General features: G+C 47.0%; 2 protein-coding genes and 1 long non-coding RNA gene across 13 annotated transcripts in view, besides 4 other annotated features; 1 reads left to right on the plus strand and 2 right to left on the minus strand.

Annotated features, from left to right (window-relative positions):
• LOC105370635 (uncharacterized) overlaps positions 1–2326 on the plus strand; it is a 2637-nt gene extending 311 nt beyond the window's left edge. Inside the window, exons 2-3 of the long non-coding RNA XR_944169.3 lie at positions 1002–1049; positions 1466–2326. This is a non-coding gene — a long non-coding RNA (uncharacterized LOC105370635). The remainder of the gene's footprint in view (positions 1–1001; positions 1050–1465) is intronic.
• Positions 2327–2404: 78 nt separating this feature from the next.
• SERPINA9 (serpin family A member 9) lies at positions 2405–15881 on the minus strand. Of its 9 annotated transcripts, none has more exons than NM_001042518.2 (6): positions 15820–15881; positions 9309–9541; positions 8897–9008; positions 6793–7066; positions 4391–4538; positions 2405–2980 (listed from the first exon to the last, which is right to left on the minus strand). In NM_001042518.2, the coding sequence occupies exons 2-6, from the start codon at positions 9522–9524 to the stop codon at positions 2777–2779; spliced, it is 954 nt and encodes a 317-aa protein (NP_001035983.2). In that variant the 5' UTR covers positions 9525–9541; positions 15820–15881; the 3' UTR covers positions 2405–2776. The 9 variants fall into 9 exon arrangements, with proteins under 9 accessions (NP_001035983.2, NP_001271205.1, XP_011535017.1 ...); NM_001284276.2 differs by lacking the exon at positions 9309–9541 and adding an exon at positions 9772–9869 and having other exon boundaries at positions 8897–9150; XM_011536715.3 differs by adding an exon at positions 9772–9869 and having other exon boundaries at positions 8897–9541.
• Positions 13345–14097: an enhancer, noted in NCBI's record as "H3K27ac-H3K4me1 hESC enhancer chr14:94939998-94940750 (GRCh37/hg19 assembly coordinates)". NCBI's record gives its function as "activates a minimal SCP1, AML or CMV promoter by ChIP-STARR-seq in primed H9 embryonic stem cells {active_cell/tissue: H9 hESC(primed)}" and the evidence as "EXISTENCE:reporter gene assay evidence [ECO:0000049][PMID:30033119]".
• Positions 25232–25765: an enhancer, noted in NCBI's record as "H3K4me1 hESC enhancer chr14:94951885-94952418 (GRCh37/hg19 assembly coordinates)". NCBI's record gives its function as "activates a minimal SCP1, AML or CMV promoter by ChIP-STARR-seq in naive H9 embryonic stem cells {active_cell/tissue: H9 hESC(naive)}" and the evidence as "EXISTENCE:reporter gene assay evidence [ECO:0000049][PMID:30033119]".
• Positions 25766–26297: an enhancer, noted in NCBI's record as "H3K4me1 hESC enhancer chr14:94952419-94952950 (GRCh37/hg19 assembly coordinates)". NCBI's record gives its function as "activates a minimal SCP1, AML or CMV promoter by ChIP-STARR-seq in naive H9 embryonic stem cells {active_cell/tissue: H9 hESC(naive)}" and the evidence as "EXISTENCE:reporter gene assay evidence [ECO:0000049][PMID:30033119]".
• Positions 26296–26590: an enhancer, noted in NCBI's record as "tiled region #8049; HepG2 Activating non-DNase unmatched - State 5:Enh, and K562 Activating non-DNase unmatched - State 13:Ctcf". NCBI's record gives its function as "activates a minimal TATA promoter and a strong SV40 promoter by Sharpr-MPRA in HepG2 and K562 cells {active_cell/tissue: HepG2 | K562}" and the evidence as "EXISTENCE:reporter gene assay evidence [ECO:0000049][PMID:27701403]".
• On the minus strand, positions 26963–57528 carry SERPINA12 (serpin family A member 12). Of its 3 annotated transcripts, NM_173850.4 has the most exons (6): positions 57085–57528; positions 55504–55838; positions 37448–38098; positions 36057–36327; positions 29304–29451; positions 26963–27178 (listed from the first exon to the last, which is right to left on the minus strand). In NM_173850.4, the coding sequence occupies exons 3-6, from the start codon at positions 38079–38081 to the stop codon at positions 26987–26989; spliced, it is 1245 nt and encodes a 414-aa protein (NP_776249.1). In that variant the 5' UTR covers positions 38082–38098; positions 55504–55838; positions 57085–57528; the 3' UTR covers positions 26963–26986. The 3 variants fall into 3 exon arrangements, with proteins under 3 accessions (NP_776249.1, NP_001369196.1, NP_001291390.1); NM_001382267.1 differs by lacking the exons at positions 55504–55838; positions 57085–57528 and adding an exon at positions 49026–49153 and having other exon boundaries at positions 37448–38114; NM_001304461.2 differs by lacking the exons at positions 55504–55838; positions 57085–57528 and adding an exon at positions 43717–43906 and having other exon boundaries at positions 37448–38114.
• Between the last annotated feature and the right edge of the window lie 12287 nt (positions 57529–69815).

Consider the following 69815-nt stretch of genomic DNA (forward strand, 5'->3'; position numbering starts at 1 on the left):
TTCTCCAAATTTCTTACAAAGAGCATGCATCTTATTCATAATTAAAAACAATAAAACATTATTGTTGGAAAGTAGAATGATTTAATAGTACAAGTAAATCTCATCCTAAAATAAAAGGTCATTGAGGTTGGCACAGTGGTTCCAATCAAGGCACTTGTAAAACATAAAGTCTCCTAGGAGGTCGAACCTGATTCCCTAAATGGGGTGGAGGTGCAGGTGCCCATGGGTCTGCATTTGCCACTCTTGCCTTGAGTGAAACTTTCATGCGATGCTGTAATACTCATGCTTGATATTCTGTGACTGATGATTTTGCATCTTGAAATGATGGCCCAAACTAACGGCCACAGTTGATTATGTTCATGCCCTCTCTGTGTTTTCATGGGCATGCAAGAATCATTTTACAAATTCTCCAACCACAAGCCTCAACCTCTATACTTCACTTCCTGCCCAATAGGGATGTCCCACCTAACCACTCCCCACACTGCAGTACTAAAGTCTCTGGCCACATGTTCCTCTCGCTCCTGTGCCTCTGGACCAGCCCCGGTGCTTCCCCGTGTGGCCCTGTGTGGTGGGGCAGGCCCCTTCCTCTTGGGTGCTCAAAGTAATAAACTCTTCTTTCAAAGGCAGATGTCTCTGTCTGTCACCTTACCATACCCAGTGGAAATGATTTCAAAACAAAATGTGAGGTACATTTAAAAACAAATGCGAAGGATTGGCATTTCAAAAAACAGAGCTGGGACCTCAGCAAGTTGATAGAAAATGTCCCACGGCTGTTTTTGTATCTGCTTGCCAATGCAAGTCTGAGTGGGCACCAGGTTGCCACCTAAGCTTGCTTTCACTGTAAAGTGCCACTGGAAGCAAGGCTGTCGGAGGGATGCTGACAGCCGTCACCCACTGCTGACTACTTGGGGTTCCTCATAGTTTCTGGAAAAAACTAGTTGTGAACAGCAAGTGTCATTAGTCACTTCTTCACACCTACTATCTCCTTTGTGCTACTGTAGGACATCTTCTTGCCTACTCTGCAGGAGGCTGGAGCCATGTCTGAGCAGGTATGTTCCTTCCTGGGAAGGATGCCTGGCTTCTCCACTGTGGCCTTTATAATGGAGAGCCTGAGGGAAGAGCATTGTGTATAAAACAAACCTTGCTTCAGGCAGCGTTGCGGGAGCCCTTCATAACTGGCCATTGGTCCTTGTTCTAAGCCAGCACAGGAAGGCCCTGTGGCTTAGGTTAGTTGTTTTTACTCTTTGAGTGTCAGCTCTTCTGTTTTTGTTTTTTGTTTGTTTGTTTGTTTTTGTTGTTTTGAGACAGGGCCTTGCTCTGTTGCCCAAGCTGGAGTGCAGTGGCAGCTTGTTCTGTTTGTGAAATAAAGTGGGAGCGTGAGGGCCAGGGGGTTAGGTTCCCCTGGGACTTCTGCCAGCTCTCCAGCATAACTCCTTTCTGTTTTGTTTCTTTCCTTATAAAATAGCATGAGAAAGCCTACATGAGGCCCCTGGCACATCCGAGGTGTGTGGGGCACCGGGGCCCCCAGAAGAGGAGCCTTTGGATCTGATGGGAGCAAGGGCTCTACTGAGGCTGCCAGAGATGCCCTCGGTAATGGGGGTGACATAGAGGTGCCAGCACAGCCTGTCAGGCAACGAGGGAAGGAGGGACGGTGGGTCTGACTCAAAGGACACGAGCTGCCTTTGCTGTAGTGCAACCGTGGCCCATTGCTCATTGTGCTGCTCTCAGGACTCAGAGTATGGAAGCGGGACCATTGCCGTTACAAACCCGCAGGGAAGGGGCTGAGCACCCGGAGGGCTGTGTGTGCACACATGACGTTATCGGAGTCAGGAAGGCAGCCAGCCGCGAGGAGATGGGAAACTGGTCCACGGCACCCGGGGAGACCTTCACAGCCCACGCATTAGCCCTCGTCAGCCGGTGTCCCGGCGCTCCCCACAAACCCAGACTCTCTCCTTGGCTAACAATGGCCTCCACCAGCCGACCTCTTTGAGCCTCTGTGTTCTCATTTCTTCCATCTGCCACACATGATGCCACAAGGTCCCTGCTCTGTCTCTCCAACATGCCACTCATTCCTGACTCACAGCCTTCATGCTCACACCCCTCCCTTGTCCTATCCTCACTCTCAGTCATCCTGTTCAATGCCTTCATGGCACTTATCATAAGCTCTTACGATCATGTTTATAGGTCTGGTTTCATTGTTGCTGTAGGGGGGTCTGTCTCCCCCATTTAGGCCTAACAGGCCAGGAATCTTGTCTGTCTGATTTACTCCTAACATATGTTAAGTGTTCAATAAATTTTTGCTGAATAAATGAAGGAAAAAAATCATGCAGCCTCTGAGATGTCATGGGATGACAGCCCAGCCATCGCGAGTTCGCTAGTAAATCATTTTCAGATTAGGACTCTGTTGACAGATGAATTCATATTTTAGTTTTATTGAATGTGTTATTGTAATTCTGCAATAGAGGTGCCTAACCTGGGTTGGCGTATTTCCATTCCTGGGAGCCCCAAGGAATGGAAATATGGTAACCCAGCAACATCCCATGAAGCTAGTTACCTGGGAGAATTTGTGGAAAAGGGCACTGACTGGGGTTAATGGGTGTTGGCTTGTGACTGGGGTCCCTGTTGATGGTTTGGTGATTGAGCCTTGGAAGTGGCATCCCTGCCAGCGAATCCAGCTCCACTGGGGTCAAATGCACCCTCAGAACAGAAAGAGGGATGTGGTTTGTTATTTCTTGTGCATTAGCAATGTGCCATCAGTTAACAGGCCATTTCCCACCTAGGATTTAGTGGGATTTTCCACTTTCCCTAGAAAGAGAATACCGTCTGTGGCTTTATTTGTAATCATCATCAGGAAGGTCCTATTGAAGGAGACAGTGAAGTAAGAGGGGCCATCCTTCGATCGGACTATGAACTTGGTGGTGGTAGCTGCTGTGGCCTCAGTGCCCTCTTCACTGACATCCAGCACAGCCTTGTGGGTTGCCTGCCAAGGGAAAAACAAACATCAGTGGCCCTAGTGGAGACACTTTTACTTAACTGAGTAAACTAAACTGAGTGCTTTTGCCCTGGAATGGTGATGTCTACCTTGAAAGGATTCAAGGTTCAAATGCCTGGCATTGGGTTTACTCAATACATTGCAGTGGGTGTTGACTATGGCCCATTGGTCCTTACACCGGGATTGAGATGGTTACAAACACAGAGCAGGAAGACCGGAGTGAGTCTCAGTTCTGCCACTTATGGTTGCAAAATTATTAAGATGCTGCGTGCTTCAGGTTCCCGATCTATAAAAGGTAATAATAACTGCATATGCCCCGTAAGGTTATTGTGTAAATTAAGAGAGATCATACAAAGCAAGTGCTTGTGGACTTGCCAGCAGTAGTAATTGCTGCAGTTCTTGCATGGCAGACATGGGTTTGATATGACTAAGGTTAGATCCCTTCTTTGTCTTCTAGGGAAGAGATTCTTAACCTGGAGTTCCTGGATTTCTAAGCTTCAGGGAGGCTTGAGCTCCTGTGACTACAGGCATTATTTTTCATAGGCTCACAGATACACTTTCCTCGAGAAAATGTCCATTATGTTCATCATATTCCAGTGGGGCCTCTCAACATTTTCTGAAAACCAATGACAAAGGTCCCCTTCAGTGGCCCCAGGATCACTTCTATTATAATCCACTATCAAAATAAAATTTTAGGTCAGGGATCAGTAACCCATATGTGTGCAGGGGCTAGGCAGGTAACCCCAATTAACTGACGGAGACTTCTTGTAAGAGCATGGGGTGCCCACATTACCTGGAGGATACTGTCTGGTTAAAAGGGGCACTCATAGCTCAGCTCCTGTGATGGCTGCCATGTGGACACATAGGCTCACTGTTGCCATGTGGGAATTAGAGTTAGTGATTTATTTCAAGAGGATCAGAAATCTAGACTTTTAGATCTAATATACTATGCTTTAAAACTCCTCTCTCTCTCTCTCTCTCTCTCTCTCTCTCTCTCTCTCTCTCTCTCTCCTTACACACTGAAGGCCAGACAACACATCTACAGGGTGCAGATGACCTATGGGCAGCCACACTGTGATGCCTGTGTGAGGGCCTAAACTTCAGGGAGGAAGAAAGTGAGGTCAGATCCTGAGGGAGCACTTGCTCTCCTGCAGCAGGCATGGGGGAGCACCTGACTGCTGAGGATGGCTTCGGAACATTTGTGTGAAGAGGGATAACAGATGCTGCATGCCAGAGGGATGGTGGCCATAGGCCGCAAGATTCGGTTCTTCTGGCCGCAGAAGACCCTGACTTCACCTTTCAGGCCTCTGTTTCCTTATCAACGAAATAAGAGCATGTGATTAATTCTGCAGGTGCTTCCAGCTTGGACTTTTTTGCAAATATTTTCATTCAACTCACTTTAGAAACCTGCAGGGAGTCTCTCTTTGCAATTCCAGAAAAATCAGCATTTTTGTCAAAGACATTTTGGATGCCCATCTTCGGGAGGATGGTTTCCAGATTGTAGGAGGCAGAAATGGAAAATCTGGGGATGAACACCTCTATCCACCTGTGGAGTAGGGAAAAGGAAACAATGAGGTCACAAGCCCATGGTGTCTGCATCTCTGCTCCTAGATGCCATTTTGGGAGACTCCGTTCTTCCTCCAACCACTGCTAATTTCTGCTAAAAAGGTCAACACATCCTAGCCAAGAAACCCAGGTTGCTCTTGAAATAAGCCTCCCAGCTGAGCAGGTCCAGCACTAAAAACATGCAAGGAGATAGACGAGCCCCCAGTGAAGTGGGTGCAGAGGTGAAAAAGCAGTCAGCAAGGGAGTCTATGGCAGAAACCAACAGGAGACGTCCAGTAGCAATGGAAGCTCATCAACCACCCACTCACTGTCCGGAATACCTCCTCAGCAGCACTTCCTGATGCAAGCCCTGCTAATAATGCCCTAGAGCAGCAAAGTCCAGCAGAACTTCCTGTGATGCTGGGAAGATCCTAGACCTGCACTCTCCAGTACGGTAGCCATTAGCCATGTGTGGCTACTGAGCAACTTAAACAGTGGCTTGTGCAAATGAGAAACTAAAATGTTAATTTTACTACATTTCAGTTAACTTAAGTGTAAATTACTGCAGGTGGCTTAGCGGCTACTATATTGAACAGCACCACCTGATAATTTAGCACAATATTTTTTTTCCTCTGCAATGGTTTCCCTGAACCAAGAGTAAACAGCCCACATGTGTTGAACTTCTTTTTTTTAAGATGGAGTCTCACTCTGTCGCTCAGGCTGGAGTGCAATGGCACAGTCTCTGCTCACTGCAACCTCCACCCCGTGGGTTCAAGTGTTTCTCCTGCCTCAGCCTCCCAAGTAGCTGGGATTACAGGTGTACGTGGCCATGCCCGGCTAATTTTTTTGTATTTTAGTAGAGACAGGGTTTCACCGTGTTGCCCAGGCTGGTCTTGAACTCCTGAGCTCAGGCAATCCACCCGCCTCGGCTTCCCAAAGTGCTAGGATTACAGGCGTGAGTCCAGCCTGAACATTTATTATATGCCAGACATTGTCCCAGGCACATTCAACAACACTTCCCCCTTTTAAAGACGGTAAAGCTTACTTTTAGTGCTTTGCCCAAGGTTATGTACTTAGTGACTCACAGCAACGAAAGCACAAAAATATTGGATGGACACATTTCAGTCCTCATCTGACAGGTGTCTTGTGACCCCTCATGCCAGGGACAGCTCTCTTTTCCCTGCCACTGTCCTCTTTCCCTGTTTTCTCTGTGCTCCATCTGCTGCTCTGTACTCTGTCCCTCCCTCCCTGAAATTCTGTGCCACCTCCTCTTCCTATCCCCAGCCCCAGATGCAGCCTGAGAAGAGAAGAAATCGCTGACACACCCTGCAGCATCTCTTCATCCTTAACTTTGAGTTTTTGCCAGTGCTGTGTCCTCTACCAAAGCTGCCCTTGCCAAGCCTCTGTGTGCTCATATGCTACCCACATGTGCAGCTAAACCCCACCGCCTCCTTGAAGCTGTCCCTCAGTCCCAGCTGAAAGTGATCTCTCTCTGCTCAGAAACTCCTCAGCACCTTTCCTGCCCTCCCGTGGGGCATTGCCCAATCTCTTTCTTGAATTCCAGTTACACTGCAGCCTTCCTTCTCTCTTCCCAGACTATGAGCACCAGGGAACGCTGCTAAAATCATTCTAAGATGCCAAAAATATATTGCTAAGAGACAGAACATAAAACGTGGACATTCCTTTTTTATCTCATGATTAATCTTTTTGCTATTCTCCATATTTTTTGTACTCACCATACTAATTACAGAACTAATAATAACATTATTAGCTAGCATTTACTGAACACTTACTATCTTCTAGGAATTCTTCTAAGCACTTTGTAAGTAGCAGGTTACTTTACCTTTTCACCAACCTTTGGATTTGGTAATATTGTTATCCTCTTTCTTATATGTGACCACCAATGCTTTTGTTTGCTAGCTTTTATGGGATCATTCCATAGATTTCAATATCAGATAGGCTTCTAGAGCCAGCTCTGCAAGCATATAACAGCTACATGACCTTGGGCAATTCACTTACCCCTTGGAGCCTCCATTTCCTCATCTGTGTAATGAGTGGTACTAAGACTCCTCATCAGGTGATAGTGAACTTCAAGTGTGAACATGTATAGACAGCCCCAGGCTCTCTGTCCTGCATGCAGTTGGTGCTCACTGTGCAGAAGTGATTATCCAACAGCTGTTAGCACAATCTCTCCCTCATCTTTGAATGTGTGCATCCCCTGCCTCAGGGCCCAGGAGATTGACACAGATGCCCACCTTTTCTGGAGTGAGTGGCTCCACTTTCTCAGTGTTCTGGCTGACAAGGCCTGTTCCAGTTGCCTCATCTTGCCCTTGCTAGGGAGGACAAAGAAGGCCACGGCATCTCCCTTGTAATCCATCTGCAGCACAAAGCAGTTCAGCTCTGTATCCACCCCAAAAGCGAACTGCTCTTTCTGGTGCATCATGGGGACATGCACAGTGACCTGCTCGCCCACCAGGAATGGGAAGTTCTTTCTTGTATATTCAGGGTGAAAGGGCTTCTCCCACTTGGCTAGCACAAAGAGAGAAAAGAAGTCTTTATGTCAAAGTACAATTAGTGAGGCAAAGACAGCAAACTGAAATGGGGAATTACTTCTAGTGGGTATGAGGTTTCTTTTTGAGGTGACAAAAAAATGCTCTGATATTACACAGCGGAGTAGTTGCCCAAACTTGTGAATATACTAAAAAGCAATAAAATGGTGAATTTTATGACATGTGAATTGTATTTCAATTAAAAATAGAATTAGTTAAATAGAACAACATAAACTGAAGGTAACTTAGTAAGGGCTCAAACCATACCAGTTTTCTTTCCTTCTCTTTCCTCTTTGCAGGATGGATGGATAAATGGGTGGATAGCCTGGCAGATGGAGGGTGGATGGATAGATGAATAGCTAATGGATAAATGGTTGGCTGGCTGGGTGGATAGATGGATTAATGGATGAATGGATGGATGGATGAACCGATAGAGGGATAGATAGATGAATAGATTAGTGGATAGGTGGTTGGCTAGCTAGATGGCTAGCTAGGTGGATGAATGGATGCATGGATGGATGGATGGATGGATGGATGGATGGATAGATGGATGAACTGATGGATGGATAAATGGGTGGATAGTTTGCTGGATGGGTAGATGAAGGGTGGAGGGATGAACAGGTTAATGGATAAATGGTTGGCTGTCTGGGTGGATAGATGGATGTATGCATGGATTCATGGATGAATGACAGATGGATAAATGGGTGGATAGTTTGGTGAATGGGCAGATATAGGGTGGATAGATACATGAATAGATTAATGGACAGGTGGTTGGCTAGCTAGGTGGATGAATGGATGCATGGATGGATGGATGAACTGATGGATGGACAAATGGATGGATAGCTTGGTGAATGGGTAGATGGATAGATGAATACGTTAATGGATAGATGGCTGGCTGGTTGGTTAGGCGCATGCCTGGATGGATGGACAGATAAACTAGTGCATGGATAAATGAGTGAACATGTGGATGAAGGGAGGGAGGAAGGAAGGGAAGGAGAGGGACAGAGGAAGGGAGGGATGATACGGTGGCATCCATGAAAACTCTGCCTGGAGATGCCAGGCACTTCTATCTCAAGCACAACCTATAAAGTTGGCTTTATCATCAGAGTATCCAGTCAGCACAGAGACTGGCACAGGTCAGGCACTCAACACATGGTAAATCTTTTAGAGACACATGCTGAGGATCATAGAGCAAGTATGGGGTAGAGGTGAAATTCAAATTCAAGTTGTTTGACTTTAAAGCTGATGTGCATTCCCTGCAATACAGTGAAACTGTAAAGCTCTAACATATATCTACATCTATATCTATATCTATATGCAGTTATATATGAAGGAGACTTCATATATATAAGGGATACGAATGACAGGCACATCAGCTTGTCTACATTTCTACACCTATGAAAGTGTTCACACTCTTGGATTTGCTTCTTAAACTGGGTTGTCAGAGAGTTCCATGTTTCTTTCTAAAACTTTCAAGGGGCAGTGGGACAGCTGCTGGTGGCAAGAGATCTTTTCTCTCAAGTAGTCTCCAGATTTTTCCTGTGGGTTTCCCACTGAGTCAAATGTAAACACACCTCAAGACACTTAATCTGTCTACCCAAAGAGAACTAAATGAGTCCCTACTGTAACTGGTAAACATGAGCTATCCTAGGTCCTGCAGCCAGCTAATTGCAAAGCTAATTAGAGCTCAGGCCCTCCCATTTCTCCACCCTGCAGTCTAGGGTTTGTCTGGCTTGTGTATTTCACTAAGCAAAAATCATCATCATCATCATAAAATAAATAAATAAAAATCAACTTCTCAAATCCTTACCTTTAAAGAAAATGTGGTTCACCAGAACCATGGCCGTCAGAAGGTCAAGGCCTTGGATTATGTCTACAACCTTCCCTTGGGTCTTCTTTTTCACATGGCTGTTGATCCTCGCCTGGGCAATGGAGGGGTTGGAGAAATCTGTAGAAAAGACTTCTGCTTCATACAGCCTCTTGACATTGCCCAAGAAATTTGCCTGCAGCTGCAGCTCCTTCTTGACGAAGAGGGCACTTCCCATCTTCAAGGTCAGGTCTTTGCTGGGAACAGTCAGTGAGTGAACCAGGTGCTGGAAGCCCTGGTGGATGGCAGACTCTGGTGTGTGTGTGAGGTTGAAGCCCAGGCCCTGGAGAATCTGGGTCTTGGTGACTGAGTGGGCCCCAAGGGAGAGCATGGCCAGGGAAGTGGAGACACTCACAGGGGAGAAGAAGATGTTCTGACTCGGGGTCTCCAAAACCAGCCTGCGGTATAGGCGGAAGGCAAAGTCGGTGTTGAGGGAATACACCTGTGAGGCAGGGGTGCTCTTTGTGGAGGAAGGGCGGGGGTATGCACTGGGGGCATTGGCCGGGGACACACAGTAGATTGGAGCACAGAGGCCAACAGCAAAGAGTACTCCATAAAGGTAAGATGCCATTTTGGAACAAAATATGTCTGCAAGAGAAGTAAGAACCATTGAGGGGGTAAACTGAGGGTCCAGGCCCTGAATCAGAGACCCTTTAACACCCCCACGCCATCAGCAGCAGAATGAGGACAGATAGGCCAGTTAGCAGAGCTCTCTCACATAATCTCTGAGCCTCACAATATTCCCATGATGTAGATCTTATTATTGCTGTTTTACTTGCAAATGAGTAAACAGGCCACAGAGAGTCTGTGCAACTTACCCCAAATAGCATGGTTGACTTGTCTGTGTTCTGTGTGGGCTTCAAAGTCAGGTCTCAAATTCCAAATCCCATGCTTTTTGATGTTTCTGCTTCATGGACTTATTTTTTAAGAATTGAGTATGTGAACCCAGATTGCATTAGCAGCCAGAAGTGGTTTCTCACCCTTTGGAGGTCCCTCCACACATTCTTTATCCATTTTGTGTAGATCTGATTATTTTCTCACCCTGGCTGCCTGTTCCCAGACACAGGCATTTTACTAATGTGTTCATATCTCTCAAAAAGTGGAAACCTGGAGCAAAAGGCTGTCCTTTTTGCTGTGCTCCTTCAGGTGCCCTGAGCACTGGCAGTCAGTTGCTGATGAGCTGCAGTTCTAGTCACATCTGTCTGCTTCCCCTTCAAGCCTCAGCTGACATGGCTTTGGCCCCAAGGAGACTTCAGACTAAATGACCTGATAGCAATTTCAAACCCCAACAGGGCTGGGCTTGAATCTAACCCTGACATTCGTGGTGGACAAGTAACCTCTCTGGACTTCTCTGTTTTGCCTTTGTAAAACAGAGATAGTTACCTTACAGAGTTGTTCAGAGGACTGAGTGTGATAAGGCACAAATTGTGCAGCACGGGACCCAGCACATGGTGAGCGCTGAATACATTACTTTTACTGTTGTTTTGTTGAAGTCAGAGAGAATTTGATTGGAGCAACTCTATCAAGTACTGCTCACAGGTCTCCCCAGCCCTGCCTACAGCACCCTCACCTGTTCAGTTTCATCAGAAAGATTTCATTTCCTTTAACACAACTTTACAGAGGAGCTCCAACCCTGTGCGTTGACCCTGAGATACAACAGTAAGTGGTCATTTTAGAGAAGGAAGGTGTATGAATCCAATGCAAGGCCAGGGGAGGTCTGTGCTCAGCCAGAGGGGAAAGCAAAGCAGGTGTGTGCTCCAATAGGTCACATCCGTCTGAAGGCTTTTCTCTTCTCACAAATTTTATAATTTCCCCCCCATGACCTGGATGTCCTTCCCCCCATCATCCTTTTCACAAGCACAGTGCCTTCATAATCCCCCTTGCCCTTCATCAGACTTTGCTCTTTAGTCATTTATACTACAGTGTGAATGGCTGCCACCAACTCTTCTCCTAGGAGCACCGGCATGAAGTGTTACTCCTGATTGTGAAGGAAAGACTTTACCCACTGGAACAAGAATTCAGTCAATAAGTGAACAATTATTTTGCCAGAAATGGAGAAGGAAAAGATAAGAGAACCTTTGCCAAAAGCGACAAAAATATTGCCACACATAGTCACTTGTCTATGTCAGACCAAGCATAATGTGACAGCCACATTCCCAACAATTTCTCTGTGGAAATGAAATATGTAAATGAATCACATTTTATTATACCAGATATAATTTAACTTAGATGGAACTTTATAAAGAACCCTTTTACTGAATGAGTAATTCTTTTGCAAACCTGTTCATTTCTCTCCATTTCCACTTATGTGATTGGCGATTTCTGTTGTGTAGTTTTGTATTTGCCTGTTTGACTAAAGTGGAATTTTCTTTCTAAGTTACATTCGCATCCATCCATCCACCTACTGGACTCTTTGCCAACCTGTTCTGAACTGACCTCCAGAGCTGCCCCCACCCTGAGTGCCCCATCTCTCCCTTTCTCCAAGAAGGCCATTTTACCCATGCTGCCATCTTCCAAGTCAGGAGACTGATGGCCACTCTGCACTCTTCGGCCACCCTCCTTCCCCACATCGTTCTTCCTCCCCGAGACATCGCAAGCCCCAGCTTCTCTCCATCTCTTTGCTTTTCCCTTGGTCCAAACCCTCCTTATCTCTCCCCTGGACAATCCTGAAGGCTTCTGGACTCATCTCCCTCCTCTGGTCATGCTTCCTCAAAACGTTTTTCTTAAGAAACTTCACCAATTTGACTCTGCACAGAGACGATCTACTGGGAGATAGAAGTGTTGGGGCTACAATGGGGGACAGATAGCCAGGGTCCTGGCTCTTAAAGAGTTCTCTGGGAACCCTATGACATGTGGCCTTGAGAGTTGACTGCTTCCCCTCTCTTCGGCCCCACTGCTGGCCAGTGAATTTATCTGCAGCCTCTGCAGTCAACACCAATAGCAACAGCCCAGGGTCCACCTCCCTCCCTTCTCTTCCCACTCACCTACCCCTTGCTCAGGCATAGCATACTCTGCTACAAATGCCCCTCCTGGATGCCACCTTCCTTTGCTAATGGAAAAGCCCTTGTTTCTCACTCTGGAAGACTCTACTTAGCTATTACCGGCTTGAGAGGCCCTCCCTGGCTCCCCTCTCCTGTTGTGACTTCATCACTCTCTCCCTTCTCTCTTCTGGCACTTCTGAAATTTACTCGACTTCTATTACCAAATGGATTATCACTGACCACACGCGTGCCTTTAGATAATCTCTAGGTTCTTTGAATGTGTAATTTATGCATTTGGTCCATTGGGTTGAACATGTACGCTTATTATGCAGGTACTATAGGAGGTGTTGGGGCTACAATGAGGGACAGAGAGACAGGGTCCTTGTTCTTAAGGAGCCCACTGGGAAGACAGACAATTAGCAAACACCACTAGACACAAGAAGTGTGTGTGTGTGATGAGTAAGTACAGGCATTGGGAACACCTATTCCATAACAAGAAAGGCTTCCAGTGGAAGTGGCAGCTGATTGAAACTTGAAAAATGTTAGCAAGGTAAAAGGGAAAAGCAGAGAAGAGAGAGATTCAGGCTGGGAGGACCACCTGTGCAAGGGCCCAGAGGGAACCAGAGCCAGGCAGCTTTGAGGAACAGAAAAGGTTCTGACACAGATTTCAGCACCACAGAAGCCGGCAGGAAGGGCTGGGGAGCAGGAGAGACCAGCTGCCGAGAGAGGGGGCCCCATGCAGGGATGTGCGGACTTGGTTCTGTGCCCTGGAACCCACTGGGGGATGGCTGCAGAGAACCTCAGCAGCAGAGAATTCTCAAGACTATCCCTGCACCTGTCTGTGTTCCTCATTGCTCTACACACCTGCTTCCTGTCCTCCTTCCCCCTTCCCCCACCAGCACGGAAAAGTGCCCAATGTATGGGCTCAGTAGACACTTGGTGTGCTGCCCTGAGATGGAGAAGCATTTACACCAGCCTCAGAACTGGGGTGGTGGCTGGGCGCGGTGGCTCACGCCTGTAATCCTAGCACTTTCGAGGCAGGTGGATCACCTGAGATCAGGAGTTCCAGACCAGCCTGGCCAACGTGGCAAAACCCCATCTCTACTAAAAATGCAAAAGTTAGCCAGGCTTGGTGGCGGGCACCTCTAGTCCCAGCTACTCCGGAGGCTGAGACAGGAGAATCACTTGAACCCGGGAGGCGGAAGTTGCAGTGAGTCGAGATCAGGCCATTGCACTCCAGCCTGGGCAACAAGAGTGAAACTCTGTCTCAAAAAAAAAAAAAAAAAAAAAGCAACAACAACAAAAAACCAGGGAGGTGAAATGAAGGAGGCCTCCTGGAATATAAGACTGAAACCCTGAGTTTCTCTTATTTGATGAGCTCTGTGACAGACTGGGGCTCTTCAGGACGCCGTGTAAGAGTGTGGCATCTGCAGGCTTCCCTGTGACAAGCTGGGGTCTACTGTGTTAACTTGGGGTCTGCAGGCCCTCTAGCCTCAATGGTGAAGTGGCAGCACTTGATCTTGACGGCCACTCAGAAGTCAGAGCCTAAGCAAGATCATGGTTCCCCTCCTAACCTCAGAGCAGTACTTTCTGTTTAGAGAACAGCATTGTCCTCGAATTGCTTCATCTTCTGAATTGCGTCAACCCTGATCTGTAAGGAGGGCAGTTCTGAGGAAGGGCGAGACAACGTCTGCAGAACGCCCAGTGCGGCATCCAGCCCATGGTGGGCAGGAGACCAAAGCTGCATCTCTCTTGTGGCTCTTATGATTTTGTGTCCCTCCCTTGGAATCAGGGTGAAGGAATAGGATTGTCCCTGGCTATTCATGACCATGGGAGAGGAGACCAGGTTGAAGGAAGAGGACATCAGCCACATGGAGGGGAAGCGGGTGCTGCCAGGCGCCAGGATGCCACAAGCACCAGGGGTCTGTGCCCCTTTCTGTGGAGGCTGGCAGTGGGGCAGGTGGCTCTCAGGGGGCCCCCACTGACGCTGGGTTGTGCCTCCTAAAGAATCCGCATTCCCATCAGCAGAGGTGGCCTATTAGACGCGGCCTCCACGCCCCAAGTCTTGTTTCTTTTGGGCTTGGGTTGAGTAGGGGAGACCCACCTGAAGTCGGGGAGTTGGCTAGTAAATGTCCTGAGTCATCGATGGTACTGGCCTCCATGTGACTTCAGGTAAGTCTCTGCTTTTCACAAGACTTCAGGAAGAGGTGGTCTCAAAAGGCCCTCTCTTCTGAGTCTGGGATCTATGTCTGAGGGCCCCCAGGTCATTGCTCTCTTGGGGGAAAACCGTGGCCAAAGCTCATTCAGTCAGCTCTTAAAATCCACCACACTCCCCACTTTGCTTCTCCCCACCCTGAACTCCTGTCCTCCTGTGGCCACCCCTTCTCTCTCCCAGCCCTGCCAAGGCCCTTGCCCCTCTTTTGGCTGTGGCCCGGGTTTATGTGAGCGTTCGGCCAGGGGGCACTGCTCGTTGGGGTGACAGGGACACTCTGCCGTCCCCAGGGCTTGCCTCTTCTGGACCTCTCCCTCCCAGCTACCACAGCCTGCATTCCACCTTCCATTGTCTCTCACTCACTCCCATCTCCAAGCGCTCCTCCACCCTGCAGACAGGGTGACCTTTCCAGATGCTGATCTGGTGTATCACTCACCTCACCTCGAATTCCTCAATGGCTCCCCATTGAGCTCAGAAAAAATGCTCAAGCCCCTGACATTCAAGAGCTTTATTTATTGGGCCCTGACTCACCTCCCCAGCTGCATCTTTGAGGACCCAGCTGTTTGCATTCCTCAATTCCACCCCATCCCCTATCTTCGTTTGCCTCTTTATCCAGCTTGGGTGTCAAGGGCTTCATTTTAATCTACTGTGCTTCACCCCCAGGCCTGTGTCTTCATGTCCCAGCCCTGTGGCAAGGCTCCATGTGTGGTAGAACCTACCTGTCTGCTCCTTCCCTGCCAAGTGCTGCTGGAAGAGGGGTTCTGCAAGGCAGCCTCGTCCACTGTGGGTTCCCAACCACCAGCCTTTATCCACCCGGCAACATGTAACTCATCAGCTCACTCTCCCATTTTCAGGGAAAAGCTTCACCTTTTCCATGTCCTTAACCTTTTTATTCCAGGGTGGAATGGATGCCCACCCTGCTACATGTGTGCTACATATGCATGTGTGCCTACATGTGCACACACACACACACATACACACACACACACACACACACACACTGAGCAGACAACCTTGCCTCCTATCTCACATAAAAGAGAGATCCTATGAAAAGGAATTGTCTCAACTTCCCTCAAAGGGCATCCTCTCTGCCTATCCCTACTTTCCCAGTCGCCCCTCTCTCTCCCCTACACCTCCACTCCACCAATAAAGCAGAGGATCGGCCCTCCTTTGAGGTCCAGTCCCCCTTCCTGGGCCTTAGAAAGTATCTCTTCTCTCCATCTCAGGACCCTTCCACCTCTCTTTTCTGCACTTAAACACTCCCTCTCAAGCTGATCCTTGCTGTTAGTTTGGAAACTGTTCAAGTCTTGCTCGTTAAGACAAAGAAACCAACAACGACACAACAACAAAAACACTCCTTTCACCCTCTCATTTGCTTCTAGCAGCTGCCCTATTTCAATACTCCTCCCCTTGTGGCCCAAATTTTCAAGAGCTGTGTATTCATGGTCTCTGTGGCCTTACCTCCAACTCACTCACTGGTCCACTCCAGCCTGGCTTCTGTATCCACAAAAATGTGACCCAGATGCTACTAAAAGCCAACTAATGTGTCTAGGTTCTCATCTTATTTGACTTCCCAGCTGCATTTGACACTGAAGACCATGCTCTGATCCAGTCCTTCCCTCTGGCTCAGTGACACCACATTCCCGATCTCTCTGCACCTCCTCCTTACCCACCTTTGCAGGTTCCTCTTCTCCTGCCCTGTCCTTGCATGGTTGGTGAGCCCTGACACTTGCTTACTTGGTTGTAGCTCTCTCCTCACTTTAATCTCTCCTCTCCCTCCAGCTGATCTCATGCCACGACACCCATGACTTCATTACTAAGACATGCAAATGATATATTATTTTTATTCTCCAGCTAGACATGCAAATGATATATTATTTTTATTCTCCAGCTCAATCCTTTCCTCTGATCTCTACATGTCTAACTTCCTACTTGATATCTCCTCCTGATGTTGCAAATAAACCTTACATGCAATATGAACCACAGTGAACTCAGACTCCTTCCCAAGAACCATCTCCCAGCAACAGCCACAACCGAAACCTCTTTTCAACATTTCTGTCACTGGGTCCACCATTCACCTGGTTAGTTGAGCCTAGGAGGGGCATCCTTGCACTTCCTTCTTCTTCATGTCAACTTATGCCCAGTTTTGTCAACTTTACCTCCTGAATGTTGCTCAAGTCCATCCACTTTTCTCTGCCTCCACTCTAGCAGGCCAGTTGGGCTGTCATTGTGTCTTGCCTGGGCTACCACAGAGCTTCCTAACAGCTCTCTCTGCATACCCTGTCCTGCTCCTCCAATTCACTCTGCACATGACAGCTAGAATAGTCTTTTAAAACTCAAACCTGACTGTGTCACTTAGTATTTAAAATGTCTCAATTGCCTCCCGTTTCCCAAAGTAAACACTGAAGTCTTAACTTGCATTGCCTGGCCTCTGCGGGCTCCTCTAAGTTCATCACAGATCATGAAGCCCCTTGCCCTTGACATCCATGTTAGCCCATTCTGCTGATTTTTTTTTTTATGCTCACATGTGATATTTGTTGTTTCCTACTCCTGGAATATCCTTCCAACTCTCTTCATCTGACTTTTCCCCTAATTAATTTTTATTCATTATTTAGGCCCTAGTTTGTGTGATTTCCTCAAGGAAACTCTCTTTGACCACTGAAATAAGAAAACTTTCTCCCAGCAGCTATTTTTATAGTACCATCAACTTCTCAGTGAAACACTTATCACTGTCATAGTTTCACATTTATTTGTGTGACTGAACAATTCATGAATCAGGGATCCTGTCTACCTTAATTTTGTCTACTTGTGCACCCACTCTTTGGCCAATACTCACGGTTCAGTAAGTGGTTGCTAAAAGAATAAATGAATTGAAATAAAATGAAATAATCCATTTATCTTTGAAGAGTAATCCTGACTGGTAATAAGCAAGGGGAACTCAGGGTGATGGAAAGTCCTGTAGCTACTTAAGGTAAAGTTACACAGGTATATATGTAAAGTTTGAGTTGACTTACACTTTTGGCCAAAACAAAGTAACTGATATTGGTTGCAAACTGTTGTAAACAGAAAACTAGACAAAATTTATGACACTATTGAGATACTCGAAAAATACATATAACAATTCAGACATTAGAGAACAGGCAGGGAAGGTAAAAAATGAGATAAGCTCTACAATTGTCCCAATTTTCTGCCTAAGGATACTTTCTGGACGTGTGGAAGAAAACCCAAGGAGGGCATGGGAGGCTTGCTGAGCTTAGGAGACAGACATTAGAGTTTGAGAAAACTGAGGAAGCTATAATTTGTGCAGTGAAGTACTAGAGGAGAGCTTTAGAAATGTTCATAGGGGTCTCTTTAAGTCCAAAGCTAAGTACTAAGCTCTGCATGCATAAAGTGAAATTCCACATGGCTGGTCCACACACACACACACACACACACACACACACACACACACACACACACACGAAAAAATAAACCTACTGTGAAGGTATAAGCAAAATAATTTCCAGAGTTCACAAAGCATAGGATATATTAAGGTTATGCACCCAAAGTGGAGAGACCTGGAACATTCAGTAGAGACCCAGAAGTGTCACATCTTGGCATTAGGGCTAAACTAACTTTGAATTAAAGCTGCACTAGACCCACCCTAACAAAGTTTAAAAACATGCCTTGACAAGCTCAAACAGATCTGTAAGTAACGTATTGCCTGTTAAAACAAATGTCAAACACTGTAAAGGAAGACAACAAAATTGTAATATTATGATGTCCAGCATCCAATTAAAAATTGCTAGACCTTCTAGGACTAGGAAAATGTGACCCATGACCAGAAGAAAAATTAAGCAATATAAACAGGCTCAGACATAATAGAGATTAAGGAATTTGTAGACAAGGACTTTAAAACAGTTACTTAAAATATGCTTAAATAATAAAAATGTTACTGTAATGTGGGAAAAATCAAACTTCTAGAGATGAAAAACTTAATATCTGAAATGAAAAATTCACTGGCTGGGTTTAACAGCAAATTTAGTACTATAGAAGAAAAGATCTGTGATCTTGAAAACATATCAATAGGAACTATTCAAACTGAAGACAGCAAGCTGGAAAATAATAATAATAAAAAACAAGTCCCAGTGACTTGTGGGACAACATCAATGGTCTAACATATGTGTAATTGGAGTCCTAGGCAAAAAAAAGTGAGGGACAGTGGAGAACAGAAAAATTTGAAGAAATAGTGGGCAGAAATATTTGTGTACTTTATGTGAACTATACCTAAATAAAAATCAAAATACAATAAGTTGAAATGAATGCCACCCTGCTGTTTCTTCCTCTACTCTCTATGATTACACACATATCTCAGTTGGCTTGGACTACCTATCTCATTCTCTTTGCCTGACACACTCCTTCCCATCCTGCCAGCTCCAGCTCAAAATCACCCACTGCACAAAGTCTTCTCTAGATCCCACAGAAAGTCTGCCCCTCCCTTTACAAACACCTGGAGCAAACCAGGGCAGTTTATCTTCTTATATGTCGGTCTCCCTGATTAGACAGTCTGGACTTTGTGAGGCATCCTCCAGAGTCGGGACTATGATCAGTAAGTAATAGAGAGGTAGCAGATTGCATGGGAAGGAGAAAGTGGGAGGGATGTTGGGAATCCTGAGGACCAGGCACTATTGGCTCATCCACACCCAGGGACTTTTGTAGAGACTCATAGTTGGTAAAACACAGAGAGGCAGCCTAAAGAAGTATGGAACTTACCAAGCGTAATTGGGCTCTCATTAAAATGCAAATTTCCAGGTCCCATGCAGAACTACCTAATCAGATTTTCCAGGGAAAGATGAGAAGACTTGAGAGTGGGGAGGGCTGTGTGCTTCCTCTTCCTACCCTTCACCCCACCTTCTGTCCTTGCCCCAGAGAGAAGCTCTTCAGGGTTTCCTCTAGCTCTGAGGTCCTCAGTTCCTGGGGCCTCAGGGCCACCTTGAAAGTAAAGACCCATTTCTCCCCAAATTCATAAAACCAAGCCTGCTGGAGTAGCAACCAGCCAGGAGTAGATCCCCATGGGCCCATCAAGATGGAGCCTTCTCCCAAGTCCATACTCCTCCATGGAGCCTCTCCTGCTATGTCCAGGCCTTTCTGGGATCCTCTTAGGACTCTGGCTACAGGATCTCTTGCCTGCCTCACACATTCTTATGCTTCTGCTCCACTTCTGGTTTATTGGAGATACTCATACTATTTAAAAAATCTGGCTACATCTTTATACTTTTCTATTTCAATACTTGTTTTAATATTTCACCCATTGTTTCTCCTAACAGTGGAGCAGATTGGGTACCTCAAGGCTACTCTTGGAGTGCCATCTTAGCTAGAGGGTACCCTTCGGATTGTCAAGAAGCCTCCCCAGCTGAGTTCCACAGTCCTCACCATGGATCTGTTTCAGGAAGTGCAGCTCCCTGCCACCCTTTCTGCTGCAACATTGTTCATTTCCTAGCCTGCCCAGTGTGATCCCCTGACTTCTAGGAATCTGAACCAAGCTGAGGGTAGAGATAGGGAAGGGAGATAGAACCAGACAGGACCCCAAGCCTTGAGGAATTTTGTCTGTCTGTTAATTAGTCTAGGGTTTTGTTTTTTTTTTGTTTTTTGGCAAGGGGTCATTATTTCAACATCATGGGACACATGAGATTCCTGCCCCAGCAGGGATCTTCATCCTGGAGAGCCCCTTTTTCTGCCTTGCCCAGGAATCTGTGATTCCTCTGTTCACATCATGGTGAAGAAAACAGCTACGGAAAAGCTGTCTGTGCTGGAAGGACATTCAATCTTCATGGAAGCCCACCCAGTGGACTACCCTTCCTGCTCTGGAGGCCTCTAAAAGCCAATACTCTATGGATGCATGCCCAGCAGATGCCAAGTGGGTTCGTGTAACCTATAGCATTGAATTCTCCCAAGACCCTGAAAGATCAGTATTACTATCCCCACATCATACAGATGCAAAACTAAGGACTGGTCCACCAAGGGATGTGCCTAATGTCACAAACCAAATAAATGGCACAGCTGTGAATTTGACCTCAGCCTGTCTAACTCCAGGGCTTCCTACCAATCTCCAGCCACCTGACGCATTTTTCAAAGTCTTTAAAATAAAAGACCACTATATGTGACGTGTATCCTGGATTGGATCCTGGAACAGAAAAAAAAAATATTCATTTAAAAAGATGGCGAAATTCAAATAAATTCTGTAGTTTAGTGAATAGTAAGCTAGCAACATTGGTTCCTCAGCTGTGACCGACGTCTCACAGTCATGGAAGATGTTAGCATTAGGTGAAGCTGTTGAAGGGTGCATGGAAACTCAGTGGACTCTCTTCACATCTTTTCTGTGAAGCTACAATTATTCCAAAATTTAAAAAGAAGAAAGTAAAGCCAATCAGTCAAGGACATAAATCAAGAAAACATTCCAACCTTGGCCGAGGTCTCCAGGGATCAGGGAGATGACTGCTCTGTTCACAAGGTAAACAATCTCAGTGGTTTCTGCCCACGATGTGGAATCACTCAGTGTCAAAGTCCTCCCTCTTCCAGCTCTCTTTTGATCATTCTGAGTTCCCCCAGGAGTGAGTCTCAGCTTGATGCCAGCCCATCTTTACCACCATCTCAGACTTGCTGACTTTCCTTTCTAACAAGGGTGAGTAAACCACAGGCTGGGAGCCTGCAATCTGTGACAGTCTTGGTTGAATTTAATCACTGAATTAGTTTTGTTGTGTGCATTTTTACTTTCTACTTGTGGCAAGTTGTGCTAGTTTCTATGTATGACTGCAATATTAATTTTTCTATTTAAGCAAATTTTCTTTTCCTAACATGAATTGATTTAAGGATAGGCCTTGAGCAAATAACGTACAAAAGAGAGGGGAATTTAGTCCTAATCATGAAAATGGTTTGGGAGTAAATAAAATTTGAGAAACTGAGCGCTAATGGAGAGCTGGTTTCCCAAAGAGAAAGGGCACCTTGGCTTTGCACCCCTGTGGGAACACCTGAGCACTGATGTGGTGACTCAGTGGGGTAGGATACGTGTTCCTGGCTGGTTCTGAAGGGGAGACTAGAAAATGGGGAGGAAGCAGACCATGTGACCTCAGCTCTGCTTGAACAAGGTTCCTGTCTCTCCTGTCCATCCTGGCTTCTCCATCCCTGGAACACAGCCTGGCACACAGAAGATTCCCAGTAAGTATTTATTGACTAAACAAATGCAAGGGAGAATGACTATACATAAAACTTTCGAGCCAGTTCTATCATTTCCAATATGAACATCAAAGTATTGCCCAAAATAGAAGGGTCTTCTGGGGGCATCCAGGGCAACCTCATCATTGCACAAATGGGCAGTGGAAGCCCAACAGGAAGAAGGTATTTGCTCCAGCCACACAGTCAGTGTCTGGGAAAAGCAGGGCCAAGAACTAGGACTTCCCTTCTGTGATCATTCTTGCCAACACACCAGTCTGTCACTTCTGTTATGCGCCCACATGAATGACCTCAGCCCAGGCAGGCAGTGCTGCAGGCAGAGTGGGGGCAGACAGCAAACCAGACTCCTGGCACCCAGCCTATGCTGGAAGAGGTAGAAAGTCCCCTGCTCGGAGGCTGCACAGAGGTTTTCTGTATCGTGTAGGTCAAACTGGACCACACCAAGGCAGCCTGTCTCTCCTGGGCCTCTGACACTGGGCACCCTCATTCTTGGTTAGGGTGAATCCTTCCTTTATGCATCAAGTCCACCTTTGCTGTAGGGAAAAGAAAGAGAGATCAGACTGTTGCTGTGTCTATGTAGAAAGGGAAGACATAAGAAACTCCATTTTGACCTGTACCCTGAACAATTGCTTTGCCCTGAGATGCTGTTAATCTGTAACTTTGCCCCAGCCTTGAGCTCACAAAAACATGTGTTGTATGGAATCAAGGTTTAAGGGATCTAGGGCTGTGCAGGATGTGCCTTGTTAACAAAATGTTTACAGGCAGTGTGCTTGGTAAAAGTCATCGCCATTCTCCAGTCTCGATAAACCAGGGGCACAATGCACTGCAGAAAGCTGCAGGGACCTCTGCTCTGGAAAGCCAGGTATTGTCCAAGGTTTCTCCCCATGTGATAGCCTGAGATATGGCCTCATGGGATGGGAAAGACCTGACTGTCCCCCAGCCCAACACCCATGAAGGGTCTGTGCTGAGGAGGATTAGTAAAAGAGGAAGGCCTCTTGCAGTTGAGATAGAGGAAGGCCTGTTTCTCCTGCCCGCTCCTGGCAGGAGAAACTCGGTATAAAACTCGGTATAAAACTCAATTGTACATTTGTTCAATTCTAAGATAAGAGAAAAACTGCCCTGCGGTAGGAGGCGAGACATGTTGGCAGCAATGCTGCTTTATTATTCTTTACTCCACTGAGATGTTTGGTGGACAGAAACATAAATCTGGCCTACGTGCACATCCAGGCATAGTACCTTCCCTTGAACTTATTTGTGACACAGATTCCTTTGCTCACATGTTCTCTTGCTGACCTTCTCCCCACTATCGCCCTGCTCTCCTACTGCATTCCTCTTGCTGACATAGTGAAAATAGTAATCAATAAATACTGAGGGAACTCAGAGACCAGTGTCGGTGCAGGTCCTCCGTATGCTGAGCGCCGGTCCCCTGGGCCCACTTTTCTTTCTCTATATTTTCTCTCTGTGTCTTATTTCTTTTCTCAGTCTCTCATGCCACCTGACGAGAATTACCCACAAGTGTGGAGGGGCTGGCCCTCTTCATTTGCATGGGCATTTCCCAGGCTAAAGCCTCCAGAGGACTGTGCAGCAGAGATCTCAGAGAGGCGAACCATAAAACCCACTGTCTCAGCCTCCCGGGAGGCTGGCTGTGACCCCTGCCAGCGCCACTGGCACCGCTAGTCACCCTTACCCACTCCACTTAATGTCTCTTCTCTTCTCTCCTCTCCTTTCTTTTTTAACGGAGTCTTGTTCTGTCACCCAGGCTGGAGCGCAGTGGTGCCATCTTGGCTCACTGCAACCTCTGCCTCCTAGGTTCAAGTGATTCTCCTGCCTCAGCCTCCCAATTAGCTGGGATTACAGGTGCATGCCACCATGCCTGGCTAATTTCTGTATTTTTAGTAAAGACGGGGTTTCCCCATATTGGCCAGGCTGGTATGTCCTTATTTCTTGATCACACCTATTGTTAATTTCCTGCCTCTCCCGAGTAACACGAGACCTCTGCAAGGGCAAGGATCTTTCTATATTTTATTCACAAAACCCTAAAACCCCTCTTTGTCCCCGCATGGAGAGGACACTCAGTGAATATTTGTTGAATGGATGGATGAACTGATGGGATAAATAAAAGCCACAAGTGTTCGGGGGATTTGTATTTGCTCCTACCTCTGTGGCAGTCTAGCTGTGGGACCTTGTGCAATTGATGTGATCTTCCTAAGCCTCCGTTTTCTCATCAGTAAAATGGGATGGTCACACCAACCGGAAGGGTTGTGGGCCAGTGAGATGGGGAAAGCACTTGTGTCGTGTCAGGCTTTGATAGGCATCTAGGAAGTGTCGGTTATGTCAAAATCAAAATCCAGTCATTCATACACTCATTTATTCACAAGGTTGGTCAGCCCACAAATATGTGACCTGGGAAGGCTTCTGAGAAGGAGAAGGGGTGAACCCTCTCTGAAAGACTGAGTAACATGCTGGAAGGAAGTCGTGGGAGTGGGAGAGGATGAGGAGCAAGGAGAGCATCCAGGCAGGGTGGGAAGATGTAGGGAGGTGGCACACAGACCTACAAGAAGGAGCAGGCATGGTCACATCCTAGTGGGCAGGCCTGCGGGACTAAGGCATGTGACTCCCCTCCCAGAGGAGAGGGGAGCTTTGGAGGGGGCTGACCGTGTCTGGACAAGGATGATTAGCAGGGCAGTTTTTCTTTCCAGCAAATACGTGTTGGGTGTGTGCTCTGTGGCAGGTACCGGCCTGGGTATGGGGGATACAAGGACACAAGTCTGCAGGCAGAGGGACATAAAACACATGGGCTTTCCTGAGTCACTCTCAAACTGCACACCTGCTGAAGCCCGCCAGAGTTCTTCAATTAAAGACCAGCATCCCTCTGTGGCCCATGAGTTCCCACCTACCTCTTGGCCCCGCTCCCACCCCTTCTTGCTTACTGATCTCATTTCAGCTCCTCACCCGTGCCACTCCTGACCTCAGGACCTTTGCACATGCTGTTCTCGCTGCTTGGTGGGGCCTCCCTGGGCTCCCACCCTCATTTCTTCCTCTTTTTTTTTTCTTTTTCAAAATAGAATTTATTTGTGCAGTGAATAATACAAATGTGGCTATGAAAGCAGAACATGATATTTAAAAATATTTAAGGTATGCAACAGTCATTTTAAAAACAGAATTAGTTAAAAGGAAGATGAATAAAGAACTCGAGCTTATGCCTGATTTCTATTGGTATACTTAGAAATACCAATCAGTATTTAACATATTATTAACTATGCTGGAAAAAACACCTCTATATGCAGTTTTAATTCCTAACTACAGTTTAAAAACAGATGAGTTCCCAGCATTTGGAGCTCCTCCTAAATATTACATCCTGGGGAAGCCTTTCTTGGGCCCCCGGACTGGACGCGACCTGTGACATGCGACCCCCGGACTGGACACGACCCTTCTGTGACACCCTTTGCAAGCTCTGCGATGTCTCCTTCACTGTGCCCACTGCAGCTCATGACAAACATGTGTTTATTGGATTCATGGTGGCTTCCCTCACTGATTATTAACCCCAGGAAGGCAGAAACCGGTCTACATATATCAACAATGAGCTCAGAGATTGCAGCCCAGAAGTCATCATTTAATGGAGGACTGACTGCAGCCCACAGGGGGCTGGAGGGAACATTCAGACCCACCTGCCATCGCCATGCATGGATGTAAGGGTTTTGGAAGGCTGCTTGGAAGAGGCTGCTTGGGAGATGTTGGAAAGGTAGAGAAGAGTTCATAAAGAGGTCCTAGTGGCCTGGGTATTAAAGGGTGAGGAAGAGTTTGTTAGGCTGGAGGAGGGAATTCCCATTAGAGGAGATGGTAGAAGCACTGGAGGGGGCTGGTGGAGGACCGCAGCAGGGGCTCTCTACTGCATGCCCACGTGCCAGGCACAATGGCCATGCAAGCTCACGTGATCCTCAGAGGTAGATAGGTAGATAGAGGGTATTAGTCTCTAGCTTAGCCGCTGGAGGTAGATATTATGATCCTCTCTCAATAAATGAAGCGGCTAAGGCTCAGAAAGGTTTAGTGATATGCCCAGGTCACCTGGCCACTCGGTGGCTTTCCTGGCAGTGTCACTTCCCCAGTGTCATATGTTGCGCACCTGAGACCGTAGCTAAGGGTTTCTGTGTCTTTCTATACCCACCCCTCAGGCTGGGGCAGGGGAAATGATGTCGGCAAAGGGCTCGGCCGGGATTCCCAGCCTTTTTCCCACGTCTGTGTCCCTGTGCGGGGTCTCAACCTTCTCCCTCACCCCCACCCTCTCGAAAAGGGGCTGCGCACCCTGGGCTCCTGGGCTCAGCCCTCACCACCGTCCACTTGCCCTGCCCCTCCCCCATCACCCGCAGGCAGCCTTCTCCACCAGCCTTTGGGGACTCTTGCCTTCCTGCCCCAAACCAGAAGATGGGGCACTTGCTGCATGTGGCTAACCCTGAGGCCACGAGAAAGCCACGTCACCTCTCTGAGCCTCAGTTTCCATGTCTGTTATAGGGACGCCCACTCTGGCTGCTCTGAGAGCACCTGTGACCAGAACACAAAGGACACCATGAGCTGCAAACTGCTAAACACGCCCGGGAAATGATAAGTAGTGCCAGTCGAGGCTCCTCAGTGCCAAGCCAGCCAGTATCCTCTCCTCTCCAAACACCGAAAGCCCTGGGAATTCCCTGGAGGAGAGGAAGGAACCAGATGCCTGAAATGAGCTTGCCCCAGGCCGGGAAGCTGTGCGCGGCCCTGCGAGCACCTGGTGCCCTCTAGTGGCCACAGGCGGCCCTGCAGGGCCACATTTTCTGGGGAGGGCGCAGAGACCCCACTCACTCTTCAATTGAACTTGCTAACAGGTTTAAACTGCAGGATCTGCCTTTGACAACAAGATAAGGAGGGGACAGGGGAGGGAGGGTGCCAGGATGTTCTTTTTGTGCCAGAAATGGACAAAGCTGGCGGCTACTAATAGACTTCGTCCTTCTAATGCTGCCCGAGGGGCTGGACTGGCCCCGTCCCTGTTTCCCCATCCGCCTGGATTCCTGGCTGAGCCCAGAGCTCCCACGTGGACACTCTGGGGCGGATCATTGGCCAAGGACTCACAGAGTTGGGACCGACTTTGTTAAAGCACTGAACTAGCTTCCTTGGAGCCCCAAAGGGAGGGGCGGGACCTTCACTTCAGAAATAAGAAGACAGACTCAGAGAGGGTTTGTGGCTTTCCCAAAGATACCTCATTCCAGGATTTGAACCCCAGTCTCTCACTCGAGACCCCAGGTACTTGCTGTGGCCCATACCTTCCCCAAATTATCCACCAACAGCCAGTCAACCTGGGGCAGGGCTGTGGGGGAGAAACATTTGTTTACTAAATCACAGAGTCCCTCTGCCCGCTGGAGGGGAGAGGAGAATGCCACCAAGTGGGCGGGGGTGGGGCATTGCATCCCAGCATTTGAATGGGCAGGGAGGAAATGGGGCACAGGACTTCTAGAACTTGCAGTTTTGCTCATTCGGGCTGTCTAGGGAGGTGGTGACAGGGAGAGACTAAACTGAAATGTGCCTGTGACTTCCATCTCAGGAAGATGGAACATGTTCAACCCCAAGCCATGTTCGGGGTCTGTGGCAAGCAGGAATTCTCCTTTATTTTCCAATAGGGTTAACAATCTTTCCCAGGAAGAGCACGGAAGGTATTTTCTCGCTGTAAATCAGCAGCAGATAGGGTTTGTCTATCTTGACGACGAGTGGTGTCTCCATGGGCAGAGTCTGTGCTCCGGTGCCAGCGGCCCCTTCCGTACCCCTCTCATCCATCTTCAGCTCAGCCTTGTGCACAGCCTACGGAAGCCAAGGGCAAAGTCAAGGTCTGCCAAGCTCCTTGGCGACCACAGTGGGCCGGAGGCCCAGAGAGGATCAGAGAGGAAGACCACTTGGCCCAAGCCATCCAGCACAGCAGTAACTTGGTTTACTCCAGGGTTCCTGGCTCTTTCGCCATTAATGCTGGAGAATATTCGACAAGCAGATGCCGTGTGAAGGAAAAGATGGTGCAGGGGGAGCATCAGTTACGGGAGTCGGTGGGGGGAGAGATGGAGTGGGGTTTGCTTCTCTTTCTCATGGGTTACAGGGAAGCATCAACCATAGCCGTGGCAGAAAGGTCTACTGGGCTGTAGCTGGGTGAAAGTGAGGTGGTGGTACCCCCACCCTGAAGCCTCCAGCACCTCCTTTCATCCACCTGGTGGATGGTTAAGAGGGAGAAGGATTCTGGATTAGCTCTTTGAGATGACTTGCATCCCAAATCCACTCCAAAGGCATCAACGTCTGTAAACAGGTGATCAGTACTGGGAAACTAACGGGCATGTGTGAAATCCTGGCACATTTCTTGCTAGCCTACAAAATTCTCACAATTTTACTTGCAGAAAACAGGACAGTATCCTGTGTTACAATCACAGCTATCAGCAAACGTAACTACAGAAAGAAATGAGCCATTAAACTCAACAAGACCTTCAGAGCTGGTGTTAAATGTTTGTGGGAAGTCTGTGGCAGGAAAGCTCAAAAGTGAGAAAATTCTAGTAACTATGTTTCTTATGTCAACGTGAAAAATACAGTGGAATCTGTGCCATCTGATTCAGAGCAGCGGGCTCAGCTTGGCAAGCTGGATCCTTCCCAGACTGGCTTGAACCTCCCACTTTATCTCCACTAAGCACCCAATCCCCACCACCCACTACTCCATGATATCCAAAAACCCCCAGCCTTGGCCACACTGCTGCACCCATCCCCGCACCCATCTCTGCTTGTTGAAATCTTTCCCCTCCTTCAATGCCTTTTTAACCCCAAAGTAGGGTTGCCAGGTGAAATACAGGACATCCACTGAAATTTGAATTCAAGATAAACAATGAATATGTTTTAGTGTAAGTGTGTCCCGTGAAATATTCTGAACATACTGGCACTAAAAATATTATTCATCATTTATCTAAAATTCAAATTTAATTGGGTATCCTGTATGAAATCTGCTAAATCCGGTGACTCTACCTATATGGTGCTCTCTTCTTGCCCCAGACAGTCAGGTGCTCACCTTTGCCAGGGGCCACAGGCCCCTTTGCTTGGTCATCTCTTCCTATGCAGCATATGCTTATGCCAACTCATATGAAACATGTGGCCTTGGGCGCGGTGGCTCACGCCTGTAATCCCAGCACTTTGGGAGGCCAAGGTGGGTGGATGACCTGAGGTCAGGAGTTTGAGACCAGCCTGGCCAACATGGTGAAACCCTGTCTCTACTAAAAATACAAAAAAATTAGCCGGGCATGGTGGCGGGCGCCTGTAATCCCAGCTACTCGGGAGGCTGAGGCAGGAGAATTGCTTGAACCTGGGAGGTGGAGGTTGCAGTGAGCTGAGATCGCACCACTGTACTCCAGCCTGGGTGACAGTGCAAGACTCCTTCAAAAAACAAAATAAAAGAAAGAAAGGAAGGAAGGAAGGAAGAGAGAGAGAGAGAGAGAAAGAAAGAAAGAAAGAAAAAAAGAGAGAGAGAGACAGAGAAAGAAAAAGAAAGAAAGAGAGAAAGAGAGAGAGAAAGAGGAAAGAAAGAGAGAGAGAAAGAGAGAAAGAAAGAGAAAGAAAGAAAGAAAAGAAAGAAAGAAAGACGGATGTGGCCTTTGAGAGAGGGTCTGGGTTAGACCTAGACCAGTTCTAGGCCTGATAACTGTTCCAGGCCTTGATCAACGTTTGCTACATTGAATTGATTTCCAAAATAGCAGCAGTTTTAAAGACTGGAAGCATGAGGCTGGGGGAGGTTATGTGGTTTGCCCAGGATCACGGGGTTGGTAAGGGGCACAGCTGCATTCATGCCCGCCCCGACTGGTGGGTGGAGTCTCGGCTCTGACAGCCACTGTGACCCTGGCTCTGGCCCCGGCTGGGGGAAGGCCCCTGTGCTGCAGGGAGTGGAGTCCAGGCTAGGCAGGCTTACCTCGCCCACTTTCAGGCTGCGATGAGGGGCGATCTTGGTGAGATCACCATGTTCCTCAAAGATTTTGGAGACACCTATGTAGGAGAGAGTCTTCTTCAGGTCGAAGGTGCCCGTCATGTGGAGTCTGGGTACAGACACGTCTACGACCCTGGGGAATTGACACGACAAGGGTGAGTGGTCAAGTCCTGTTGTGTTGCAGGGCAAGCCTCAGGATACATGACCAATGAAACATGTGTCCTCCCAGCCCCAAAGGTCTCCAATCTCTCTCCATCCACAGAATGAGGAGGGGCTCCTTAACCCTGGGACCCTGGTTTCAAAACACCATAAGCTCTCTGAACCGTGTCCCTGCCTCCCAGCACACCTGCCCCAGAGCCCTCTACAGGGAGTGTTCTCAAGTCTCAAGTTCCCCCGTCTCAGAGCCCCTTCAGCCACAGTCACTGATGATGTCCACACTGTAGTCGCTGCCATGCCTGAGCCCTGAGCCCATCCTGACCCCAGAAGACCTGACACTGGAGGGAACAAGGCACCCAGAATCTGGAGGTAGACAGAACTGAGTTCAAATCCACTCTGCCTCTCATGAGCTCTGTGACCTTCCCTCTCTAAGTCACTTGTGTGAGAAGGAAAATGATCACCGTCGCTCCTGCGGGACACTAGGGGTGCTAAGGCAAATGCAGACAAGGCACTCAGCAGACAGTTGGTGCGTAGCAGGTGCCCATCCTCCTGCCCTCCAACTAGCAGCTTCACATCCTCTGTGGCTGAACCGCGATCAGCCTCCTGCCCGGAGCCTGGGGCCCAGGCTCTCCTGAGGTACCTGCAGACCCTGGATTCCCGTTCACCTGGCCTTGCACCCTATTTTCCCACCTACCCAAGGATCTCATTCCTGCCTATGTGTCCTCTCTCTCCTGCATCATCCTTAAACAGTGCCCCTTTGATCCTCCTCTGGAGGAGGCCTCATGCTAGAGTGACCCTATCCTCAAAAACTAACACCAAGAGATCTCTCTTGGCCCTGAATAGCCTCTCCAGCTTCCAGCTCATTTCTTTTCTTCCTTTTATAGCAGCTATCTCCACTCCCTCCCACAATTGCCTCAGTCCACTCCAGTCGGCTCTTTGACCTCAACTTTTTATGGAAGCAACTCTTTCCAGAGTCACCGTTGACAACCAGCCCCACGTCCCAGAGCCAGCTCTCAGTGAGCCGCACGTGATGGTAATCCCTTTCTCCAAGGTGAAGCATTCCAGGTCCACCCCTTGAGGCTTCTCCTCCTTCCCCACCACTCCTGCCCCTGTCGGGCTCCACCCCTCCCATCTCTACCGGTGACACTGCTGCTTCCAGGCTCAGACCTTGGTCCCCTTCTCTTTTCCACCTTCACTCCATCCCCATACATGTCATTCAGTCTCACAGCTTTGAATATCATCAACAGGCCCAACGACTCCCAAATTTACCTTTCCACTCATTCATTCACTCAACAAACATTTATTAAATCTCTACTGTATACCAGGTGCTGTTCTAGGTGCTGGAGATGCATCTATGAACAGAGCAGGCAAAGATCCCTGCCCCTGACTGTGTGTTCTAGCAGGGAAGACAGGTGATAGAATCAACACAACAAAAAGTACCACTTAAGCCTACATACATGTACTAGCGGTATGCAGAAGGCAGTAAGTGCTATGGAAAAAAATAAATAGATTGACTTGCAGGAATCGAGGATTGGTCCAAAGTTTGAGCAAACCTTGAGGCAGGCAAGAGAGTTAGACAAATTGGGGTTTTTTTTCCTGAATAAAATGGGGAGTCACTGTCGGGTTTTGAACAGAGGAGTGACATAGTCTTGCTTAGGATTTAAAAGGATCATTCTGTTGCCTCTGTTAAGAATATACTCTTGGTGGTGGTGGTGTGTGTAGTGGGGATGGGCAAAAATTGATGCTGGGAGACCATTTGGAAGCTAGTGTGGTAGTCACATGTTGGGAGCCACAGAGACGGCGGAAAGATACCAAATTCCAGATGTGGTTTGCTGTAGGCTAAAGGAGTTTCCTGACAGACTGAATGAGGCATTTGAGGGTGGTCAGGGTGACTCCAAGGTTTTTGGCTTGAGCAACTAAAAAGATGGAGTCACCACTGATTGAGATGGGCAGGCTTGGGGAGGTTCTCTGGGGACAGATCAGGAAGTCATTCTGGATGTGTTGACACTAAGCTCCAATTACACATCCTGGGGACATTCTGGGTAAACAGAAAGATCCACGACTCTGGAATTTGGGGGAGAACAGGGGCTGGGGATGGAAGCATGGCAGTCGTGGTAATAGAGATGGTGTTTAAAGCTCTTAGCCTGTGAGCTCACTCAGGGGTAAGTATAGACAGAAAAGAAGGCTGGGAACTGAGCCCTGAGACACTCACCTCTGAGACCTGGAGGAGGAGAGGGGTCTCCAGCAAAGGAGATTGAGGAGGGGAGAGGTGGGAGGTGATGTGAGAGTGGAGAGCTGGAAGCCAAATGAAGAGTGCCTTAAGGAGGTGGGGACAGAAACCAGCCGAAGAGCGAGGCCTGAGACTGACTGCACTCTGCAACACAGACACCCTTGGGACCCTGGGAAGGGAGCTTTCTGTGAGAAGTGGGTGCAGAAGCTGGACTGGAGTGGATTTAGGAGAGGATGAGAGGAACTAGGGGCTGTGAACAGAGGCAACTGCTTCATGGTATTCACCTGCAAAGGGGGAGTGACGAAATGGAGGAATAACTGGGGGAAAGCAGAGGTCAAGAGAAGCTTTTATGTTGGGAAAAATAATAGCATTGAGATTTCCTGCAGGCCAGCACAAGCCATACAGGCCTGCCTGCACAGAAGGCAGACACCTGCTTTGTCTTCTTGCATAGAAGCCACTTCTATGAGCTGTAAGTTTTCCCTGGCCCCCTGCGAGGTTTCATGATAGGAAAGATAAGGGCATCTTTGTATCTGATGGAAATGATTCAGAAGAGAGAAAAACATATGCTGATGTAGGAAAGTGAGGAGAGGATTTCTAGGGTGATGTTCCTGAGTAGCAGGGGGCCGTAGGTCCAGTGCGTAAATGAGGAGATCGGCTTTAGTTTGTGCCAACGTGGGAAGGCACTAAGTGCAGCTGTGCTGACAGGTGAGTGCATATACCAATATGTACGGAAATGTGTGGGGGGCACCCAGGCTGGGAGTGGACCCTCGACACTTCTGAACAGGACAATGGCTATTTCAAAGCCACCAGCAGTTTTCTGCTCCTAAAGGTGGACCCTGGGAAACAGAGCTTTTCCTCTGGGGAAATCAGAGCAGCACCTGGCCTCAAATTATGCAAATCCAAAGCAGGTGTCTGCCTCCTGCACAGAGGCCAGGTGGAAGTCATCCGAAGCCTAAATTCTGACATGTTCTACACACATGTAAGTTGGTGTGTGTCTGTTGACTTGGTTACTTCTTTTAGGGAAAAGGTGATTTTTCTGCTCAGTGTCTTCTAGGCCCTCCAGTCTGGAGAGGACTGCAGAAAGAATGCATAGGGATAGCCCGTCCACCTCTGCTCTCCCATAGCGGGCCACTGAGCTCTCTGGACTAGGCTTCCCACCTGTAGATCAAAGCAACTTGACCACTTATCTCCCAGAAATAATGAGCTCAGAAGGTAGGAATGTTTGTTCCTATCATGTTCTAATGAAATGTAATTCCCTGGGGACGGTGAGCAAGCCCCCTGTCCTGCAAGAGGATTTGGAGTTTCTTCTCGGGAAGGTGGACAATACCCTGTCTGTCATTCCAAGGCCAGAAGTGACTGGGTAGGCAAGACATCCCTGGGGTGAGAGGAACCTTCCTTTCTATGGCCCTCCTGGTGGGGAGGCCTGGCCTCAAGTCAAGGAGATGCGGAAAGCAGTCCCAGAGGGATGGGGGAGGCAGACCAGGCACTAGAAAAATGGAAGGAGGTGCCCTGGAAGAGATGCTGAGAGCAGCCTACACTTGGACTTCACAAGACGCCACTGAGAGCAGCCTGCACTTTACACCTGGACTCCACAAGACACCACTGAGAGCAGCCTACACTCTACACTTGGACTTCACGAGACGCCACTGAGAGCAGCTTACACTTGGACTTCACAAGACGCCGCTTCTGTGCGCTGTAAGTTATCCTGGGTCCCTGTGAGGAGCTTTGGTTCTGTTATTCCCAAACCTCCAGGAAGTCTGGCACTAGCCTACAGAAAATCTCAAAGGTTCTATTTCACTCTTGTGTAAAGGTGCAAAAGGAGATGAAGCCTGAAGCCAGAGAGATGGTGGCAGTGCCCAGGGAACATCTGTGTGGTTGGTGGTGGCCTGATGGTGGTCACAGCACCAGGGGCTGCAGAGGGCCTCAGTGAGGGGAATGTGAAGCCCCCAGTGTAGCACCTGAGCTGTAGCCCCATGGAGAAATTGTCAGACATGGCTTGGAGATAGGGGTGGAGTGCACTCAGGACAGTGAGTTCCAGCAAATCAACTGCAGAGTCTCAAGCCACTGTAATTTGAGTCCTACGGGAAATGTCATATTCTGGAGTCCATGTCTCACAAAGCCAGACTTCTGGATGAAGTGGGGTGGAAGACCTGGCATCCCTCCCATTTCTTACCTTCTCTTCATGTTCTACACCCCCCAGTTCCCTAGGGAGATCTCTCAAGACATCTCTGTGAACTCTAAAAATCTGTAGAGTGCAGGCTGAAACACGTCAGTCCCTTTGGGGATGTCCCCATGTTGAGACAACATGGGGGAACCCGTGGGTGGTAACTGAACTGAACTGATGTGACTCCTTTCACACGGAACATGGCTTGGAGGCATTGCAGAATGCATCTCTGATATCTAGAGTGAGCTGCAGGCTTGAGAAAGGAAAATTCTGGTTCTGAATGCTTTCAATAAAGTCACATTTATGGAAGGGGGGAGCTAAGTGACAGGGCATTCCAAGAGCGCTGCCATCCCTCGAGATCTGCACAGCCTCACCCGCCCCTCCCACTGGGAACATCTTCTGCAGTGGAAGAGCAGCCACCCTAGGGCTTCAACCTGAGGGTAAGAGGGTCAGATTTGCAGGACACCTGTCATTCAATAAACCAGAAGTTCAAAAGTTCTGCTGAGAACCTTGGAGCTCTGCCTCTTTAGACAATGGGAAGGAAAGAGGAATTTGCATTTGGATATGTTTTCTGTGGGGCAATGCTGTGCTAAGGCACATTTAATTCTCTCAAGAGTACTGTGGTGTTGGCGATATTATGGCCACACACCATAGATGAGAAGACCAGGTCTCAGCTAAAGGTTGTAACCTGGACCCCTCCTTTTGTTTCAGTGGCCAGACTCTGCCAACCCTTCCACCTCCCTGGTTCCCAGTGGGAAGGGCAGGTGAGACTATGCAGATCTCAAGGGATGGCAACGCTCTTGGGATGCTCTGCTACTTGGCTCCTCCATCCCAGTACCATGACTTAATTGGAAGCATTCGGAATCAGAATTTCCCTTTCTTTTTTTTTTTTTTTTTTTTTTGAGATGGAGTCTCGCTCTGTCGCCCAGGCTGGAGTGCAGTGGCGGGATCTCGGCTCACTGCAAGCTCCGCCTCCCGGGTTCATGCCATTCTCCTGCCTCAGCCTCCCAAGTAGCTGGGACTACAGGCGCCCGCCACTACGCCCGGCTAATTTTTTGTATTTTTAGTAGAGACAGGGTTTCACCGTTTTAGCCGGGATGGTCTCGATCTCCTGACCTCGTGATCCGCCCGCCTCGGCCTCCCAAAGTGCTGGGATTACAGGCGTGAGCCACCGCGCCCGGCCAGAATTTCCCTTTCTTAAGTCTGCAGCTCACTCTAGATATAAGAGATGCATTCTGGAATGCCTCCAAGACAGTGTTCTGCATGAAAAGAGTTGCATCAGTTCAGTTACCACCCATGGGTTACTAAGCTCAGTCCTAGCATCATCTGTACCTCTCTTGGTACCGTCCTTGGTGCCTGACAGGACGTTAGGTGTGGCAGAGGTTCTTAGTAAATACCTTTATGGAGATGCATGGGGAATGATGACAGGGACAAGGTGGAAGAGGGAAAGAGAACAGAGAAGAGGACATCTGACACCTGTCCAAGTGGAAACTGCCCACTCTGCTACATCCCCTTCACTGCTCTGGCTACTAGAGGCCACTAGCCCAGCCACTTTCAAGGCACTATGTATGTCCACGCTGACACTAAGTCCCCAAGACTTAAACCCAACACCAACTCTTACCTTTTCCCCCAAAATCTATCAGTAAGCAAGTGCCTGGGAGGAATTCTGTAGGCTTAGCATTAATCTAATATCAGTTTATGTTTTAAAAAGAAAAATATTTACTCTCTTTTATTCTTCAACTATTATTTGTATAACTTACTTTGGATACTTCATGGGTTTTGTTGTGACACCACAGTTGACAACATCATTCTACTCACAACTCACAGCTCTCTTTTACAGCCCGTGTTTGTCCTTGCAGTTTCCTTTGCTCCTCACCCTTTCATACAGACTGCCACTCACCCTTGAAGACTTGGCTCAAATGCTATCTCCTCTATGAAGTCCTCCCTGACCACCGCCCTCCAGTAAGACTCCATCTACTGCGCCCTCACAGTCTTGATGAATCTCCCTCAAAGAGCCAGGCACTTCACTCTATTCCTATGATTTGTTCCCCAGTCTAATTCTCACCATGATATAAGTTTATTATAGAGCCCAGAAGAGGACTTGGCCATGAGGTAAGAGCTCAGACAGCAGAAATAAGAGGGAAGACAAGAGAAGGAAAAAGCTGCGAGGGCTAGGCACCCACTTTACCTGCGTGACAGTAATGTTTTCCATCTGGAGAAAGTGTCCACCTGCAATCCCTTCTCCAAGTGCTTCAGCTTGCCCTCATCAGGAAGGATGAAGATGGCTGTGATATTTTTCTGGTAGGGTATTTCCAGGATGGTGCAAGAGAGCTTATCGTCATAGCCAACTTGGTATATGCCACTACGGAACATCATGGGCACCTTGACTGAACTGTTTTTCTCCAGAAAGAAATCTTCCTCTTTAGTTACATTTGGATCAAACTCATGTTTCCACCTGGCTTAGATTGAAGAAAGACAAACAGACATGTTATCCCAAGGGAAAAAAGGTGACTAAATCCAACTAACCAGTAGTCTCTCTCCACACAGATTCAGGGTGAAAGGGGATATTCCGGGATATCAGGGAAGTCCTTGCCCTCATGCCATGTCCTGGAGATTTCTGATGATATGGGCTCAGGTGCAATTATTAGTTCCCAAAGAAGCCAGGACTAGACTGCCAAATTAAGAGGGGAAAAGAAGACTACCATAAGCTCAGGTTCCCCTAAGCCTGAGAAAGCCCACTGATTATGTCCTAACAGAGGGGACTGCATTACAATTAATGAGGGCTAATTGAGTCTGATGTGAGTAGACTCTTCTTTAGCCATCAATCTGCCTGTGGATTTTGAGAACCCTCAATTTTTTATATTTAGTACCATGTTCCTGACACTCCAGCAGTGATTTTGTCTGGACTGATGGGTGTTGGCCTCTGATTCTCACCTATTTTGGCCAACCTGTTTGTGTACATGTGTTCTGTGTGGTGTTGGGGGATAAAGTTGAAATTGGAAACATTCTTCCATCTTTTTTTTCTGTCTCTCTCCATCAGATCTGGGAAATATATAAAGTCTGATAAGGAGAATTTATATAATACATACATAAGGAGACCCACCAAGTGATCACCATCACCATAATCAACACAATCACCATCTCAGGTGTCTGCTTAAAGTGCTGGAAAGCACACAGTGCTAGGGCCAGGAGAAATGTGTTCCAGTCCTGACTGTCAATGATGGGCTTTGTAACTTGGAGTAAGTCAGTTAATCTCACTCTGATTTTTTTTTCTCATCTAAGTGATGGGAACAAAATGTCATTCCAACCTCTATAACCAATGTTGTGTTAGGATAATCACCAATAATGAAAATGATAGACTTCATAAAGCTCATTTCACATACATTTTCACTTTAAATCTCAATAACTGTATGAGTTATGTATCATGGTAACCATTTTACAGATAGGAAAAGTGAGGTTTTGAGAGATAAATCACATATGAATTCAAGGTCACAGAGTAAACAAGTGGCCAACCCAGGTTTTTAACCCAAGTCTAGTGGTCATCCTATTCTTTCCACACCAACATGCCAAAAGCCTTACCTCGAAAGAAAATATAATTTGCAAGAAGCATCACAGTGCCGGGGTCTATATTCTCGATCAGGTTGTTAATTTTCCCATGGGTTTTTTGACTGATAAAGTCATTGATCTGCTTCTGAGCCATTTCCAAATTCTGAAAGTTGGTAAGGATGGTTTCGGCACTGTAAAAGTTCTTGGCATCTTCCAAAAACTTACGCTGTGGCTGCAGCCTCTGGTCAATGAACAGCGTGTTCCCAATGCTCAGTTTGAGGTCCTGGGTCTTCTGGGTCAGCTCGTGGATGATGTAATGGAAGCCCTCATGAAGATCTTTTTCTGGCATCTTTCTGAAGTTGAACCCCTGCTTGATCTCGTCCAGGGTGCTGTCCTGGGCACCCAGGCACAGCATGGAGAAAGCTGTAGAGATGCTCAAGGGGGATAGGAAGATGTTCCTGCCAGGGTTGTAAAAGGCCAGCTTCTTGAGCAGCTTAAAGCCTAAGTCCATGTTCTGCCTTGCAAGCTCCTTGGCTGCCATCCTTTGCTTCCATCCTTGGACCTCGCTCAAAGCTTTATAATTCCTTGGTGAGAAGCTCGGCTTTAGAAGACCTTTCACCGTGAGGAGAACAGCCAGAAAAATGGCCAGGCCTAGTGTGGGGTTCATTTTCCTTGAAGAATATCCTGTTGAGTAGTAGACCTGAGGTCAGCAGAAAAAAAGAACATGATAACCCCATTGCCTACATGTTACCCAGAGGAAGACCAGATGAAAGAAGAAATACAGTGACTATTATGTGTTGTACATAGCAGTTTATGAGTGCTTTGACCCCTTTATAGCATTTAAACTTTATAATCACCCTGGGGACTAGAAATGACTTCTACACTTTGTAAATAGGAGGACTGAATGTAGAAGACAACTCTTGTTTTTGTACCCTCTTTATGGAAACAGTGTCTCAATTCCTTTGAGGAACAGCTCTCCTTCCCTCCATTGGACCACAGTGAGGATACCCCGTAGTGTAGGCATATGGCCCAGACCTACCATCATAATACTTCATTCCTTTGCCACACTGGCTGGTTAAAGATGAGAGTGTGGACCAAAATCAGACCTCTCAGTGTCTTTCTAAGGGAATGCAAAACCCCCTAAGCTTTGGGGCAGCTAGCTTTGTGAAGTAGCCCTGGAGCTGAATGTGGCCATGGTTTCCACATGTAGAAGGAGAGGAGAGTGATAGAGGGAGGTGGAAAGACAGAAATGGACTGACACATCTGATGACATCTTTGGAGACCCTGGACTAACCTTTAACTCAGTTTGCTACCCACTTCCATGTTTCCAAGTTATGAAAGCCAATAAATTTCCCTTTTAGAGTTGGCTGGTTTGAGGTAAATTTTTCCCCTTCAGCCAAAAGAATTATGACTAATTTACAGAGATCAAGCTCTTTGTTTAAGCTCATATGTTCTCTAGGTGGTGGATACTCATTCCAGGAGGACTTAGATCTCCAGGAAACCTTCTTCCCTACACCCTTCCCAGGGAGGGAAGAGGATGGCACCATGGGAGAGGAACAGCCAGGTCTGCCTGGCTCTGGACTGCTGCTCCTTTCATCCACCTCTCAGCTTTGACATCTTCCAACGGCCACTGTGAGCTTCTGGGAGACAAGACTTTTAGCTACGTTTTCCCTTAATCTCCAGCCCTAATTCTGCAGAGAGATGCTAAAAGCATGTTGGCCTAAAAAGCTTATTGATTTCTCTGGTTGGACATACTACTGTCAGTGATGGTCACACCCATTTATATGTAAAACGAAGGCAGATTTCTTTGCTTGGTCATCTGTTATATCATTTAGTCTGCTTTCTTCCTGTAATTTATATCTTACATGTCTGTAATCTGTGGGTAATAGTCAGCCTGTCCACAGTAAAGGTTTTTCATGGTTGTCTTAGATTGGGTTCCCTAGAAGCAGAACCTGAGATGGGGATTTAGGTGCATGTTATGTATTGAGGCAGTTGTCTTCCCTGTAGGGAAGTGAGGGAAGTGGGATGGAAAAGGGAAGGAGCCAAGGTGACATCTAGCCTTGGCCTGGTCCACAGTGGGAGGGCTCTCCAGGCTGGCCTTTTGGATAGAATCGGTCAGTTGGTGGCTGTGATCTGTCCTCTGGATGCAGGTCATGGTGCATAACTGGGTCAGTTAGGTCTTATCAGCCAAGGACAATTTTCTGGAGAGGGGAGGGCAGTTGTGAGCTGTCAGCAGGCAACCCTCACAGCAGCACCAGCAAAAGGGAACTGGGTCAGCCACCAACGGGGTCTGCACAGCTAAACTCCCATGCCTGGCTCTTTCTGGTTGGCTGAATAAGCAGATGAATGAACACCAGGCAGGGCCTGTACCTAGGAGTGTCCCCAGTTCCCAGGTTCTTCATGTCCAAATCCTTCTACGCCAAGCACTGTGGATAGAGCCTTGATCACAACAAAGGTCTTCAAGGAGTTTGTAGTATAGTATTGGAAAATTCTAGTGAATACTGCTCATTGCTCCTTCAGCATCCATTCTCCCAGCTTCCCAATAGATCCTCTTCTTCTTTCTTCTCCTCTTCCCCTCCTCGCCTTCTTCTCCTCTTATCCTCTTCTCCTCATCTTCTCTTTCTTTTTCTTCTTTTCAATAATATACTCTTCTCTCAGGCAGCCCATGTGCCTCAGGGACACAAGCCCCTCCCAGCTCCAAGGGAGGGCCTGATTGGTGCAGGGGCATCTCAACTCTCCTGCTACTGGTTGGTTCAGGAGCCAGACCTAATCCAATCAGTGCAGGCGGGAATTTCTGCCCTGATCCTTGTTTAGGGAGGGGCATGTGGCTTAAGGGGTGCAATGAGGGAGGATTTCAAGACTGTTTGTTGGAATGTTGGGGTGCTGGCCTGTCTCTTTCCTGGGATGTCCTGGGCAGGAAGGCACGGCAGGCAGGGACTAACAGCAACTTTGCCCCGTGAGGGAAGTGACTCTAAGACAAAGCCATAGCACAAAGAGGATGCATCCAAGGGCTCTTAAGAGAAACCGGGGCTGGGTCCATGGAAAAAGCTGAACCCAGAGCCCACCTTGCCTCTGGACCCCCAGTGACGTTGAGTTACATGGTCACTTCCTTGAAGCCAAAAACATCCTCACAAATACGGGCAGATACATATTTTTTAAAACGCCAGGACTACTAAGTAGGCAGGAGTTCTGTGCTCTGCTCTCATGCCTTCGTAGCTGTGTGACATTCCAGAAAGCACTTCCCTCTCTGAACCTGGGTGCTCTCTAAGCACCTTCTACCCCCAAAAACCACTTCTTGGTAAAACTTAATAACAGCTGGTGATGAACAAGGGCTCTATGGGCTGCTGAAAACAGATTGTAGAAGAGAAATTAGTAAAATTCCCAAGAATGCTTCAGATAAACAAAAGAAAATAGGAAGGAGTCCATTTCAGGGTTTAGGGGGCTGCACTGTTTACAAAGGCTGCCTGGATTAAAAATAGAAGCTTCTGCTATTCAGAGTGGGCGCAAGTTCCCAGTGCCTAGGAGTGGAGAAGTTAAGACATGTCCCTTGAGCTGAGAAAACATTCTCAGCAGCGGTGAAACCAGCAGCCTGGCAGGAGCCTTGGAGGAGGCCGGGCAGGGCAGGGCTGGAGCAGGGAAGGAACCCACAGAAAGCACCATCCTGGGAACACTCTGTGGCACGCACAGCTTTACAGTGATGTTCAGTCACTGATCCCTAAACATTGTCAAGTTTCAGAAACAAGAACGGATTATGGAATTCCAGGTCTGGATAGCGGTCCTCCCCAACTTGTGTGTTTGTTAGGTGTTTTGATGCAAGTCTCTTCACCCTTCAGGCTTTCAGTATCTTCATCTATTAAATGAGGGGGAGGTGGTGATAATTTGGTTTCTTCCCCCATGAGATACTGCTGATCAGGTGGCACTGCCACCACCTCCCCGCCCCCCCACCCCCGCCCCAAGGGACACAGCCCACACCCTGGCCTGGTGGGGTCTCAGCACCCTCCCACCTCAGCATGCCTGTGTCACAGCAGTCTCCACCGGGCCTCCTGCCCTGGCTCCCTGAGTGCGAACATCTGGCCTTTCTCCCCCAAACAGCCAACACCAGCCCCATTCCGGGCCTTTCCATCTGTCATCACGGGCTTTAAACTGACCCAAATTTGTCAGTTGGGTTAGATGCCTGAGTAGGCTAATTTTTTAATTCCATCAATTAAAATAGCTGAGCAACTGGTTATTTCCCAATCAATTGATAGGTTGCTCTCCTGAGTTGAGCAATTGTTTGTTGGCTTTTAGTTTGGAATGTGTGTGTGTGTGTGTGTGTGTGTGTGTATCTGTGTGTGTTTGGCTGTGACTCAAAATAAATAAAGAGATAAAACTAAAACAAAACCAAGAAAAAAAAAAGAACAAGATAGAAACCGAACCCCATGGGGTACACATGGGACACATGAAGCTATAGTCAGTATTTCAATTCTCTGATCATCCTGCTCCCATGTTCCCTATTAATTTGGAAAAATAATTTCCTCCTCTTATGACTAGATAAAATAGTGCCTCACTGACCCGGAAGTCATTCATCCTAAAGACAGATCCAAACCAGATGGGAAGCGTCCGCACAGGTAGCATAGGCGGCTTAAGTCTACACGAGAAGGGGTTTCCCTGTGGGAGGGCACTGCTTCCACCTCCCACACCGTCCCGATCAGCCAACTGAAGCAACAGTGAGCTGTGACAGCAGACTCAACAATAATAATATTTCTAATTTTACAAAGCGCTTCCCCCGTTATCACCACAGTTTGAAGAAATGATACCTAAACAGGGATAACACACACAGGCTACAGAAGGTCTACTCAGTGCACAGTGGTTTGGAACCACAGTTTTCTTTAGAGAGAACTCCCCCTGCCCCCAGGCAGGTCACTCCTCTCCTGATAGTTGACCACCCTACCTCTCTTCCCTGGGATGAAACTGACTGGCTAGAAAGAGTTGATGTAATATCCTTCCTCAAGCCAATGAGACCAAAAAGTTTAGAATGCTTTGGACAAGTTCCCATGTCTTGAGAACCAACAGAGCGAGCTTCAGGCAACCAGTGTGTTGCCTCCTCATCGGGGAGATGCTTCCTACACTTGGCTGCATGCACCAGACACCCCTTCCTGCCCCAGAAACCCCTTCCTGCCCCAGGAACCCCAGGCCCTCTGAGATGCCACCTTTCCTCAGAACCTTTTCTGAGCGCCTCTTGGAATGTGCAGCACTTGGGTAAACCCGGTGCCCTTCTTTGGGCTGAGAAATCTGAGGAATCCTTGCTAAAGGTGTGCCTTGGCCTCCCAACAGAAGACCCTCACAAGAGCCCTGCACTTGAAGAGCCACTTCAGGCCTGCTCTGTGGCTCACCTGTTTTAAAGGACTGATATTGCTTTAAGAAGAAATCACTCTATATACATCAGAAATTAAATTATTATTTTTAAAAGCACATTTAGAACTAAGTGGTGGTAAGACATATCTTCTCTCCCCTGTTAGAAGTAAGAGAAGCCCCATAAACAAACTCTGATGACCACAGCAATATACTTTCTCCTCCTTTCTGGAAAACAAAGAGTGGAGAACATGTCCCCATTCCACTTGTTAATTTGCCCTGTAGATTTCTGCCTTCATTCCTTAAGAAATATGTTTGAGTCCTCACTCTGTGTCAGGCACTGGGGCACTAGAGCAATGCCCAGGAAATGGTCCATATTGATGCTGCAGACTGACTCTCAGCCCAACAAGCCCCACAGCCTTCTCCAAACCCTCAAGAACCTTCCAGCTGTTTGCCTGACCTGGTCCTCCTCCCCTTCCGTGACTGCATTCTAGGAGGAGGGGTATGTGGGTTGGAAAGGCTGAGAGATCATTGACTTCAGGACTATCTGTGCCATAAAGAGGGAAATGAGGCCCAGAGTGGACAAAGGAAGAGATTGTGGTTGCAGTGTGCATCAGTGGTGAAGGCAATTCTGCAGAAATGCATTGAACAGGCTGCTTCGCCTCACTTTCTCCATGAACCAGTGAGTTGATGGATCCAGCCTCTATCCTCAGAGAGAGATAAAGATTCACAAACAGCTCACACACAAGGATGACTGTGGCCAGCATCATGCAGCAGGGGTGGACCCAAATTGGAGGCACCACTTATGTCCCAAGACTTCTCCCATCCCCACATTCATGAAGCTTCTCTCTCTAGAAAAGCACTGGGCAGTAGACATCCATAACACTCTGCCAAAGATGTTCAACAAATTCTTCAAGAGGGGTTTACCTGGATTTTGGAGATCCTCTAGAATTTTCCTTTCATACACCCACCTGTGGACAGTGCTACATCCTCCCTCGATCTGAAGCAAGCTTCGTGTGGAATAGACAAGAAGCACCGGATCTTTTGGAAGGGAAGGTCTCATACTCACAGTACATTCAGAAGTCCACTGAGCCAGCCAAATGCATCTGCCTTTCTTGCTTTATTATTTATACTTCCATGGCCTCTTGGAAGAGTAAGGCCAATACAATGAGCTGGCGTGTATGGGCAGGTGATGGAGGCTTTGGAAGCAATGGCCACACCACCTCCCTGGGAGCTCTCCCTGTGGAGGCAGCGGCATGATATCGTACCGGCCACACCCACTGGGCTGTGGCTTCCCTAATGAAGTCCACTAGACACCTTTTGCAACGACTCTATTTCCCAGTTGCTCTCTGGGTATGGAAGCCAGAATAGTCTACAAGTAGATGAGCCTAGAGTCCTAATACTGAATATTCAACCCAAGTATCATCATTGCTGCCCATGGGAACAGGTTGATAACTGGGCTTCTTGGGGTCATTCCCATGTATCCCTCACCATTTTCTTTTGCTATTTTTTCATGTGTTCCAAATTAGCTTAGCTCACATGGAGTCCTTTGGGGAAAAAGTTCGAGGACAGACAAATAGACAACTAAATGCGTAGATTCCGTTAGGAAGAACAGGAATTAAAAATTCACCTCAAAGTTCATGATCATGGAAATTACAAATTGTTTTCCTATTGCACATTTGTTGTGCTGGAGTGGTGAGACTATGGTTGGGTTCTCTTGTGCTGGGGTGATGAGACTATGGCTGAACTCTGTTGTCTCTGCCTCCCCCTTACTTTTCTATATTTTCCAAATTGTCTTTAAAAAACAGATATTACTTTAGGATTAATTTTTCAAAGGCTTAAAATAAAATAAAATAAAATTCTTATCTTCAGTTTTACCACTTGGAGAGAGAAGCATTGAAGATGTCTGGGAACATTCCAAACCCACTGATGCTGGGATGGAAGAGCAATAAGCTCAACATGCCTATCTTCAATTCTGCTTAATCTAATGAGCTCCAGTGAGCAGAAAAAACATTCACATATTTCTTCCCCATTGAGTGGTGTTTCACAGTAGGTCGTATCTGATCGAAACACCTCGGAGGCCTCGGAAGAGCCATGGGTGTTGTTTTCCCTTCCTTTGGGTTGCTGCTTTTAGCAAAGACATGACTCTCATTCCCAGAGCTATTCAGAGCAGGTGACCCAGACAAACCTTCTTGGAAAGAGGAGACACTAGTTCATTCCCAGGCCTGGTTCAGCCACAGACTCTATGCACTCAGGGCCTAGATGAACAAGGACATGGGGATATGGGTTCCAGAGCTGCCCAGATCAGAAACCACCCCTGAAGATGCCCCTGAGCCACCACCTTCCCTCGCCCAGGCAGCAAGGCCTGCCTGCTGGGATGCATGGGTCAAAGACACCATGTGAACGGCGAGATGAGAGACTTCACACTGGCCGGCTCTGGTCACCAAGGGGTTGCAGAGGAGACAGAAGGACAGGCTGAGACCAAGGAGTACAGGTGGTCCTATTGTGACTGTAGAGGCTATAGTGGTGGAAGATCAGAGCCAGTGAGGTGGACACTGACCCAGAATCCAGGTCTGTACATCTGGTTTGGGAGGGAAAACCTGCCCTCTAATGACAGGGTGAGGCCTGTGTGAGTCTGAGGGCCATGCCTCCCTGCCTGCCCCAGACACTCTCTGCTCCAGGGTAAATTTCCACGGGAGACATGCAGGAAGAGGCCAGGGTAGGGATGCCCACTGAGCGACACGGGCAGCACTGGGGATGCCTGAGTTCAGACAGTGCCAGAGGCCAGTAGGCCATGGGCAGAGGGTAGCCACAGGTGGGCTGCCGGCCAGCCAGGCGCTACACCTGGGTTGGGAGTTGCCTGTCCTGCCTGGGGAAAAGAGCCCCGGAGGAGGTGCACGTCTGTGGAGAGCAGTGAAGGATATAGGCATGGGAGGGAGCAGCCCCCTTCACGTGCCCATTAAGGGACCTCAGCCTAGACTTGAGGCTGCCCCGACTGCCTGTAGTTAAGATTCAGGTCCCATGGATTTGTGCCTGGTGTTCATCAGGGGCTAGAAGGATGAAGGAGATTGTCCAGCCTGGGAAGATTATTGTTATAAGTTAATGGGCCTAAGGCACTGGTCGGAGGCTGAGGGGTGGCCTGAATATTTTTTACATTATTGCCATGTGTAGGGGTGAGAGGGGAGCTAGGAATTTCTGGTCCTCATCCTCACTCTTTGGATCTCCCAGATGGAAGAAACATGTTAGTGACCATGCCACACCCTAACTCCAAGAGCTCTGGTCTGATGGGAACACAGAACACAGAGATACAAGTCACACTAGGTAAGGGCCAAGGTAGAGGTAACTCTGGGAGGTGAGAACACACAAGAGGCACCTGATCCTAGCTGGGGTGCTCTGGACTGTGTCATAGATGGGGCACTCTTAAGCTGGGTTTTGAAGGATAAGTAGGTGTTCTCTAGGAGAAAACTGAGAGCAAGAGAAGTATATCAAGGATTTTGCATCCTGGAGAAAGTGAGTGAACAATCTAATGCCTCCAGAAATTGTATATGTGACTTTGGGCTTCTGGTTCTTTAATTGCAAAATGGGAATAACCTATTTCTAAAGCAGTTGTTTCCATCCTGGGAGTGCATTACAATCATCCAGGAGCTTTAGAAATACCTATTTTCAGAACATTCCTCTAGAGATTTTGAGTTAGTTGATGCAGGATAAATCCTGGGTGAGGGTGCCTTTAAGAACTTCTCTCCAGGGGATTTAATGAGTACTCAAGGTTGAGAATCCCACTCCAAAGCAAGTGATTCCCACCTGATGATTCCCAGGTCTTTTAAAGCATTCAGCCACCAGGTATCAAGATGGCTGTAAAGCCACAGTATTAAGGTATTGGAACAGAGACAGACAAGCTGACCAATGGAACAGACTAGAGAATCCAACAGAGCCACACAGGAAGTCACCTGATATGTGACAAGGGCATCGCTACAGTTCAAAGGAAAGGATGATCCTTTCAATGAATGATGAAAACAACAACAACAACAACAAAACACCAGTGGATGTCCATACAGGAAAAATATAAATAGTGACTATTTTACTCAACATACAAAAATTAATTTGAGAAGTCACAGACCTAAATGTGAAAGGTATTAGATTGGACTATATGAAACTATTGGTCTTTAATATTTTTTAACCTCAAAACCCACAAGAATCAAAATGATAAAGCTTCTAGAAGAAAATATATTAATAGTAGACAATCTTTGTGACCATGAGATAGGCAGAAAGTATTAACCATTTTTACAAAATGATAAATGGAACTTCATTAACATTAAGAGCCTTGTTCCTCTAAAATTACCTAGGACAGTACAAAGGCAAGTCACAAGCTGGGAGTGGTACGTGTAATGTCTGTGTCTGATAAAAGGCTCATGCCTGTTTTTAAGCACTTCTACAAATCGACTGAAAAAAGACAACAACTTAAAAACTAAGCAAAGACATGAACAAATACTTCACAAAAGAAGATATCCAAATGGCCAATAAGCAGCTGAAAAGGTGCTCGACATCATTAATCATCAGAAACATGCAAAACAAAACTACAAGAAGAACTCACTACACACCCACTAGAATAGCTCAGATTAAAAGGACCAGCCACACGAGGACGTGGAGCAAGTGGAACTCTCTTATATTGCGGGTGGGTGTGCAAACCGACACCAACGTGTTGATTGGAAAATTGCTTGGCAGGATCTATAAAAGGTAAACATATGCTTACCCTTTGACCCATTCATTGTACCTCAGGGTATATGCCCAACAGGAAATGAGTGCTTGTGGGTTTACCAAGACATGTACTGCAATGTCCATAGCAGCTTTATGTGATAGACCTAAAGTGGAAACAACCCAGATGTCCATTTATAGTAGAGAAGGGAGAGAGAGAAAGAGATTCCTGGCCACCATCCCAGATCATACTTTGCATTTCCCTGGGTGTCCCCACTCTTCTTTGGTTTCCACAGGATCCCCAGTTGATGCTTGTGACAGACAGCTATGGGAGCCAGTGACCAAGAGTGTGAAACACTGCAAAGCCCAAATCCCACTAGAACAAATTATACTGTACCTCCAAGCAATAAGGCAAAGACTGAGTAAATGCAATGTATTTTCAGTCATTGAATTCAACTCCAATTGGGGAGCTTAATCAATAAATGATTTAAAATTAATAATAATTGATTTTGAAAGAAAATATTTTTAAGCAATCTCCGGTAAGATCCTAGGTTACCCTAAAAAGCTTCTAGTACAAAATGTTGAAAATCTTTCCACACAAAAATCTAAACAAGTAAGAAATAAAAGGAGAGAAATAGAAAATTTAGAAAATTTTTTTTTAATGGGAAGCATTCTGTAAATAGTAAAAAATTCAAGATGGCATTTCAGAACATTCGAGAAAAGGTGAACAATTCCATAAATGCTATTAGGAAACAAACAAATCATTTCAAAAATAAAATTACAAGTGTTGGAATAAAACCTTTTCATAATGTTAGAGTGAAAAAGAACTTCCTAAGTGTGATACACAAGCCAGAAACCATGTAGGAAAAGATGGCATATATGGATATACCATCTTTTTGCAACGTGTTAAAACTCTACAGAATATGTAAAATTTGGAATCACAAATTGGAACATGTGTACAAGATAGAGAGCTAATGTTCTTAACAATTAAGAGTTCTTATATATATCAATAAGTAACCACATGTGTTTCTCAATCAGCAAAAAGTAAAAAATTTGGGTAAATATGCATTGAAACATTGTGGGTGGGGGCCAGCTTTGATTTTCCTCATCTTATTTTCTTCTTTGTCTTTGTCTCTGCAGAACAGGGTACTTCCATGCACATATTAGTAGATACGGTTATTCATAGACATTATGTATTTTTCATACCAACTTTGCAAGTTTGGGTGCTGCTAGACCCATTTTTACACATGAGAAATCTGAGTTTCCTATAGCTGCACAGTTAGCAGATTCAGGACTCAAAAATCAGGTCTTCTGGTTCTGAATCCCTTTTTCCATGGATAGCTTTCTGGTAGACCATAAATGAAAGCATGGCCACAGCATCTTGGCAGCCAGCACAGACCCATGGAACTCTTGGCCAGACTGGTGATCCAGCCCTAGGGCTAGGCATGAGAAGGACGCAGAATGTCTGTCTATTTGAGTGATCACCTTGGCCCTTGGTTGTCTTCTCTAAGACAGAGAAACAGACAACACACACACACACACACACACACACACACACACACACACACACACTGCCCCTTGGACTAACCTCACCTCCCCAGTTTCTCCTTTCCCCTCAGGTCAGTCTTCCTTGGCCTTCCCCAGTTGTTGCTGATCCCAGCCTCCTAGTCCTTTTTCGGTCCTGGTCCTGCAGCCTTCAGGTTCCAGGTATGTTCCTCTAGGCTCCCAGCCCCACAAGCCTTATCTACAAACTGGGTGGACTTCTGCCCAACGACCTACTAAGCCTGCCTCTGCCACCTCCACCCCTTTCCCAGGATCAGCCTGGCCAACTGGCCCTGCCAAGTGTCTCACTCAGAGAGCAATGCGTCTGGGAGTTCCCTTCCTCACCCCTTGGGAAAGATCAGGCCTACTTTTTCTCTCCCATCCCAAATAGCAAGGGGCACTGTGCTAGGTACACCCAAGGTGCTCTGTAGATTCACTGATGAGGGCCTGGCTTGCTAGGACCTGAGTGTTTGGCACCCAGTAAACCTCATAAAAGTGAGTGCACCAGAAACCAGAGTGACACACGCCATCCCCTCCCAGCTCCACAGCCCTGATCCCTGTGATCATCTTTGAGCAGAATCGTCCACCCCAGATTCCTTCCCTGGGACAGGACAGGAATGGGTGTGGGCACCCTGGCACTGCTATAGAATACCAGCCGCCTGGCACAGATGTTCACATGGCCCTCTCTCACCTCCCAGGTGCAGCCTGGGAGCAGGCAGCCCATCCATCCAACCCCACCCCACTCCCGAGCTCTGGGACGTCTCAGGGCCTGGGCCTGTGGTCTGGGTACCAGACATAGGTGACTCATAATGCACCTGGTGGCTGGAGAAGCCATCCCTTCCTCTGGTTCTCAGTGTACTCACCTGTACAATGGGCAATAGGAGACTGCATTGGATCTGTGGTTGCCTGAGAGAGCCAAACTATTGGAAGTCATGCTGTCAATCAATTTCACTTAAAATAATATAGACCCAAGTCCGTGCTAAATGTCATTCAAGCCAGATCTAGATGCTGGTAGAAGAGCAGAACAACAGAGGATATAAAAAAAGAGCATTTGCTCAACATTACTAACCATCAGGGAAATGTAAATGAAAACCACAATGAGATACCACCTTACTCTTACAAGATGGCCATAATTAAAAAGTAAAAAATAAAAATAAAAAAAATAGATGTTGGCATGAATGTGGTGAAAGGGAACACTTTTACACTGCTGGTGGGAATGTAAATTACTACAACCCCTATGGAAAACAGTATGGAGATTCCTTAAGGAACTAAAAGGAGAGCTACCATTTCATCCAGCAATCCCACTACTGGGTATCTACCCAGAGGAAAAGAAATCATTATATGAAAAAGACACATGCACACACATGTTGCGTAATTTCAAAGATATGGAACCAACCTAAGTGCCCATCAAACAATAAATCCATAAAGAAAATGTGGTATATACACACCATGGAATACCACTCAGCCATAAAAAGGAATGAAATAATGTCCTTTACAGCAATTTGGATGGAGGTGGAGGCCATTATTCTAACTAAAGTAACTCGGGAATGGAAAACCAAATATTGCATGTTCTTGCCCATAAGTGGGAGCTAAGCTGTGAGCACAGGTATAAGAATGATATAATGGACTTTGGGGACTCAGGGAAGAAGGTTGGGAGGGGGTGGTGAGGTATAAAAAACTACATATTGGGTACAGTGTACACTGTTCAGGTGATGGGTGCACTAAAACTCAGAAATCACCGCTAAATAACTTAATCCAAGTAACCAAAAACCACCTGTACCCCAAAAACTCTTGAAATTTAAAAAGAGCATTTCAGAAAAATATTTATGGAAGGAAAATCGCAAACTGCAAAAAAGCCCATAATTTAATGTTTTTCTGCATTTTCAGGTAGCCCACCAATTTGATTTCAGCAGCATGTGTACTTCTGTGCACACCTCATGTACACACACACACACACACATATATATATACACACACACATTTAATTCTTACAAGTCTGTGAGGGACCATTGTCACACTATACAGATGAGAAAGCTGAGGTTTGGGATAGTGAGTCATCTGTCAAATGTCACACGGTTATTTAATGGATGTGCAGCTTCATAAGAATTTCTTAATATAAAAGCAGAAAAAAAATATGTGGATACAACTAGTGCAGAAACTTTGGGAGAAATCAAGGAAATTCTGGAACTGTCTGCATGCCTCACATAAGGCTGCGGCTGTTAAATGCTGGCTCCTGGGATGGCTCACTCTAGTATTTGTCGGGTTGGTTCGTGCAGCCCAGAACAGGAACCGACACCACCTTCAGTTTTCCATCTCTGAGCCATTCGACTTCTCCTTTGGAAGGTGTCCCACCCACCTCTCTCACCTGCCTTTCCCTCATCCTCCTTTCCTGCTTCCTTCCAAAGAGGCAGAACTTGAGTTGAAAAGCAGATTGAATGTCTATAATGTACCAGGCAGCAAGCCAGGTGTGGGGGAGAGAGAAATAACACAAGTCCTCATAAGCTCACAGACCAGGGAAGGGACAGACACTGGGGGGTCACGCCTGTACTCCTAGCACTTTGGGAGGCCAAGGCAGGTGGATTGCTTGAGGTCAGGAGTTTGAGACCAGCCTGGCCAATATGGTAAAACCCCATCTCTATTAAAAATACAAAAATTAGCTGGGAGTGGTGTCTCGCACCAGTGGTCCCAGCTACTCGGGAGGCTGAGGCATGAGAATTGCTTGAGCCCAGGAGGCAGAGGTTGCAGTGAGCTGAGATTGCACCACTGCACTTCAGCCTGGGTGACAGTGATACTCCATCTCAAAAACAAAACAAAACAAAACAAGAGTTCTGTGGAGGGGTGAGTTCAACACCACTTGCACCCACGAGAGGCAGATATTGAATCAAATCAAGGCCTCCAAACAAAAAAAGCCGCAGCTCCATCCCCCACCCACTCACGTGTCCCCTCTCAGGGGGCATTGTGACATTGAGGCGGAGCACAGGTCCTACAGCCACAGCAAGCTGGGCCACCTCACCCAGGTCACCTCACTTCTCTGTGCCTCAGTATTTCCATCTGCCCAATGGGACTACTGAAGTACCTGCTTTGTTCATTTCATCAGATTGTTAGCAGTGCTATCAAATGCAAAGGCCCATGTGGAGAGGATCAATTAAAACTAATTAGTAGTAATCATAGCAATAGTTATAATAGTTGTTAATAAAATAGTAATTAATTACTATTAATGGGCATTACTAATGATAAACATGATGACAGGGAGCTGATTCTGTTCATCCAAGTCACACTCTGCTCACCATTCTCATCCTCCAGCATCAAGAGTGAGGGTGTTGTGTGCCTAACACTGCTGGAGCCCAGGAGGACAATTCTTGCCTCTCAAATGAAACATGTGTTATCAAGAATGGATCAGACAGCAAAAATCAAATGTTAAGGATGGCTGAGATCCTTGAAATTCAGGAGGAATTTGGATGGGTAGTCAGTAGTTACCCAAATAGGGTTATCTGTTCACATCTAACTACTGACTATTTTGTGTGCTATTATATAGTTAAGGATGGGAAAAGCTCATTTCTGAGCTTTCAGAAATTTGGGAAAACAGAGTGGTTGTCTACTTAAGACCAAGGAAAGGGCCAAGTCACAGAGAAGACGTAGTGAAGAAATACGCAAGCCCACACATCTATTCTCCAAGAATGTTCCACACATTCCCCAGTGGGTTCTATTACCAGCTCAAGCCACTAGCATAAGAATGAGGAGTGATACCGAGGGTAGCTCTGGAAGCAGCCATCCCACGGCTCACCATGCAGGTGGAAGAAGGGAAGTTTCCCTTCAGTCATCCAGGTTTTCAGTTTTCCTTCCAGGATAAGCGAAAGCAGGCTGATAGAAACCAAGTGTGGGCTGGTAAGCAGGTCACCCTTATCTGCAAGGGCATACTCTGAGTTGCCACGGCTTGTTTGCTGATACCAGACAGTCCTCTTACAGAGAACTGCCTTTATAATCCAAGACAAAATGAAGGACAATTACTTTCAGAGAGAGAATACAAAGATGCAAATGGCTGATATCAGATATCTCTAAGCAGTACAAACCAAGAAACAGTAGAGACTCAAGAATCTGAAGCAGAGCGGGAGGACCTGAGAGCGGGAAAAGACTATAGAGAATTCTATGTAGAGACAGAAAATCTGGATTCAGGCTCCATGGCTGCTGTTTCCCAGCCGTGCAACCCTCCTCAAGTTACTTCATCTTTCAGGATCTTGATTTCCTCACCCATAAAACTGAGGAAATGTTTGAGAAATCCATTGGGAGGATAAATTAAAGTAGTGACTGTAAAAGGTGTGGTGTAAACCATAACCGCCCATGCACAGGCTGCTCTGTGACTTCGGAATTTTGCAGGGGTCCCCAAGGGCTGGACCAATGGCTTTCATTTTCCTCCACTCTGGGATGAATTTTTAAAAAATTACTGGGTGCTCAGCTTGAAATCTGCGGTGTTGGGATGAAAACCTAAACACCATACAACTGCTATTGTCTTCCAGTGGTGTTTCCAAATGCCAGAATAACCTGACCAGTGGGACTTCAGCCAATCAGCCCCTCTGCATCACTTCCCAAGACCAAAAATGCTTTCCCTCCTTGGATGAACAGCCTGGAGGTTGCTCCAGTGGCTCCCTGGGGACCTCACAGTCCGAGAAGGGGTATGGGTTTGAGAAGGGCAGCATGGTGCGGGCCTAGACTCCCAAGGCCACCCCACATCTCAGCACATCTATGTCTTAACCTACTCACCTGTGAAATTAGGGCAATCATACCTCCCCACTGTCGAGAGGCTGAGATAATTCGTGCAAAGCCCTGGGACAGTGCCTGGACTGTGCCGCTTAGGTACTCCATGGCGGCTGACTTGTTGTTTTATTATTATCAATCACTATTATTCTTATCCTCATATAACTTTAATTATTATTTTGTGATGGCACTGATGACAGAGACGGTTGTTTTTGGCAGCAACCCAAAGGGCCACCAGTGTGTCCACACCCACCCCCTCCCAGCCACAGCTATCTCCCACCTGGCACATGCTGACAGCCTTGGGCATGCCAGGCCAGATGGGACTCGTGTGCTGCAGGCACGTGACAGAGCTGGACGCCACAGCTACTGGTGGGCACTCTCTGCCAGCCCCTGGTGGCTGTGACTCACCTAGTTATGGCTGGTGGAGGTGGGAGAACAACCTTAGAACTCAATGCAAGAAGTGGGCAAACTGAGCAGGGCTGGGGTCGGGTGGGGACCTGGGTGGGCCCTTCGAGGTGGCTCTAAAGGGCTTGCTTTGGGCATTGGGGGTGGGGTGCAATTGGGTCCATGTAGGTGTCCGGCAGTTGGGGCCGGATGCTCTCTGAGCCAGTGGGTCTATTCCAGGGACTTGGTCTGGGCCATGTCCCAGATCTAAGGACTCAGAGGAAGTGCAGGGCCAGGGAATTCTGAGGTGGTGGCAGTTGGTGGCCAGAGGTAGGCAGGTGGTGGGGCTTTGAGTCTGTAGTTATTTGACTCAGGGCTTCTGCAGCCACTGGTCGGAGTGCAGTTCAGCAGGGGAGAGTGTGGAGGTGGGCAAGGATTAGGCTGGATGTCAAGACAGGATTGCAGCCCAGTGGGAGAACAGGCAATGAATCAGGGCCCCGAGGCAGAGGCCAACTTCCACGGACTGAGGAAACCCACGGTGGCCGGAGAAATGGTGCTGTCTGGCCAGAAAAGAAGGCCAAAGCCACCAGCCACACACCTGCTGCTGGGCCTGACTCAGTGGCTGAGTTGGACACCTGGGTCAGGGTGTGCTAGGCCTGGAGTGATGGTCCCCAAGGGCCAGCACGGCCACGGTTACCAATGTTGGCCTGAAGGTGACATGCCTGGGGGATCCTGAAACTATGCGACGTGTTTCTGTGGGAGAGGCTGATGATTGGGAGTGACAAGCCATAGACTGAAAGAGAAGCAGAATCACAAGGGGTTGCTGCTTGGTGAGAATTTAAGAGTCAGAGTGTCAGGAAGACCTAGGGCTGTCTGGGTGGTCCGGGAAGGCTTCCTGGAGAAGGTGGCCATAAAACGGGAGGAACCCGGAGTTTCTACATCACCCTCCCCTGCAAGAGGCAATCAAATTCACCTGTGTCATCCCCTCCCCCAACCCCCATATCTAGAGGCAGTGAAGGAGCAGGGAGCCACCCACTCAGCATCTCCGTGGACGGGGAGGCCTGCCCTACAGAGCCTCGCTCATGTTCCCATATCCCAGGGTCTGTGCCTGCACAGACAGCAAATGCTGCTCCACTTGGGCCCTGCTCCAGGAGCTGGGGACGGCAGGGACAGCCAGGTTCTGTGCTCAAGGAGCTGATACTCAAACGGCCAAAATCCAGCAGTGCAGATGCAGGCAAGCAGTGCAGATGCGGGCAAACAGTGCAGATGCGGGCAAACAGTGCAGATGCGGGCAAGCAGTGCAGATGTGGGTCATTTCAGGGCAGGGAAATGCTGTGGATTTTGAGTTGAGCAGACCGGGTTTGAACACCAGCTCTGCTCCCAGTTACCTCATTCCTAGAAAGCTATTGCACCTCCCGAAGACTCTTTTTACTCGTCTGCTGAATTTGGATAAAACCATCCACTTCCTGGGATATTTGGAAAGAAAAGAGAGGAACCCAGCCCCACAGAGTTTTGCAAGTGGGGAATGTACCAGCCCGCAGCATCCAAGGTGGCGCCGAGAGAGTGGGGTTCAGGGAGGCCTCGGATGGGAGCCTTGGCATGATGCCGCCAGAACTTTCCATCTGCCCTTGCCTTTGCTCCAATGTGTGTGCTGGCTCTGTTCTTGCTCTCTCTGCAAGCTGGCTTCCTCCACATGAGCTGGGCTTCCACCAGGGCAGCAACACTGCAAAGAGTGATATGAGATAGAGGTTACTGCAGGGATTAGGTCTCCCAGTGGTGGGAGCTGGGGAGAAGTCTGTGGAAGGCTGTCATCCTGGGTCTGGTGGTCAGCCCAGAACCTCTGCAGGTCAGCCAGGTGGGGAGGGAGAAGAAAACCTGGGTATGAGTTGGGGCAGAATGAGGCCTGGTCAAAGCTTAAAGGACAGACCAGAACCCACATCTGTCACTCCAGCCTGGCTGACACAGTGACTCGAGGAAGGGGCCGGTGTTCCTCACCTGACCTGAGACCTGGAGAACTGAAGGAGGAGGCCTGGTGAGGGCTGGAAGAGCCCTTGGCACAGATGCTGTTCACAAACACCAGGTGCACCAGCAGGTGAAGGGGGGCAGCGCCTAGCACCCCACACCAACCTCAGAGTGTTCCTGCTTAACTTCTGCCTTCCAAACCAGAAATACCTTTCTCTCGTAGCCAACTCTTACCTGGAACCACAGAGGGTGAGAATTCGTCACTACACTGACACACCTGGCTGGAACTATCACCCCCAACATCTTCCAAAGCTTATACCTTACAGTTTCTGTCCCCAAGACCTATTGCCTTTGCACTCTCTGACCCCAGGTCCTAATTCCAAGGCTCAGACCATCCAAACCTGGTTCAGGTGCCCCTGTTTGGGTCAAACACTTCTGAACACAGGGGTCAGGGTAGAACAGGTGATGAAATGACAGCTCCCACAGGCAGGCACCTAGGGAGGGGCAGTTTCTATAGGAAGGGCAGGAAGGAAAAACTGCATGTGTCACCGCAGCTATTGCACACACACACACATTAAAATAGTAAAATAGGGATACCAAGGGGGAGGAAAAAGCCTCGGGGGAAAAGCAGTGAACTTGCTGACCATAAATGTGAACGAAACTGCCCTTTGGGGGCACAGCACATGGCTCTCTGCGTCCCAGCAGCCAAGGACCACACGTAGTTCCACAGCTCTCAGCATAAATGTGTGTGAGTGTCACTTCCTCACTCTATCACAGGCATCAGACAGTGGGACCATGTGTAGCACAGCCTTGCACCCAGGCAGTGCCTGTCGCAGCAGGGAGCACAGTGGAGGGTTTCAAATGTGTGTTTTGGGGGCTTTTTGCCAGCAGCGTCTTCTCGCTACTCACCTCTGTCTCCCAAAGCAAGCATGGCGGCTTTCCTGGGTTCTTCCCTACAAGAGGTACCTCCTAGATTTCTGGTTAGCTCCCTCTATAACTTCACTCACCTTATTCATTTACAAACGCGGGTTTGGCACCGACTGTGCACCAGCATGGTGTCTTCCCTGTAGGGCCGATGAGTCAGAGGGAGTGATACTGATCACCATCGTCCCAGTGTGTCTACGGATCTGGACGCTTGACACCTGGGGATGCCTGCATCCCATATTTTCCCATATGTTGGGCTGATATTTTTAAAAAACCTCTCCCCACATCCCCAGTACTGGAAGCTTTTGCTCTTTTTTTCTCCTGGGGATGAGTGATTTCCCAACTTAAGAAGAAGGCCCAGCGCCTGGGACTGTGGGTTCTGTTCTGGAGTAGAGCCTGCTCGGTTTCAGATGAAGAAACTGGTTTCTTGTGCTGCTGTTTTGCTTCTTGCCATGTTCAGTCCCCTCAGATGCCAGCCAGACATCCGGCAGGGGGCTGGTGAGGACTCTCTGCCAGGCACCTGGGAGTCTCCCTAATTATCCAGTGATCCTCCCAGCTTGTGACACCTCCAGTCTCCCAGAGATAGTTCAGGCTGAAAGGCTGCATTGGAATGTGTGGGGAAGAAATGGCCCTTTGAATGTGTTCAAAGCCTCCGTGGCCCCTGGCTGGGGAAAGCCAAGGGCAGTTGTGCTCAGCAAACTTCCTGGGGAGCCTGTGGTTTTCTCACGGGGAAATGGGAAAATACTGGCAAGAGAGAACTTTGTCATTGTTCCCTGCATTTAAGCAGGAGGGAAAAGAAAAGAACATGAAAGCATGTCCCTGGCAAGCACATCAAATTAAATGTCAAAAATATCCCAATGCTCATAATTCACCAGCGGCCGATGTCTGAAGTTACAGCTTCAGGCATTTATCACAGACAGCACTTTGAAAGGGAAAAGTCACAAGTTTTGATGTCAGAGCAGCTTGGCTTTGAATCCTGGCTATATTCCTGATTAGCTGGATGTGTCTGGATAGTATGTTTAACCTCTTCACACTTCAGTTTTTTCTGTGAAATGGACTTCGCACACCCCACAGGAGACCACCATGAAGAATGTGAACATCGAGTTAGGGCTTAGAAGCCTTATTTGCTAATAATACCAAAATGGACATTCTAGGTTTATAGTGAGGGTTAATGAGATTATTTAAACAGATTTTTGTGGTTTTGTTCTTAACTATATCCCTTGAACCTTGAACCTTGCACATAAAAGGCACTCAATAAATACCTGTTGAATAAATTAACAAATAAACATATGAATGAAGAGGTGTTATTTCCCTCTCTAAACTCCTTTGCCTGTGACAGAAAATTCAAGTTTGTTAAATAGCAACAGTGAAAAAATGTTGGGATTGTAATGGAACGTCTACCACTCACCTGTTCAGCCTCTCTTACCTTTGCATTAGGGAAGGGCTCATTCTTAGCCTTTTCCACCCCAAACAAGCCCTTCTTGTCTTTACACACTGTGGACCTTGGGTTTGTAATACCTGCTTCTTGTCCATCTGGGAAATTCTGACCCAGCTTCAAAGTTTAGTTTACAAGTCACTTTCTCCATGAGGAGAGGGTGATGGTGCCAGCAGTGGTGGTAATATTAGTTCTGGTGGTGAAGGTGGTGGTGGTGGTGAGAGTGGTGGTGGTTGTAATGGTGATATTAGTTCTGGTGGTGATGGTGGTGGTGGTAGTGGTGAGAGTGGTGATAGTTGCAATGATGATAATAGTTCTGGTGGTGATGGTGGTGCTGGTGTTGGTGGTGGTAATGAAGGTGGTGGTGATGGTGCTGCTCGTGGTGGTGATGGTGGAAATAATAGTTGTGATGGTGATGGTGGTGGTGAGAGTGGTGGTGGAGGTGGTGATGATGGTGATGATGGCACTGTGGTGGTGATGAAGGTGGTGGTGGTGATGGAAGTAGTAGTTGTGGTGATGGTGATGTTGGTGGAGGTGGTGGTGGTGGTGATGGTGTTGGCGGGGGTGGTGGTGCTGGTAATAATGGAGGTGGTGGTGGTTATGGTGATGATGGAGCTGGAGGTGGTGATGCAGGTGATGATAGTTGAGGCTGGTGGTGATAGTTGCCATAGTGATGGTGGTGTTGATGGAGGTGGTGGTGATGGTAGTGGTGGTGGTAACGGTGGTGATAATAATTGGGGAGGTGATGGTGGTGGTAGTAGTGGTGACGGTGGTGATTATAGTTATGGTGGTTACAGTGGGTGATGGAGAGGATGGTGGTGGTGGTGATGGAGGTAGTGGTGGTGACAGTGGTGATAATATTTGTGGTGGTGATGGAGGTGGTGGTGATGGTGGTGGTGCTGGTGATGGTGTTGATGGAGCTGGAGGTGGGGATGATGGAGATGATGGTGGTGATGGAGATGGTGGTGGTGATGGTGATGATAATAGTTGTGATGGTGGTGGTGATGGTAGTGATGGAGGTGGTGGTGGTGATGGTGATGATAATAGTTGTGGTGATGGAGGTGGTGATGGAGGTGGTGGTGATGGTGGTGATGGAGATGGTGGTGGTGATGGTGATGATAATAGTTGTGGTGATGGAGGTGGTGATGGTGGTGACGGAGGTGGTGGTGATGGTGGTGGTGGTGATGGTATTGATAATAACTGGGGCGGTGGTAGTCATGGTGGTGATTATAGTTATGGTGATGACAGTGGTGGCGATGGAGAGGCTGGTGATGGTGGTGCTGGTGATGGTGATGACAGAGCTGGTGGTGGTGACAGTGGTGATAATAGTTGTGGTGGTGATGGAGGTAGTGGTTATGGAGGTGGTGGTGATGGTGGTGGTGGTGATGGTGTTAATAATAACTGGGGCAGTGGTAGTGATGGTGGTAATTATAGTTATGGTGATGACAGTGGTGGTGATGGAGAGGCTGGTGATGGTGGTGCTGGTGATGGTGATGATGGAGGCAGTGGTGGTGACAGTGGTGATAATAGTTGTGGTGGTGATGGAGTTGATGGTGGTGGTGGTTGTGATGATGGTGCAGTCACTGAACAAATCTTTACCCTAATAATATTAAATAATTATTCATAATTAATAATTAAGTAATTATTAAATTATTTCTTTTTTGAACCATAGTTTTCATGTGGCCCCAAAGAGAAAGTTCTTTATTGTATTCTCTTTCATCTTCTGAAAATTCAAACACATTTTAACCTTCAGGACTTCCAGTTTTGAACTCTTCTTGGTCGTCTATTCTATTCCTGAGTGAGAAAAAAGGCTTTGAAGGTCGCCTTTGATAGAGAAAGATACAGCAGGAGGAGATAACAGGTCATTCCGACAGTGAGACAGGGAATAGAAAATTGCTCTAGATGGCTGCTCTAGATGGAATCTCCTCTCTTGGCCTGCCACTGCCATTCATTAATTCATTCCTCCATGTACAGGTTCTTACTGACTGCCCTCTCTGCACCTGGCACTGTGGCAGGCGCTGAGGACACAAGGCTAACCCAAGTTCCCCCAAGCTGCCACACGTGCAGGCCTCTCCTGGGGGAAGTGCAATGGCCTCAACCTTGTACCTGGAATCCAGTGGGAGAAATGTCTGTAATTCATCTATGGCTTCACTGTGCCGGTTGGCTGATCTATATAATTAGGTCCCTGCTATGGTTTAAATGTTCATTCCCTCTGAAACTCATGTTAAAACAATCCCTAATGTAACAGTATTAAGAGTTGGGCCTTTAAGAGGTGATTGGGTTATGAGGGCTCTGCCCTCATGAGTGGATTAGTCCATTCATGGATTAATGAATTCATGAGTTATTACAGGAGTGGGCTTTTTTATAGAAGCAGTTTGGTTTTCAGTGCAACCCTCTCGCCCTGTGATGTCTTCTGCCAAGTTGTGACGCAGCATGAGGCTGATCGGATGCGGCTACCTGATCTTGGACTTCCCAGCCTCAGGCTGTAAGAAAGAAACCTTTTTTATTTTTAAATTACATCTCAGGTATCCTGAATAGCAGCAGAAAATGGACTAAGTCCCCAAACCCAGAAATTTAATAAAAGAAAAAAATCAAACCATGCACATAATTCCTCAATGGAACTCTTAATCTAGTAAAAGATTAAGTGACAGTCCACAGGGCCCACAGTCTCCAGTATCTTTGATGTGTCAGGCTTAGGCATGGGAGGAGGTGAGACAGTAGGGAGAAGTAGGCAGGTGTAGCTGGGGGGAGTACCAGCAGGCAGAAGCCCCTCTGGGACCTGAAATGCCACCAGGGGGAGATCCAACCCCACTGCTCCCGCCCAGGAAGACCCACTGGGGACAGGTGGCATTGAGCCTGGCCACATCATCTCCAGGTTGGTGGTGCCACCTCCGATGGCCTTCCCCGTTGTTCCATCTCTAATCAGAAGGATAAAATGTGCCAGCAGCTCTATCTGCCACCCTGGAGGGTGACAGCAATGACCATCAGGGGTTTTCTTAGAAGATGAAAGCTCTGGTTTGTCTCTGGGCAATTGTGGTAGAAGACAGATTTTTCTGTCACCCTGTGGGTGATTTGTGTTCCTGTTTCCTTAATGTCCTTCCCAGTGGTTTCTAAAGAGATGCCCTATGCCAACATTCTCTTCAACTCTGCTTCTTTTCTTTAAATGGGACTTTGATTCTAGAACAGTTGCATAACGTGATGTTCTGCAGAAGCCCAGCCTCCCACCTGCATGCCCTCCCTTGGGCTGCCCCGTTCCAGTTTCCTAAGCAGACCCTGTATTACTCTGCTTCCCTGCTGTGTCTTAAAAGAGAATGCAATGGCCTTGCTGGGAAAGAGCTTGTTTTCTCACAGAGCCTGTCCTCGGATAGGCTGTCTGTGGCCCATCATCCAGGACCCATTCTCTGTGGATCTGTGGGCCTCCACCTACCCTTCCAGGAATGTCCACACTGTAGCTAAGCTTTGCACATCCCTTCTCATAAATACGAAGAGGCGGCTCTCCACCCCAGGGCTGCCTCCATTCCAGCTTCCTATATCTACACAAAACAAACTCTTCAACTCAAACTCCACCACCCCACAAAAGCGTCCTTGGATTTTTTTCAGAGTTAGAAGAGGCCACACCCTTCTCTCTTCCCCACAGTGCCTGACCTGTGCCCTTCCTGAGATAAGGACCACAGGCTGTTTGTGGACTCAATATTTGTTCTCTGTCCTGGTTTCATCCCATGACCCTATGAATCTACTGTCCAGCTTGGGTTTGGAAGGCGTGGAGATGGACTGCCTTCAGCCATGGCGAGTGTGGTCAGGGCTGCCCGCTCCTTCAGGGTCTGCCCGCTCCTTCTTGGGGCAGGCATCACCCAGGGGCTGAGCAAGATGAGATTCAAAGTCCAGCCATTTGAGCCCAACAGGGAACTCAACTGAGCAGCACTCTCTCTCATGCTGAGGAGTGAGTAGGCCAAAGCTTTGCAGGCTGGCCTTGCAGCTCAACTTCTCCATCTGCTCCACCCTTAGGTGGGGATCCCTGACAAGAATCTTGTACCCCAAACGCCATCCCAGCTTCTGCTTCCAGAGAACCCAGCTGGCTATTTGGGCTTTCTCTATTTATTCTTCCATTCAACGAATACCAATTAAGCACTGACTGTGTGCTGCATTGCACTGGGCAGTGGAGACCCAGCAGCAAACAATGTGGGATGGACAGACTAGAATGGTGAGACAGGCTAGAAGAAGTAATACTCACAGACTAGAAGTGAGTAATGAATGATGATGGCAAATGTTACGGGAACAGACAGGGTGATGGGACAGAGAGTAACTTGGAGGCAACTTCCCGTGTTGCAGAAAAGCTTCTCTGAGGAGGAGATGTTTGTTCTGAGTCCTGAAGGTTGAGGAGCCAGACATGGGAAGAACTCTTCTCCTGGCCCTGTATGCCCAACTGCCACCTGGACACCTCCCCAAATGCCCTCAGCCCCGAGTAGCCCCAGGTAGGCTCCCCTGTCCCCAGTCCTTACTACCACTCCTCTGCCTGTGTTTATGATCTTAGTGGATGCCACCCAGATCCTTGGTCATCACCCTAACCCCTCCCTCTCCCTCAGCACTAGGTCCTGATGCCACCTGTCCTTGAGGTGGCCGCACCTCCCAAGCTGATTGCGAGGGCTTGGTTTGGGTAGGCCCTCAGCACTGTCACCAGCAGTTGCAATACTTGCCTAACAGGTGGCCCTTCTTCAGTAGGTCCACTGTCCTGTACCATACTCCACCCTCACCTACTCACAGAACTAAGCACTCCGAGCTCTGGGATCGTGTGTCACCTGCAGCATCAGTGTGCTGCGAGTAGCACAGGCTGGTAGGCTAACACGACGGATACTTGTCTCTCAGTTCTGGTGGCTGGAAGTCAGAGAGCAAGGTGTGGGCAGTACCACGCTCCTTCTGAGACTCTGGGTAGAACCCTTCCTTGCCTCTTTCCAGCCTATGGTGGTGGCAACAATGCTTGGTGCTCCTCAAACAGCAGCTGCATCCGTCCAATCTCTGCCTCTGTCGTCACGTGGCCGTATTCATGTCATCTCCCTCTGTGCACCTCTGTCTGTGTGTTCAAATTTCCCCTCTTTGGAAAGACAGTAGTCTTAATGACTTCATTTTAACTTTACCTCTGTAAAGAATCTGTTTCCAAATATGATCACATTCTGAGGTGCTTGGGATTAGGAACTCAAGCCACTTTTATCTGGAGTAGACATAACTCAGTTCCTAACACCTGTTATGCCTTCATCCTATCCTCACTCACATGTTAGCATAATATTTTCTACTAAGGCCACCTCCCCTTTCTTACCCCCATCCCAAAACCCAGTTCTGTTCTTTTCAGTGTTTGGTTTTGCAGCACAACCATTTTTTCAAAAATAATTTTACATGGAGCCCCAATAATACAAGCACAAACAAACTAGAGGCGCTCTCTGATTGCAGGGCAGGCTGTGAAGGGTTGGAGGGAACACCCCACTCATCCTGCCATGGCACCTGACTGGCTGGCCTCCGAGGAAGCTGTGGGTCACAGTGTAGAAGCCCTGGCTGGAGTGTGAGTCCCCTGGAACTGCTCCTGGACCTGGAACCTTGGGATTCCAGACCACCCCCTCACTTTCTCGGGCCTCTGCCTCAATGCTAGCTTCAGAGATGTCTCCCTTGATGACCTATTGTATGTAACAAACAGTACATAATCCCCTGCCTCTACCCCCTGTTCCTGCCTTATTTTTCCCTCTAGCACTTATCACTGTATTTGTTTATTTGCTTATTGTCTGTCTTCTCCGTGTACTAGAATGTAACCTCAGCAGGGAAAAATGCTTCCTTGCTGTTCTTCCAGGGCTTAGAACAGTGCTTGGCTTGAGGTGGATGATCAAGAAATATTTGTTGGGAGGATGGTTACCCAGACTTTTTCTTCAACAGTTTTATTGAGGAATAATTCACATTCTAAACCACGATAGGGCACGATTCTGTGTGTCTGTAGATACACAATTTAGCATATTCATAAAGGTTTGTGAAACACAACAAATCATTGTCCTGGTCTCTTTCTGTAGATGACACCAGGCAAAAGAATATTGTTGTTGCCAGCAGAACAGTTTATTACACATACTCATTCATGGAAAAGAGAAAATCAGAGGTTTAAATGAGGAGACACACATGGACATGGAGTTTCTGTAGATATTATTTTTCTGCTTTTATTTTATGAGAAAATATAGGTATTACACTAAGAAGCTTAGGAATGTATATATACTGCCCCTTATGAGTAGATATTTAAAGTTGTTGTGTCATAAAATACTGCAAGTTCATTAAAGTTTAAAAATTAAACAGTGATGGTTGATACCTGTTGTTTTTGTTGGCTGATGACCTCCTTAACTGAAAACTTTCAATTTTCCATCTATTGGATCTTTACTATGGCAGCTGCTATCGTAGTACAATGTGTCCCCAACCTCTGCACATGATTGGTCTAGGTGATTGACCTGAGATGGGTCAATTAGCCTCCTTCTTGAGGAATTTGGATTCTAAGCTAAGGGATGCTTAGTGTGACTGCTCTCTGAAATGAAAGAGATAAAAATTTGGAGCCCTTGGTGGCTTCGTCCTGCCAAGCGGACTAAGGAGGGGATAAAAATCAGTTGGCAGTAATAGAGAAAAACAAAACAAAGAAAAAAGTATAAAAGGTTGTGAAAAGGAGAAGAGGAAGGAAGGGGCTGGATTGCATCACTACCCATTTGTTCTAGGAGACAGTCCTTGGGCCACAGTTGGCTTCTTATCATCCAAAGAAACTTACTTAAGGAAAGCATCAAACAAATGAAATATACGTGATTAAATTTGACAATAGCGAAGAGGATCATTTGCATCATGAAGTTTCCTGGAAGCTTTTTTCTCCCCTCTAAATTATTCCCTGTTTCCTGTGATCTCTCCAAGTCTCTATCTCAGGTTGCAAAGGGAAGGGCCTTTGGGAAAGGTCTTCTTTACCCAGACACTCCCACTCCAAGCCACTATGGCCCACAAGGCAAGACTTAGCTTAGCCAAAGCCACTCTGTTTCTGCTGCATCTCTCCATCCTGAGTTTCTACCTCCAGCTGAAACATAAATCCTCCAGGGAAATATTGTTTCAGGCTGCCTGGTGGTAGCAGAGCCCCAGGGTCTCTGAGCCCTGACGTGGACATGACCAAACTTAGGCCATGACACTCTCCCTCCCTTCACCTTACTAGAATCTCTCTTTTCAGAATAGTCTCTGCTGCCTTGAGGTGGGTCCTCTCTTTTCCTTATGGGAGCTCCCCTGGGAAGTATGGGGACTTTGTGAAAACTTAGAAAAGAACATCATACTGAACTGACAAAAGCTGGAAGCATTCCCCTTGAAAACCTGCACAAGACAAGGATGTCCTCTTTCACCACTCCTATTCAATAGAGTATTGGAAGTCCTTGCCAGAGCAATCAGGCAAGAGAAAGAAATAGGAATAGACATTCAAATAGGAAGACAGGACGTCACACTATCCCTGTTTTGATGATTCTATATCTAAAAACCTCATAGTCTCTGCCCAAAAGCTCCTTGATCTAAATAAATTACTTAAGCAAAGTTTCAGGATACAAAGTCAACATACAAAAATCAGTAGCATTCCTATAAACCAACAACATCCAAGCTGAGAGCCAAATCAGTAATTCAGTCCTATTCACAATTGCCACAAAAAGAGTAAAATACCTAGGAATATTGCTAACTAGGCAGGTAAGAGATCTCTACAACAAGAATTACAAAAACTGCTCAAAGCAATCAGAGATGTCTCAAACAAATGAGAAAACATTTCATGCTCATGGATAGGAAGAATTGATATCATTAAAATGGTCATACTGCCCAAAGCAATTTACAGATTCAATGTTCTTCCTATCAAGTTACAAATGAAATTCTTCACAGAATTAGAAAAAAAAATTAAAATTCATATGGAACCAAAAGGGGCTCAAAGAGCCAAAGCAATTCTAAGCAAAAAGAACAAAGCTGGAGGTATCACGTTATCTGACTTTAAACTATGCTACAGTGCTACAGTAACCAAAACAGCATGGTATTTGACATGGTTTGGCTGTTTCCTCACCCAAATCTCACCTTGAATTATAGCTCTGATAATTCCCACATGTTGTGGGATGGACCTGGTGGGAGATAATTGAATCACGGGGGTGGTTCCCCCCTTATTGTTCTCCTGGTAGTCAATAAGTCTCATGAGATCTGATGGTTTTATAAGTGCTTTCCTCTTTCACTTGGCTCTCACTCTGTCATTCTCCCTCTGGCCATGTAAGACATATCTTTTGCCTTCCACCATGATTGTGAGGCCTCCCCAGGCACGTGGAACTGTGAGTCCATAAAACCTCTTTTCCTTTATAACTTACCAAGTCTCAGGTGTGTTTTTATCAGCAGCATGAAAATGGACTAATACAGTAGTGGCACCAAAACAGCATGATGCTGGTACAAAAACAGACACATAGACCAACGGAACAAAGTATAGAGACCAGAAATAATGCCACACACCTACAACTATCTGATCTTTGACAAAGCTGAAAAAACAAGCAACAGGGGAAGGACTTGCCATTCAATAAATGGTGCTGGGATAATTGACTAGCTATAAGCAGAAGATTGAAACTGGACCCCTACCTTACACCACATATAAAAATCAACGTAAGATGGATTAAAGACTTAAATGTAAAATGTAAAACTATGAAAAGACTGGAAGACAATCTAGGAAATACAATTCTGGACATAGGACTTGGCAAAGATTTCATAAGAAAGACTCCAAAAGCAATTGCAACAAAAACAAACCTGGACAAATAGGATCAAATTAAACTAAAGAGCTTCTACACAGCAAAATAGATTAACAACAAAGTAAACAGACAACCTACAGGATGGGAAAAACTATTTGCAAACTATGCATCCTACAATGGTCTAATACCCAGCATCTATAAGGAACTTAAACAAATTTACAAGCAAAAAACAAACAACCCCATTAAAAAGTGGGCAAACGATGTGAACAGACACTTTTCAAAAGAAGACATACACATACATGTGGCCAAAAAGCATATGAAAAAATACTGAATATCGCTGATCATTAGAAAAATGCAACTCAAAATCATAATGAGATACCATATCACGTAAGTCAGAATGGCCATTATTGAAAAGTCAAAAAATAATAGATGCTGGTGAAATTGTGGAGAAAAGGGAATGCTTGTACACTGCTGGTGGGAGTGTAAATTAGTTCAGTTACTGTGGAAAGCAGTGTGGTGATTCCTCAAAGAACATAAAACAAAATTAACATTTGACCCAGCAATCCCATTATTGAATATATACCCAAAGGAATATAAATCATTCTACCATAAAGACACATGCACGTGAATGTTCACTGCAACACTATTCACAATAGCAAAGACATGGAATCAACCTAAATGCCCATCAGTGGTAGATAGGATAAATAAAATGTGGTACATATACACCATGGAATACTGGAATACTATGCAACTATAAAAAGAACAACATCATGTCTTTTGCAGCAATTTGGAGCTGGAGGCCATTATCTTAAGCAAACTAAGTCAGGAACAGAAAACCAAACACTGCTTGTTCTCACTTATAAGTGGGAGCTAAAAAATGAGAACACAGGGATGCTAGGAAAGGAACAACAGACCCTGGGGCCAACTTGAGGATGAAGGGTGGAAGGAGGGAGAAGATCAGAAAGAATACCTATCAGGTACTATGCTTATTACCTGGGTGATGAAATCATCTGTACAACAAACCTCTGTGACACACAACTTACATATATAACAAACCTTCACATGTACTCCTGAACCTAAAATAAAAATTAAAAATATTTTAAAAAGAAAAATGCTAGTGATTCTTAACCTTAAAAAAACTTAGAAAATTTAGTGATGAAGAGAATCTAATTCAGCATCAATCAGTGACTATCTTTGCATCCAAATCTACTCTCCCTGACTATAGTTAACAATATGATATCGTTCACTTAAACATTTGTAAAGAGTATAGATGTCATATTAAGTGTTCTTTTAAAAAAATCATAAAGGGACACAAATAAACTTTTGGACATGATGGACATGTTTATTACCTTGACTGTGGTGACAGTGTCACAAGATGCATACGTCCAACTCATCAAATTATATATATCAAACAAGTGCAGCAGTGTTTTGTAAAGCAATTACACCACAATAAAGCTATTTTAAAAAAGAAGAAACTTTCCCACCCCCACTGAGGCACCTCAGGGAGAAGGTCTTTCCAAGATCCACCTAAATCTAGGTAAGACTGATAGTATCAAGACTAGGGTATGATGTGAACCTCTGCCATAAAACTTCTTGACTTCATGAGGATAATAGTATTGGCCAAGTTGTTGAGAGCTATATTTGTCTTTCCTCTCCTATTCTCCTATCCCAGGGTCTCAGGGACCCACAGCTGCCAGGAAAGGTGTGTCAGGCTGTTCTTGCATTACTATAAAGAAATACCTGAGACTGGGTAATTTATAAAGAGAAGATATTTAATTGGCTCACAGTTCTGAAGGCTGTACAAGCATGGCACCAGCATCTTCTGGACTTCTGGGGAGGCCTCAGGGAACTTACAGTCATGGTGGAAGGCAAATGGGGAGCTGGCATATCATATGGTGAGAGTGGGAGTGAGAGAGAGAGAGTGGGAAGTTCTCACACTTTTAAACAACCAGATCTCATGAGAACTCGCTCATCACAAAGGGAATGGTGCTAAGCCATTCATGAGGGATCTGCCCCCATGATCCAAACACCTCCCACCAGGCCTTCCCTCCAACACCAGGGATTACATTTCAACATAAATTTGGCAGGGTCACGGATTCATACCATATCAAAAGAGATCCTAGATGTAACATCCTCGATCAATCAAAGCTCAGACTTCTCACTGGAAATTCAGCAAATACAGACAGTTCCCCTTTTGCACAGTTCCAATGTGCATGAATTTCACTTACATGATTTTGCTAAGTAACATCAGTCTTCCAACAACACGATTCAGATTTCAATTGCCACAGTGTACTACCTGTGAATAACTTCCCAAAGTACAAACTTCTCCACTAGCTATTCAGTAAATACTAGAAGTTCATCACGATCAGTGGTCAGTCATGTCACTTCTTTCAATGTCTGTCAACCACTGGTTCATTTGCATCTGTTGTTCAGGTCAGGCACAGACAGCAAAGCGTGTAGGTATGCTGCCTCCCTGTCTCCCAATTACAAACCCATGTGAGATTTCACAAAAATGGACAGTTGAGGGAAGGAATTGGCCAGCAAAGACAGAAATGCAGCAAAGCAGAAAAATGTGATAATACTAAACTGAAATCTGAATAGAACAAAAATGGAGTTATGAAAAAGAGAGCTGGTGATGAAA

This window comes from Homo sapiens, chromosome 14 (assembly GCF_000001405.40).
Source record: "Homo sapiens chromosome 14, GRCh38.p14 Primary Assembly".
NCBI classification, from domain to species: Eukaryota; Metazoa; Chordata; class Mammalia; order Primates; family Hominidae; genus Homo; species Homo sapiens.

What these genes read in the sequence shown, in the direction of transcription:
- SERPINA9 (NM_175739.4), bottom strand. Translation starts at nt 9,524, where the DNA reads ATGGCATCTTACCTTTATGGAGTACTCTTTGCTGTTGGCCTCTGTGCT. An exon ending in AGCCACTCACTCCAGAAAAG is followed by an intron (nt 4,539 to 6,792) that starts GTGGGCATCTGT and finishes CCTACTCCACAG; the next exon opens with GTGGATAGAGGTGTTCATCC. An exon ending in ACTCCCTGCAGGTTTCTAAA is followed by an intron (nt 2,981 to 4,390) that starts GTGAGTTGAATG and finishes TTCCCTTGGCAG; the next exon opens with GCAACCCACAAGGCTGTGCT.
- SERPINA12 (NM_173850.4), bottom strand. Translation starts at nt 38,081, where the DNA reads ATGAACCCCACACTAGGCCTGGCCATTTTTCTGGCTGTTCTCCTCACG. An exon ending in AAATTATATTTTCTTTCGAG is followed by an intron (nt 36,328 to 37,447) that starts GTAAGGCTTTTG and finishes CTTCAATCTAAG; the next exon opens with CCAGGTGGAAACATGAGTTT. An exon ending in GCAGCCTGAAAGTGGGCGAG is followed by an intron (nt 27,179 to 29,303) that starts GTAAGCCTGCCT and finishes TGGCTTCCGTAG; the next exon opens with GCTGTGCACAAGGCTGAGCT.